This window comes from Nelumbo nucifera, chromosome 1, assembly GCF_055504915.1.
Source record: "Nelumbo nucifera cultivar China Antique chromosome 1, China Antique-T2T, whole genome shotgun sequence".
In the NCBI taxonomy this organism is placed as follows: domain Eukaryota; kingdom Viridiplantae; phylum Streptophyta; class Magnoliopsida; order Proteales; family Nelumbonaceae; genus Nelumbo; species Nelumbo nucifera.
In genome coordinates this window covers 9,034,663-9,106,354 of record NC_142649.1, presented here as the reverse complement: position 1 = coordinate 9,106,354, position 71,692 = coordinate 9,034,663, and the positions used below count along the sequence as shown (strand labels likewise).

General features: G+C 38.5%; 4 protein-coding genes and 1 pseudogene across 7 annotated transcripts; all 5 read left to right on the top strand.

Annotated features, from left to right (window-relative positions):
• The first annotated feature begins 13,200 nt into the window (after positions 1-13,200).
• On the top strand, positions 13,201-15,929 carry LOC104586794 (polygalacturonase-like). The gene is made up of 4 exons (XM_010244146.3): positions 13,201-13,764; positions 14,605-14,894; positions 14,987-15,215; positions 15,405-15,929. The coding sequence occupies exons 1-4, from the start codon at positions 13,330-13,332 to the stop codon at positions 15,621-15,623; spliced, it is 1,173 nt and encodes a 390-aa protein (XP_010242448.1). The 5' UTR covers positions 13,201-13,329; the 3' UTR covers positions 15,624-15,929.
• A 6,268-nt stretch (positions 15,930-22,197) lies between these two features.
• Positions 22,198-24,391, top strand: LOC104586795 (polygalacturonase-like). Its single transcript, XM_010244147.3, has 4 exons — positions 22,198-22,680; positions 23,078-23,367; positions 23,500-23,728; positions 23,900-24,391. The coding sequence occupies exons 1-4, from the start codon at positions 22,249-22,251 to the stop codon at positions 24,116-24,118; spliced, it is 1,170 nt and encodes a 389-aa protein (XP_010242449.2). The 5' UTR covers positions 22,198-22,248; the 3' UTR covers positions 24,119-24,391.
• A 2,734-nt stretch (positions 24,392-27,125) lies between these two features.
• LOC104586829 (polygalacturonase-like) lies at positions 27,126-28,692 on the top strand (annotated as a pseudogene). The gene is made up of 4 exons (XR_016083806.1): positions 27,126-27,563; positions 27,737-27,998; positions 28,131-28,363; positions 28,540-28,692. The product of XR_016083806.1 is annotated as a polygalacturonase-like (transcript).
• A 6,797-nt stretch (positions 28,693-35,489) lies between these two features.
• Positions 35,490-50,076, top strand: LOC104586796 (2-alkenal reductase (NADP(+)-dependent)). Of its 3 annotated transcripts, XM_010244148.3 has the most exons (6): positions 35,491-35,646; positions 35,774-36,008; positions 36,929-37,106; positions 47,448-47,614; positions 47,767-47,849; positions 49,344-50,076. In XM_010244148.3, the coding sequence occupies exons 1-6, from the start codon at positions 35,555-35,557 to the stop codon at positions 49,720-49,722; spliced, it is 1,134 nt and encodes a 377-aa protein (XP_010242450.1). In that variant the 5' UTR covers positions 35,491-35,554; the 3' UTR covers positions 49,723-50,076. The 3 variants fall into 3 exon arrangements, with proteins under 3 accessions (XP_088752486.1, XP_010242450.1, XP_010242451.1); XM_088896360.1 differs by lacking the exon at positions 47,767-47,849 and having other exon boundaries at positions 35,490-35,646; positions 36,929-37,093; XM_010244149.2 differs by lacking the exon at positions 35,491-35,646 and having other exon boundaries at positions 35,653-36,008.
• An 8,461-nt stretch (positions 50,077-58,537) lies between these two features.
• On the top strand, positions 58,538-68,670 carry LOC104586797 (2-alkenal reductase (NADP(+)-dependent)-like). Its single transcript, XM_010244150.2, has 5 exons — positions 58,538-59,454; positions 59,584-59,761; positions 60,482-60,648; positions 60,738-60,820; positions 68,109-68,670. The coding sequence occupies exons 1-5, from the start codon at positions 59,221-59,223 to the stop codon at positions 68,485-68,487; spliced, it is 1,041 nt and encodes a 346-aa protein (XP_010242452.1). The 5' UTR covers positions 58,538-59,220; the 3' UTR covers positions 68,488-68,670.
• Positions 68,671-71,692: the final 3,022 nt, after the last annotated feature.

The window sequence follows — 71,692 nt, the reverse complement described above, 5'->3', positions numbered from 1 at the left end:
AGAACCTTGAAGCGATGATCCGAGAGCGCACCGAGATCTTTGAGACTGCCATTCAAGAGGCGCGAGCTAAAGAGAGGGAGCGCACCATTGAAATCTTCAAGGAGTCTCCAGAGCTCCATAACCTCCAAGTTGAGTATGAATTGAGCTCTTACCGGTCCGACTTCAAGCTATGTAAATATCTAATGTAGCAGTAGAAGTTTCCAGAATTAGACCTCGGAGTCGTTTCTATGTCTGACCTTACTCTCGAGGTGGCGAAGGCGACGAATGAAGAACCCGGCTCCTCCAAAGAGGAAAGTGACGATGAAGTCCCCGAGGCGGGCCCATCAGGTCTAGAAGACACGGAGGAGGAGCCCGAAGCGACATACTATATTCCTCCAGAAGAAGTTTTGTATGTTGTGGGCTGTGATCGTTGTTAGGGGTTCTGCTTCCACCCACTTCGTAAAATAGTCCATTGCTACAACCAAAAATCTCCTCTATCCTATCGCAGGCGGGAATGGGCCAAGTATGTTGATTCCCCACTATGCGAAGGGCCATGGGCTGGTGAGGTATTTGAGGTCGGTAGCAGGTCAGTGGTGGATGTTGGCGTGCCTCTAACACTTGTCGCACTTCTTGACGAGCTCGAGTGCATCTGCCTTCATCGTGGGCCAGTAATAACCTTGTCGTAATGCCTTCTGGGCGAGAGCCCTACCCCCCAAGTGTCCACCGCACAAGCCTTCATGGGTATCGCGGAGAACGAGCTCAGCCTCTGAGGGTCGCAAGCAGCGCAGGTAGGGGAGCGTGAAAGATCTCCGGTACAGCTGTTCGTCTATAATGACGTACTTAGTTGATTGGCGCTCTACCCTTCAGGCCGCATTGCGTTCTGCAGGGAGGGTCCCGTGAAGCAGATAACTTACGAGTATCCAGCTCGGCACTGCTTGTGTTACAGGAGTGACCTCTCCTGCCCCTCCCCCCCGAGAATGCTAGGTCAAGGTAAGTCCTCTATATACACGGTCAGATGGTGTTGCAGCTTGTGCTGGCTAACCAGGACAAGGCGTCGGCCTCAGCATTCTCGGATCTCAGGATCTGCCTGATGAAATAGGAGATGAATCCGCACAATATCTCCCTGACTTTGGTCAAATAAGCTGCCATGGTGGGGTCATAGGCTACATATTCATCACTGACTTGGTTGACCACGAGCTGGGAATCGCTGCATATGACAAGATGTTTGGCCTTCACTTCCTTTGCTAGAGTGAGCCCGATAACTAATGCTTCGTACTTTGCTTCGTTGTTCGATGCTGCGAACCCGAACTGGAGCGCGCATTCTAGCTTCACCCCACTTGGACCGTACAGAATTATTCCCGCACCGCTTCCTTGTTGATTGGATGAACCGTCAACGTGGAGGGTCCAGGGCTCCTCGTCCCAGGTCAGACCTGCTCCAACCGGGGTTGGTGCCACACTGGTTAAAGTTTTCATCGTGGGCTCGAGCTCAGCTAGATCGGGAGTTGCGGTACTGAACGTGCATTTTGCCACGAAATCGGCCAAGGCTTGAGCTTTAATTGTCGTTCGAGTTCGTACTGCATGTCGTACTCGCTGAGTTCGATAGCCCATTTCGTCAATCTGCCAGACACCTCGGGCTTGAGCAGGATCTGTCTCAGAGGCTTGTTGGTGAGGACGATGACCGTGTGGGCTTGGAAGTATGGACAAAGCTTTCGAGCTGCTATGACTAGCGTGTACGCCAGTTTCTCGATCTCCGAGTACCTTATTTGAACATCCTGCAAAACTTTACTAACATAGTAGATGGGTCATTGGACCCAATCTACCTCTTTTATCAGTATTGAGCTAACCACCTCGTCACTCGTGTAGAGGTACAACTTTAAAATATCTCCTTCCTTGAGTCGGGTCAAAACCGGGGTAATAACTAAGTATCATTTTAGCTCGTCAAAGGCGAGCTGACACTCCGTGGTCCACTCGAAATCTTTACTCTTTTTTATGGCCTTAAAGAAAGGTAGGCAGCGATTTACCGACTTAGACATAAAATGACTCAGAGCGGCTATTCGGCCATTCAGCCTTTGAACCTCTTTTAATTTGTGAGGTGGTCTCATATCTAAGATTGCCTTTATTTTTTCTGGGTTGGCTTCGATGCCATGTCGGTTGACTATATAGCCTAGGAATTTACTCGAGGTGACCCCAAAGACACACTTGTTGGGAATTAATTTCATGTTATACTTCCGTAAAATTTCGAAAACATTTTGCAAATCATTTAATAAAAATTTTGAAAATTGGATCTTAACGACCATGTCATCTACCTAACATTCAACTTTATTGCCGATTAACGGCTCAAAAATCTTGTTTACAAGTCTTTTAAAGGTTACCCCGACATTTTTCAGTCTGAAGGGCATAACCTTATAGCGGTACAATCCGAACTCAGTTATAAAGGTCATCTTTTCTTCGTCGGCTGGCTCCATTCTGATCTGGTTGTAACCAGAGTATGCATCCAGAAAGCTCAGCAACTCATGCCCTGAGGTTGCGTCCACTAGGCGGTCGATCTTGGGTAGCGGGAAACAATCTTTTGGGCAGACTCTATTCAGGTCGGTATAATCGACACACATGCGCCATTTACCATTGGGCTTTTTAACCAGAACTGGGTTAGCAACCCAGCTCGGGTAATGGAATTCCCTGATGAAGTCTGCTGCTAAGAGCTTCCCAACCTCTTCATCGACTATTCTCTAGTGTTCTGGGGCGAGGTTGCGCTTTTTCTATCTAACTAGCCTGACTAAGGGATCGGTGTTTAACTTGTGAGTTATTAGAATCTATTTCGCGCATTTCTGTCGTGGACCATGCAAATATATCTAAATTTTGAAGTAAAAAACTTACCAGCTCAGAGCGAAGTGGTACCTTGATTGAAGCGCCGATCTAGAGGGTCTTAGATGGATCATCAGTCGAGACTGGGATGTGAACCGTCTCCTCTGTCGGTGTAGCTCGCTTCTCAGCATACTCCATAGGTTGCTCGAGCTCAATGTCAGTTGCTAGTTTGGCTTTCCCCTTAAGGGCGGCTACATAGCATTTGCAAGATTCGAGATGATCTCCTTGCGCAACCTCTACTCCATAGTCCATAGGGAACTTCATTGCCAAGTAGTAGGTGGATACTACCGCACGTAGGGCGTGCGTAATGGGCCGACCTACTATGGCATTGTAGGGAGATGGGGTTGCGACTACCAGAAATGTGCGCTCGAACCTCGCTATGTTCGGCTACGTGCCGACCTCCATAGGTACTGAAACTCATCCTAGGGGTTTGACTTCTTCGTCGTTGAAGCCTACCAGGGGGGTATCCATCGGCTTTAGGTCGCTTTCTTGGAGCTGGAGTTTGTCGAAGACATCTTTGAATAGTATGTCGGCCAAACTACTTGAGTTCACTAGGACACGCTTGACCTCGAAGTCGTTGAGCCTTAGCTTTATCACAAGGGCGTCGTTATGAGGATACTGGATCCCGCATGCATCATCCTCCGTGAAATAAATAGGCTCTTCAATTCTAGGTCGCCTTGGTGGGTTCTGCTCCTCGCTTTCTAATTTGCGGACCAAAGTCCGGCCTGCTGCCGAAGTGCACCCTGCAATGATGGATCCACCAATAATCATATTGATTACCACGCGGATCAGCCTTTCCTCGGGCAACTACCGAGGCGGCTGCTCGCTCTGTCTACTGCTAGACTCGGGGGCATTCTTTCTCTGGTCCCTCTACCGGTCTGGTTGGCGGTCTGCCTGGCTTCTTCCTTCTCGCTGTATGAAGTTCTTCAAATACCCGCGGTGGATGAGCTCCTCTATCTCGTTGCGGAGGTTTTTACAGTTCTTCGTACTATGTTCGTGGTCTCTATGAAAATGATAGTAGACGTTCTAGTTTCTGGTTGTAGGATCTCCCCTCAATCTAGGTGGCCACTTGACAAAGGAGGAGTCTTTGATGGCCATCAGGATTTCACCCCGCTTACCGTTGAGGGGTGTGTAGCTCGTCCTTTCAACAAGTGGGGTTCTAGAGTGCTGACCTAACTTGTGAGATCGCGAAGAAGATCGACTCCTAGATTTATTTTCTCTCCTGCTCGGAGACTTGCTCTTTCTTCTTTTACGACTGTCTTTACCGGTATTGTCACCATCTCTTTTTCTCTTTTCAGTTGGATTGTCGGTCTTCGGGTTCATCTCTTTCTCGGTTTCGATGAACTAGTCGACGAGATTGAGGAATTTTGTGATGTCTTTCAACTTGTTGGCCACCACATGCCATTTGAATTCCCTGTGAGTTATGCCCTGTTTTGTTGTCGTGAGTCTCACTATTGGGTCTAGGTCGGGGATCTACAGGCAGGTGTCATTGAAGCGCTTGATGTAGCTTCTAATGAACTCTTCTTCTCTTTGAACTACATTAAGGAGACTCTCTTGGGACCTCAGACACTTCTTTCTGGTGATGAAGTGCGAGGTGAATAACTCCTCGAACTATGCCCAGCTCTTGATTAATCCTGGCGCGAGGTTCCAGTACCATGTGCAAGCTACTCCTTTGAATGTGGTGGAGAAAGCTACGCACATGCAGGACTCGTCAGCCCCAACTAGGTGCATATGGGACTGGAAGGAGTCCACGTGGTCGTTAGGATCGAAAGATCCGCCATACTTGTCGAGGGGAGGCATCTTGAAGTCCTTGGGCATCGGGGTTTCCAAGAGCTCGGGAGACAGAGGGGACGACCCGGAGAGCAGAGGAGCAGCCTTTGTGGCTACCGAGCTCGCCTCTTCTTTACCTTTAACCTGTTCCTGTTGGTTTGGTCTCGCGAACTGGCTGTTCTGGACTGAAGTTCGACGTGCCTTGCGACGCCTTCACTGTTGCTTCTTCATGGGCTCTGCATTGGTGCTGCTAATCTCTGTATGGTTCGGTACTGCTCTGCCGCGAGGTAGCTCTTGGTTTCTTGGGTTTTGAGGCTGACTGTCGTGGATGGAAGGTCCTTGCCTTGAGTTCGCAACCAGAACCCCGAACCGGTTACCTGCGAGCGATCCGCCTTCTTGATGTGAGCGCCGAGGAAGAATGACCTTATTAGGCTGAGTGTCCCCGGACCTGTTTCCGATGTTGCCTTGTGAAGCAGGCAGGGTGATCTGTCCGTCTCTCCTACCGCGAGGTGAGACTTGGCTCCCGAGAGGAAGTGGGACCTGGGAAGTCTCCTTTCCTCGGTGGGGAGATCGAGTGATGTTCTACACACGAGGTCGGTTCTACTGAGTTGCTGGGTGCCGAGGTGGAACCGGCTGTTGACTTTGTGGTAGTGGAGGGAACTGCTGCTGGTAGTACTGGTAAAACACATGCTGCTAGTATTGCTGGAACTGTTGAACCTATTGCATTTGGACCTGAATGGCCCGCACGCAGTGTACCAGGTCGTCGAATTGGGATTGCCCGACTTCGGGGGGAACCACAAACGGTTCAGCGAAGGTTGCGCCCACCACTGGAGGGAGCGAGGCGTTCACCTATGTAGCAGTTTGTGGCGCGGTCAGTGTTGGGACCCCAGTCGCAATAAGCACTATAGTGAACTGACCAATGCACACTAATGGAAACTGAGGTTGCCCCCCAGAGAAGTTCATTTCACTGCTCTGTCCGGCGTGACTGGGAGAGGCCATTGATTTTAGATGAAAGCTGTTAATTGTGAAGAAGGCTTTTTGATCGTCTTCCCACAGACGACGCCAATTGATGTAGCATGATCTGATTGCTCCCTGCTGAAGGGTGATCTGGCTTCTAGTTGGACGGCGAGCTAAGTAAATCTGCAGAACAAGATCAAAGAACCCGGGGTGGCTAGCCCAGTAAGGTTGCTCCGATGCTTAAGTTAATAAGTTGTTGCGAGCTGAATAGCTTTGAGAATGTAGAGAGCTAGAGATCTAGAGAGCAGAGAAATCATGCGTACCTTGTGCCCGCGGTGTTGGAGCCTTTATATAGTTGAGTCCTCGCGGGTCTTGCGGATCAGTTCCGTGATCTCTGTCACGATAGAACCTGTTTCCGCTTTAATTGGGAGATAACGCTATCAACTGGTAAAGCTTATCAATTCCTCCCAAACCGGGCGAGGAGGAGATAAGACTTGCCGTTAAGCGGCATGATCCCGCGAGGTTCGGGGTCTGTTGGAGAGATTTTCAGGATCGTCACGTAATGGTCTTGGTAAGTATCCCCAAACTGATACTTTTTAGTTCCGAACTGGATTGAATGCCGAAGTGCCTTGGAGTTGAGGTGGCTTTGTCCCGAGGTGACCTTGTTCCGAGGCAACCTTGTCCCGAAGTGACCCTATGTCGAGGTGGTTGGGGTTCCGAGTTCAACTATTGCGAATTAGACATATCAGGCTGAGCTGTCATCTCTTAGTCAGGTCACGTCCATGTGTCCCCTTTTTACTAGATCGGGCGAAACCACCCTTCATCATAATCCATGTCACATGTCCATAAACAGTTCCCTTTTTAATCACTTGATCCTATAGGAATCTTTCTCTCTCATGACCTAACACAAGGAGGCTACATTCTATATGTTTGACTCCGTGCCTCCATTTTTGGAGGAACACCGAGTCATCAACTCAACCACTATGTCATCAACTAACTCAAATTTATCATACAACATAATACATAATCCAAAAATAATTATTTGGGTGAATAAGTCTAGCTTGGCCCAATTAAAAATGTCATAAGACTCGTTTTAGCTTGGGGCCTGTTTGACAAGTTTTTTTGGAAAGATCTTTTGCTAGTTCTAACAGTCAAAAGACGTATTGAGCTTTTGTATAAAGATCTGTGCAGTCCGAAGTTAGTTTGGTAGATACATGTCTTTCCGTGCATTTTTCCATGTCTTTCTGCACGAGAATATAACGCGAAAGACACGAAAAGATTTATTTTGAGCTTCCTGAAATCAGGACAAAATGGGCTTCTCGCGTCTTTTCCATGAACCAAACAGGAATAGACCAAAAGTCGATCTGCCTGGCTTGTAAATAGCTAAAAGACTATGCGGAAAGACACACCAAACGGGCCCTTGGTTTGCTCAATAAAGCTAGTGTATTGTCCAAAGGACATCGTTAGGGCCTAAATTTCAGTAATTTCGATTAGTTGAATGCTTTAAATGTATAGCACATTATGGAACCAATTATAACTTCCCGCACAAGTGACACGGAAAAGTACGAACATGCCCAATGCAGATTTTTGAATTCCACTGTAGACCTATAAACATTTAAAATGTCAAATATTCACTTTATACATCAATGCCTACCTCTGAATTGGCATCAATTCTGAATTGGCACCTACCTGAACTGTACTTTGGGCCTAAAAATTCTTACCGTGGGCTGAACCGTCATTCTCCCATAATTATATGGTATCAGAGTGAGAGATTGAATGGTTGTGGATCCCCATAAATTTTATGACTAATTTGGAGCTGGAGCGTTATTATTGGTTCCACGTACAGCCTTCTGAGCAGCTAGCTATTGTGTTCAGCTAATCCTAACTTAAACACTCCAGTTGCACCAACTTAAATGGACTTATAATCGAATGCGTCTTTTGAACTAGCTATACCCATAAACCATTCGTATAGTTTTCACTCAAGCGGTCAATATGATAACAAACTATTTCTCTCTTTTCAAATTTTAGTAAAAAAGACGCCCGGAGACCAAAGCAGAAGATACGATGAGTGTTGAGAAGGAATGTGAGGGGTAGAGATTAGCGAATGTTAACTGGGCCTCTGACTTATTAAAAAGATACGATCAAAATTATGGTAGCTAGGTTCGTGCGCAAGAGATCTGTGTTGATCAAAGGGGTGTTGGCAGATAGCATTACAAATCAACAAGGGCCGAGCATGGTCTTGGCTTGGGCTGCAAAACTCATAGTAAGGGTGCACATGGGTAGGGTTGCCCAAAGAGCACCAAGCATGTCCTAAGTTTGGCCTAGAGGTGTAAAACGGGCTGTACCGGACTGGCACGGCATAGGCCAAGTCTCCCTCCCGTCATTCTCTCATATATATATATATATATAAACCCCAAGCCTGGCACAGCCCATTGGTCCATACAATCATATCGGGCTGCAAGTGGTACAGCCCGATTTGTACCTCTAATTTGGCTTCAAAATTTAGCCTATAGCCTTAACGGACCAGCCATGGCATAGCTTTGGATACTTGTTTTGTACCTACTGCCAAGGTTCCGAATATTGACACGGGTCAATAAACCGGTAGGGCATATCAGCCTATGTCAATACATTTTTTTTAGTTTTATTTATTTATTTTTAAATCGGTTCAGAAGAATCATTTAAGGCTCAGCTAGCATCTGAACCGATGGCTGACCCGATACAACTACTGGAGGGGCATATCGGTAAGCTATCAACATGATAGGTATTGGCCAATATAGGCCGATACGTATCAATACTTTTAACCTTGCCTACTGCTGCGCAAAGTTTTATATCCTTTACGGTGTCTTTCTTTGGCTATTTCCAAACCAAGTCAGGGTTGATGGGTCTGATTTTGAAAAATATGTTAGGCCCCATTCATTTTCACGTACCTGGATAAATACGTTTATCTGGGTACCCACATAAATAAGGTTCCGACTTTCTTATACAATACACGTTACCTAGATAAAAAGAGAAGCAGGAGGGAGAGCACATTATTGGAGTGTGGATAAATTACCCACCTTCCAGGAGGGTAGCAGGTACCTCGGTAACTGACACTCTCCGATAACTTAACGTACCGTGGGACATAAGACATACAATACACAAATATAGGGATTGAAATTAATTGTCATCCCTTAAAACGAATAGAATCTTTTAGATAAGGCTTGGACTGAACCTTTCGGCCCATGGGCTGGGTCTTTCCTTTGACTAAGACTGTAAGACAGGCTGCTCTCACTCTGCTCTTAACACATTCTATCACTGTTTTAATGGCTTGGCAGTCCACTTAGACGGGTTCGATCAGCGATCAGTATTAGGAATTTGAATTCAATGTGTGTGAATGGGAGGCGGCCACAGGATTTATTAGAAGTCTGTGAAACTGTTGCTTTTCTATTTGATTAAAACACTTAGTACTAACCCCATGTGGCCATTTAGCTTGAAACGCAATCAAGGGAGGAAAACCGTTACTGTGGTTGAATTAATTAAAGACAAGGGAACAAGTACGCATCCTGGTCTTTTCCCATGTGAAAGAAATTGACTTCAAACAGTCAGCATGCAATGTATGGGTGTCAACATCCCATGACCAAACACTTTCCTTTTGCCTTGCTGATCACCATGACCACAAATTTGAGTTCAGAGTTCAAAGGCTTGGCCACAAAATAATTTACCTCTACTCCTCTCCTCCCTTCACAAGTTCGATCATTATGGAAGGAAGAATGCTAACTTTGCACGTATATGGAACGCTATTAATTAGGCTAGGCTAATTAAGCTAGGAATGGTGTTTGTTGAGTCCAGATGTTAGACATCTTACATACATGAATATTACTTACTGCTTACTGTTTTTTCTTTGCCTTTATCTTTTAGAGTGCTTAATTAACAAGTTTTATATTGCTGTGTGAACAGGCTTCTGCTCATCAAATCAAACTTGAAACATTAATTTTATATATCCACAAGCAAAGAATAACTAGGATCAGAGCAAGGGCACCTTAAAACAAGGGACGTGCATTGCTCATCAACTCAACATCAATCCTATATCTCTCTACCTATCACATCGATTAATTCAAAATCCAGGGTTTCCTTTTTGGTCAACATAGAAAACAAAATTAGAGCCTAATTACATATAATAATAATAATAATAATAATAATAATAAAGATTAAATTGTGTTCATGAATAAATAGAAATAAGATTAAATTTTGAATTAAGATTACCCTAAATATTATATATTAATGCACCTAAAACTTGGTAATTGCAACCGCCTCCCATGAACTTTAAGACATAATTGCAACTAGACACCCTGTCTTAGAATTAATAATTTAAAAGGAGGCATGAAAATGTTTAAAATACCCATGCAATTGCTTTGACCATTTTTTTTTCAAGTTTTCTCAACATATAAATCGTACCCCAAACCCTTTTAAACTCTATTTTGAAATTGATTTATTTTTTATATTTGTCCTTCAGATCAATCACTCAAAAAGGTATAAAGTAGCAACTTTAAATTCTCTTTGGTTGTTTTTCATAAAATTTGTATTGTTTTTTTGTAAAAACCAATTTCAGTAGTAATTGCACGGGCATTTTGGACATTTTTCTGCATGTTTTTAGAGGATTCTAATAGAAAGGGTCTATTTGCAACTGTGTCATAAAGTTCAGGAGAGGTGATTGCAGTTACTAAATTTTAGAGGAGATTTTAACAATGCTCCAAAACTTCAAGAAAAGTTTCAGCAATTTACCCAAAAAGAGTGTACATATGGGATTACTGTATGGCTACATGTTCCGTATAAACAATAAAAAAAAAAGGCAGCGTTTACCCAAATAAAAAAGGATATTATATTGAAGCCTAAAACGGCTCTACATCCCTACTCAGACACACTAAATGGCTAAAGGTCGCAATTCTTAGTCCTGTAATCACACATGCCCACGATGCCTTGCCTTGCACCTCTCTCTCTCTCTCTTTCTCATGGAGCAGTTTCCTACTATGTGTTATATATGGGTCCGACTATGATGTCAAAAAGATATGCTACCGAAAAAAAAAAAATATAACCAATCAATCAGTATCATCATGGTATAACCAAACAGGTGGGTATTCATAAAATTTCATGGGGTTTAAATTGATCAAAGCCTTTCCCATTTCATGTGTCTTTTATAGCATTATAGATTTTTTCAATTCGGGTGGTCGATTTTTTTCCCTCCATGAGGCTACACAGGTGGGATTCATACTCAAGTCTCAGCAACAACCAGCTGAAGACTTTACCAATAAGCAAGGTTTTCAAAATTGGCCTGGACAATGAACCGATCAGGGGTCCAGTTTTCGGGTTGAAAGCTCTAATTGTTTGAATTGAACGATTAGCCCTTTTTGACAATAAAAATAAAAAAAAAAATTAAAAAATAAAAAACAGTCAAAACCATTAAACGATCTAAACAATTCAATTGCCTAGACCAATGGTTTGTTGATCAAATCAACAGTTTTTGACAAAAATCCAATTTTGAAAAAAAAAACAAAATCAGTCACCAAACTGAATCCCTGTTTTTCCGGTCCAACCATTCCGTTTGATCCGGTTTTAAAAACCTTGCCAATAAGCAAGTTAGTACCTTGCACTTGATAGAGTATTTTGGAAAGATACAAAAGAATAATTCTTGGATGGTAGATGAATATTTTAGTTGGACTCTTCGAAAGGTTAGAGCAATAAATATACTATATGACAAAAATTCATTCTCTCAATAATTTGATATAATTATGCTAATATTTGGTTAGCCATCACCTATATGGCATGGGTCCACACTGCAATTGCCCATCCTATGGCTTGAGGCTTGCGGGCTGTGGCCCCCCAACCCAAGATGATCCCATGCACCCAAAAGCAATAACTTTTTATTGAATAAGCCCAAAAAGCAATAATTAAGTTATGTTCCAATCACAGCCCATGTTTAATAGAGACATGTCTCCCCGCTGCTCATTCGTGCAACCCCCGAATCCGGTTTTTGTTTCTTTGTTTTTTTTTATCTTAATCTTCTTTGTTATTTGAACTAAAAAATTCCAAGCCCTCTCTTTCTTTCTCCAAGCAGTTCTAACTAGAGTGGCCAATAATGGGCCGAAAGTGGTTCTTGGTCCCTTGCCACTGTTTATTCTTCTCCACTATCCTTTTCACTTGTCACATACTTCCGTCAACAACCCATGTCGTGCATTGCAGGTGAAGAAAACGCTCTAATTAAGTCTTAAAAAATTTCTCTAATTTCTATTTTCAAAGTAAGGGTTCATTTGATTTTCAGCCGAATTAGAACTAGAATGGTCTATTTACATTATCTGATTCAGATAGGAATGAGAATAGGAATTAAAATTAGTAGGAATAAAATTTTATTCTCAAATGAAAGGCAGTGAATGGTCATTACTTTAAATGGGGGAATATTATTCCAACACGAATGAAAATGGGATTCCGATTCTGCCCAACCAAACAATTGGAACTGGAATAGCCCATTCCAATTCTGATTCCAAACCCCTATTCCTGCAAACCAAATGGGGCCTAAATGTTATTTTGCTATTAAACGGACTGTTAAAATTCAAAGTTTGTATTTTTCCAAGTTACATGACATATTCAACAAAAGATTTGCTAGAACCCCATTTAATAAGTCCGGTTTGCTAAACCACATCACTTACTACTTGGTGTAATATTAGTAACATCTTGGGATGCCAATCATAGGAATGCGGGTTCAAATATGAGAGCAACCATTTTGTATGAAAATATGGCAAAGGTTAGGACCGCATATAAAGATTTCAGCCCTCCCAACACCCAGATAGCTAGGACTAACATTGAGTAAAACAATGTTTTGAAAACAGGACCGGAAAAACTGGGTATCGGTCACCTGACTAATTCCATCATCATCAAGTTGAATTTCAAGATAATAGTCCTAATTATGAAGATCGATGTGATCTCCCTTCGGCTACAATTAATGAGGTTCTGCAATGGTCGAGCTGTTTGGTTTATCCTGTTTTTGCATGTGTGGGCTTGGAATAGTAAGGGGATGGTTTGTTGTTTGCCGGGTCAGGGCAAAGTGGGCTACGCTACATATTCCCCTGTTTCTATTTATTCTCTCTTTGATATCAGTTGATAAAATTGCAGGTGGCCGCCCCTCCACCAGGAGTAAGGTTTATGGTGAAACAACAACAACAACAACGAACATTTGCCTAACATATAGAACATTACATGAATACTCCTCCCTTTAATTTCTTTTGCTGGAGAAGTGATGAGACGATTTGTAGGCTGCTTGGCACATGCCACCACCTATTGATGATGAGCTTCGAGGATTAAGAGTTTGAGATCTCCTCTAATTTCTTCTTTTAGCAATATTGCGTGGGTTCGGTTGTCTGATAAATCCCACACGCCATTATCATATCAGCCCACATAATAATATTAATCCTAGATCCTGTGGGACACCATTCACTAAGAAGAAAACAAATGGCCTACACAATGGAGCACATGTTCTTACTGATGAACTATTTACTATGCGTAAGATGAATGAAATCCACCCAATTTGCTTTGGCTTGTACCCATCTCCAACCCCTTGGTAAATCTTATAAATAGCCCAACGCTCTCTAACTTTCTCCCATCTCTCTCTCCTATACACAGCTTTAAGAAATCATCCAAAGTTTCGCGATCGATCATTAATTTGGGTCGACTTTCTGATAATCTCCTCCTCTCACATAGTTCGACTCATCCCCTTCCTCTCTCTCAATCAAAATGTCGAAACCCACCATTGCTTTTCTTCTCTCACTTCTCTACGTATTCATCTACTCAACATCGGAGGCTGCAACTTACAATGTAGCCAGCTTTGGAGCCAAAGCCGATGGCAAAACTGACTCAACTCCTGCATTCCTCAAAGCATGGGCTGGGGCTTGCGGTTCGGTCAGTTCCGCCATGATCTATGTCCAACCGGGGAGATACTTACTCAATCATGCAGTGTTCAGCGGCCAATGCAAGAACAACGACATCACAATACGTTTGGACGGGACACTCGTAGCCCCCTCCGACTACCGTGTCCTTGGTAGCTCCGGTTACTGGCTTTCCTTCCGGGGCGTCAATGGTGTTTCAATCTACGGAGGGACCCTTGATGGGCAAGGATCTGCCCTGTGGGCTTGCAAGGCTGCCGGGAAGAGTTGCCCGATCGGAGCTAGGGTAAGTTGATAATAGCTAACAACTGACTGATCGAAAGTCTGAAACCCCAAGGTACTGCAATTCCACTATTACATCTGGGGTCATTTGATCAATGCCAGGCATTAATTGTCCTAATAAGTTTTCATTGCTATCGTGTATGCTTGATTCCAAGTTTTCCCGAAAATATTCTTCGGTATTTTCTGAAAGAAGGGTGAACAATGAAGTGATAGCTTCATGGGCTCAGTTAGCGACCCCACCTAAAATTATCCTGCTTGGAGTGAGAAACTTTGGTTGTCCACGTTAGACTGACTGGGCTGTCAACAGGGCTCTCCCTGTGTGACACGTTAGTTCATTGATCCAGCCATGAATCCAGCACCTTACTAAAGTCCATTCACATCTTTAACGGGAATGAAAAAGGAAATTAGTCCATTCACGCTGTATTTTAGTTTGTTTACTTTCTTTTAGAATCCCAGTTTGTTTAATTAAAGAAATCCTTTAAAGAAGTAACTATATAATCTGGATGAGGGTGGCTAATTAGGCTTTCTGGGTCTAATCCATGGTTTGAAAGGTTTAGGGGGTCCAAAACCGAATTCAAAGCCATGACCGGTTCCTGAGTCAACCGATCCGACCATCCAGTCCATCTGGTTTTCAAAACCATGGTCCAATCAATGACCATGTAGAAGAGTCTTGAGTTATTTGGACTTATTCTAGCAGAACCTTTTCCTCAGAAAACATGATAAGAATAACAAGAAAATGTTTAACTGACCTCTAAATTCTGGACCATGCATGAAGCCCACAACACACCAAATTCCCAAACATACATATTGACATCTCTTTCCTCTTCTATGCTTGTGAGTGCAGTCTCTGACCTTTACAAACTCGAAGAACATTATGATCAATGGATTATCATCGATAAATAGTCAGTTATTCCACATTGTTATAGACGCTTGCCAGAATGTCATTGTGCGAGGCGTGAAGATCTCAGCCTCAGGGAACAGTCCGAACACCGACGGAATTCATGTAGAATCATCATCGACCGTCACGATCCTGAGCTCTAACATCAAGACCGGCGACGACTGCATCTCCATTGGCCCTGGTACTACCGACTTGTGGATAGAAAACATCGCATGTGGACCAGGGCATGGCATCAGGTGAGATCAATGTATTTAAACTACTATGCATGATTCATCGTTATGTAGGAATATAGGGTTCTGATGTTTGTGTGGGGATTCCCTTGCTGCAGCATTGGAAGCCTTGGCAAGGAGCTCAAAGAAGCAGGCGTCCAGAACGTGACAGTCAAAACTGTGACATTGTCTGGTACTGAAAATGGGCTGAGGATTAAAACATGGGCAAGGCCCAGTAATGGATTCGTAAGAGGGGTCCTTTTTGAAGACGCCATTATGAAGAATGTGCAAAACCCCATCATAATCGACCAAAATTACTGCCCTCATGGTGAAAATTGCCCACATCAGGTACAATGTTATAAGGGTATTTTTGGTAAAAATACTCTCCAAAAGGAGTTGGGCCCAGAAATGGGCTTCCGGGTCCATTATTTTATTATCTATATTATAAGATAATATGGGTTTTCAAAATTATATTATTTAAATGCTTATTTTAAATCAATATTATTTATATGACACTACCAACCATATTGATGACAGGTGTCAGGCATAAAAATCAGTGAGGTGACATACAAGAACATCCAAGGAACATCAACAACACAAGTAGCTGTGAAATTCAACTGCAGCCCAAAGAACCCATGTACAGGGATCACGATGGAAGATGTAAGGCTCACCTATGTAAATCAAGCTGCCAAATCATCTTGTAACAATGCAGGAGGAAAAGCTTCTGGTGTCGTTGAACCAACAAGCTGTCTATAGACTATTGGGGAAAATACAAAAATACCCCAAGTATATATACATACGTATACGTACACATACATAAATAGGTATATGGCATGAATTAGGGGATGGCACATGGACCCTTAAGTCCAATTGTAGCAGTTCCTATTCTTTTCCTTGTATTATCTTCGTTAAGCTTCACCTATAAACATGATGAACTGTAAGGAGGTTTCTACAAATAGCAGTGTAGTAGATAAAATATTTGTTCTTCATTCTTGTACTACCAAATGAGAATTAGAATGTTTATTTAATGGTTAAGGAAAATATTTACAACTCTCCTTATTACTATAATCTGGATTTTTTTTTTTTTGTTTTCTTTTTAGTTTTTTTTATTGTGATAATTGAGAGGAATCTACTATATATTTTAGTTTTTGGTTCTTCTGTCAAAGTCATTGGAGGAAATTTTTAAAAACAATAAAACATGATGACAAAGTCCCCCTTGTCAACCTTACAAAGTCTTATCAGTTCCTGAAAAAAATTGTCCTGTATCCTTGATAACATGTTCTGCCCTTTCTAGTCTAGAAAGTTTTAACCTCCTAGTAATCTAAATCCATATGGTCCAGATTTATATATATTCTTTATCTAGGGACCATACAATTTCGGGGTTAGTAAAAACGTAAAATTTATAGAAAAAGAAAAGTGATGAAACAAACCTCATCCTTTTTCTTTGCTAAAGTAATTTCTTTTAGTCCCATTTTATTTTTTTTTTTTCCTTTTTTTTTTTGATAAGACAAAATAAGTCTATTAACAGAAAGAAGAAACCAAGAGTTCTATACAAGAAGGGGGGCTGTCCCACTTAACCATATCCACATTACAAGACTTAACCAACTGAGCCAACTTGTGGACTCAAGTAAGTTTTAAGGTTCAGAATATTATCCAAGAAACTGTAAACATTCCAAGGCAGTTCTGGTGATCCAGAACCCAAAAATTTCTTAATGGTCTTAGCATCAGACAAAACAAGAACTTTAACCCAGTTCTCCTGTTCTCCAATTTAGCAAGCTCCAGGGCCTTGAGCAGTCAGCCAGTCAGACTCACAGCATTTCCAACAACACCCCTTCATCACAAACCAGCTGTATTGCTGAAATTGGCATGGTTCAGAAATCAAACAGCTTATACCAAGCTACTAAATCTAGTATGACATGTATACCCTCATCTTTAGTTCACGCTGAACATAGAATTGTTTGGATATATAAGGCCTTTTGCCTCTATGATTGATGAGAAAGTTTGAGGCTCGACAACCTTATGGAACTTTGAATATCTCATCAATCATATAGATGGAGCTTCCTTAGCCTGCATTTTGGACCTGGAATACAGAGAAAGGAAGGGTCATTAGATTGACACTGATGACTGGTGACTGGAGTACCACATCCATGGCCTAGATTGTGGGGTTTGAATTTAGCACTCTAGGGCGGCCTAGATCAGTGGATTGATTTTTGCATCCCACTTGATTTATAGGCTTAATCGGCACTGCAGTAATTAAGAATCCCCACCCCATGTGAAAATTTAGGTTGAACCCACAAGCAAAGGAATGCCGTTATTGTAGGTTAGTTGGTTCATGTGAAGTAATTGACCAAAGATAATTCTCACTTTCTACTCTTTTTAATTATTCTTTGCACTCAGCTGCATTTACGGCTGAATTTCATAGCATGGGTCAAAATCCCCTCCAATTGTTAACCAAAATTAAGGTCAGATCTGACTATTAGCTTCTGCTCCCTATAAGTTGCCATCAATTCACATCAGAATTTGTACAATTAAATTCCACAAGAAAATGGACTCAAACAAATCCACAAGAAAGGAATTAAAGACAATAGTAGGGACGTACGGCTATTAGCCTAACAAAGCTAGCTTTTGTGCTTCTTCTTTTTTTTTTTTTGTGAGAGTGGCTTTTGGGGATTCAAGTGTTTAAGAGATGTTATAGAACAGTATCTCCTAGACCATAAGAATTACTAAGACTTAATTCATCTGTTACTACTGTAGAAGTGAAGTGTCCTTCCTAGAATCACGGCGAGGCTTTACCCAAAACATGGACATCTTAAAATAAGGAACATACATTAACATCCGTTAATATTGTTCTTCAGTGGTAGCAGCATCCCTGAGATCAGAATCTTTTATTGTCAACAAAAGTCTGTTCTCCAAACCCAGAACCATGAAAAAGAGGAAAAAAACACTGACTTTATACTGTAGGTCTCATCTTTTGCTAATGAATTGAGAATCGAATCGTATTCAATAGCATAAACCGAAGAAATTAACTTGATGACTATGTGAGGCCCACATTCTTGGGAGTCGTTCCCCAAAAAGCATGATTTATGTGGGTGAAGAACCCTTGATCTGTATTATATATAATGCCTTGTTTCTTTTCAATTAATCTATACTATATATAAAAGTGTGAATGTAGTGTGAAATTTTTTTTGGACTAAAACTGTCATTTATTTCTTTATTTGAGAAATGGTAAAATTCATTTTATTATAGCTTTAACATCAGTTTTAATGACTATTATAATGGTCATATTTGTGTATTTAATCATTTTCTAATTGTAAGGGTTGAGAATGTAAATTCGATTATATTACTTTCCACCTTATTTAATCCTCTCTCATTAAGTCTTATACTTAAAGGTATTAACTCCCATTTTCTCTTATTAAATCCTATATTTAAATTATTTTTCACCAATAAATGGTAGTAACCAGATCTATTTTAATATTTTTAACAATATAAAATCATATATTTTCAAACTGGCTAAAAAAAAAACATTCTTTATCTAAGTGATGGCTAAGCAATTCAACCATTGGAATCAAATTAATAAACCTATGGAGTCATAGTTAGGTAATAAAATTTTTTAAATATGAATAAAAATAGAAAATTAAAAAATGTATAAAAAATTACACATTTATGATACATTTATTAATCAAATTAAAAAAAATAAGTGTAACAAAAATAATTATTTTAATTGATAATGAAAATGAAATGCATACTTTCATACTTTAGAACTAACCAAAAATAAAATTATTTTAAGTATTTGGCAAAAATAAAAAATTCAACCTTTATTAATAAAATAAAAAAATAAAAAAATAAAAAATATATATAAATGTTGTAAAAAAACATTCCGACACATGTATAATATTAATTAATTATCATATTAAACAAAATGTATGTGTGACATATTTTAATTATTTTTACATATAAGTATAAAACAAATACAAAACAAAATTGAACACATCTATAATTCAATATTTATACTTCTATTAAAAATATAAATAAGATTGTGAAATTTTCTTTTAACTCAAATCAATTTTTAAAAACTGGTCCAAAAACGAAATTGCTTTGGCTTCCGGTTTCCGAGCTAGCAGTTCAACTATCGCTACAACATCATTTTCTTTCTTCTTACATCTCTCTCATCTCTCTAAATCTCTCTCAAATCCCAAATCATTTGATTCATTGGTGTATATCAAATTTTAATATAAGATCGGTGTTTTATCTCTCGTCTTTTGCATCAAATTTTCAATTTCTTCATTAGAGTTGCAATTTTTTTTGTTACAACTTAAAAAGAATCGCATAAATGAGAAAACTCAAAATCAAAATGAAATAACTAAAAACCCTAACTAATTTTAGCTATTGAAAATAATCGAGCAAGACTTTGAGATATGAAAGTTTCTTTTATCATTTTTTATTTTCTAATTTCTATTATAAAATAAATAAAAACTTTGGAATTAATTTGAAATTAAACCAAGAACCATTAATTGGGTCAAAGATTTTAATAGTTAAATTGTCTAGATCAGCAGTTCTCTAACCATTTCAACGTCTTTTTATAAAATAGTGGTTCATTCAACCATCCAGCCTGGTCCGATTTTTTAGATGTTGACTAAAATACTAATTTTTTAATTTAATTCCTATTTAATTGTAAGGTTTAAATTGTAAATTGAACTACTACTTTTCATCTCATTCAATTCTCTCTATTTAAATCTTACATTTTTCTAGTAAATGAACAAAAGAAAAAGATCTATACTATAAATAAAAGTATGGATGTAGAGTGTGGACTAAAATTACCCTCCATTTCTTTATTTGATAAAGGGTATGAAAATCATTTTATTACAGATTTAATGTCAATTTTTGATGGTTACTAAAATGTCCATATTTGTCTATTTATTACATCTCTAATTATAAGGGTTGAAAATATAACTTCAATTATTACTTTTCACCTCATTTAATCCCCTTTCATTAAGCCTTATACTTAAAAATATTAAATCCCATATTTTGTTATTAAATCTCATACTTAATTTATTTTTTATCAATAAATTTACTAATTAGATCTATGTCAATATTTTTAACAATATAAACCCATATATTTTGAAATTGCCTAAAAAACAAAAACATTCTTTATCCAAGTGATGGCTAAGCAACTCAACCATTCGAATCAAATGGATAAACCTATGAAGTCATAGTTAGGTAATAAAATTTTTAAAATAAAAAATATAGAAAAATTTGCCACATTTATGATATTATTAATCAAAATGAAATGAAATGCATACTTTAGAACTGACAAAAAATGAAATTATTTTACTATTTGTCAAGGATCAATAGTTCAACTTTTGTGTCAAATGTATTAACATTTAATGTCATAAATAAATAAAACATAAAAATACATAAATGCTGCAAAAAAAAAACATTTAGGCACATGTATAACATTAATTAATTATCATATTAAAATAAAAGTAAGTGTGACATATCGGAATTATTTTTACACAGAAATAAAAAGAAAATATATAAAATTTGAACACATCTATAATTCTATTTTTACATTACTATTAAAAATATAAATAAGATTGTGAAATTTTCTTTTGACTAAAATACTCTTTTTTTTTTTATTTTAGTCTCTATTTAATTGTGAGGTTTAAATTGTAAATTGAAGTAGTACTTTTGATCACCTCATTCAATTCCCTCTATTTAAATCTTACATTTTTGATAAATGAACAGAAAATATACCAAAAAGATAAAATATTATAAAAAAAAGAATCTAACCAAATAGGTAGACTTGTCAATGAATTTGAAACTTTACAATTCGATCTGATTATCATATATTTAGATGAGGTGTTTATATTATCAAATTTGGATTTTGTAATATACATTTGATTAATAATAAAAAACAAAAAGCATATAAAAACAAAAAATAAAAATAAATATTTATATAAATTTTTTGATTCATTATTATTATCTAAAATTACCACGTGCAAAAAACCACTTACTAATTGCCCTAAAAATACATTGAAAGAGATCTATTGAAGCAGAGTTTTAGTCTAATAAATTTCTAAGACCCAAGAAGATGCAGTATAGATTCCAAACCTGAAACATGAGATAAGTGGATTGTGATATACATGCGGTTGAGCAAGTTATGCCAAAATATAAGGGAACACCTGCACGAACCCCCCTCCACTTTCAGCTTAATTCCTTCATTAGTCAACAATTGCTGGTTGACTGGTCATGTGAGGCTTTTTCTTTTCTTTTCTTTTCTTTTCCTTTTTCTTTCTTTTTTTTTTTCTGTCAACATGGAAAAGAACAAATTAAAACAGGATAGGTTTTTGTTGACAAAAAATTCACCATGACTATCTTGTTTGTTTCCTAGGACTTAATTTTGATCAATTACAGCAATATGTCTCCTGTACTAATTGTACGAGTTCATATTGACGCCTCCGAGGAGATATTCCCAATGCATGCTGAGATGTGCATGCATATGGGGGCGCCTGTTGGGCGCTGATTTAATCCCTAATTGTAAATCTCAGGGGTTTAAGAAACTCCACGGATAGAATAAGATGATGAGGAGACCATGTAGTACGAGATGTGTACCAAACAAACCCATAAAGAAATATACAAGTTCATTGAACCAACTATTGTTTAAAAAACAACGCCAACGTGATTAGTGCATAAAAGAAAAAGCATATAAAAGATTTCCTGAATTTTAACTTTCCAAACGATTTTTTTACCAAAGAAACTTGTTTGTCGATTCCATGCCCTGCTGGAAAAATCCACCACCGCTTTCAATTTTAATAACATGGAAACGTAGGGATGGATTCGAGCCAAGCCAATCAAGTTGCTTTTGGTTCTTACTGATCTCCTGCGGCCTACAATAACTAAAAAAATTAATTTGAGAATATGTCCATGCATTTAATTCAGGTAGACTAGTTGTTATTCAATAAAAAAAAGGATAATTTAAGTGAAAAAAATTCTCTTATATGCGTTAACAAAATTCGATTAATCTTTTTTCGAACTCCTCCCTATAGGCTATAGGCTATAGGCTATAGCGATCTAGAGTGGGCTTTTGTGGGACAACCCACATGCCCTTTATGTGTGGGGTAACCCAGGCCCACCATTGCCAATTTAATGAATGGATTATTGAGTCAGAAAGTCGTACATTGTTTGCTATACACCGGACCGTTTATCACGTGAACTAGGGAAGCCAACCCTTTTCTTTGCATTCAAACCATTTCCAATCCCATTTCCCCATCAATCAACCCTATACTATAAAGTATAAATACCCCCAACTGCTTTAACTTCCTTCAATCCAAACATCACTCACCACTCACCACTCATTTCAACCAAGCTTCTCTCTAACAAAATGTTGAAGTTCATTGCTTTTAGTTTTTCACTTGTGTTTATCTTCTTGTCCCCAACAACCGTGGGTGCAAACTACAATGTTGACGATTTTGGGGCCAAAGGCGATGGCAAAACTGACTCCACCCATGCCTTCCTGGACGCATGGACAGGAGCTTGTGGCTCTGCTTCTCCGGCAACTATCTTTGTGCCGTCGGGAAGTTACTTACTCAATCGTGCTGTCTTCACTGGAGATTGTAAGAACAATGATATTACCATACAAATCGATGGGACACTCGTGGCCCCTTCGGATTACAGTGTTCTTGCTAGCTCCGACTCCTGGCTTTCCTTTGAAGGCGTTAATGGAGTTTCAATCAACGGTGGTACACTTGATGGCCAAGGTTCTGCCTTGTGGAACTGTAAATCTTCCGGAAAGAGTTGCCCCTCCGGAGCCAGGGTACGTATGTAATAATTAAATTACAACCAAACACAGCCTGAGGGATGGTAGTCAACAAATTTGCCATATTTCCCGGGAGTGCTTTTCACAGGCCCCACAAAGTTGAAGCTTTCTGATTCTTTCTTTTTCGATCGAACTGAAGTTTTTTATCGCTTCTCGTTTTCTGTTTTTGAAAGCAGTTTGGAAATGCCTGTAATGCGATCATTTTGAAACTTGAAAACAAAATTCCAAGTGTTTATGAGTGATTCCGATTTCCCAAAACGGAACAAATTTGGAATCATTCATGTACGCTAATGCCCCTTGATTTTCTTTCCAGACTCCAGAGTGAGTTTTTTCAAAAGCTGATTCTATATTAATTTTGGACATGGTTTCCTGTCTGTGGCCGGGAACCAAACAGTCATTGACTTTTATGAATTCGAAGAACATCGTGGTCAATGGACTATCATCGATCGACAGTCAGTTGTACCACATCGTAATCGACGGTTCCAAAAACGTCAACGTGCGAGATGTGAAGATCGTGGCCTCAGGAAGCAGCCCCAACACCGACGGCATTCATGTGCAATCATCGACGGTGGTCAGCATTCTCAACTCCAACATTAAAACCGGCGATGACTGCATCTCTGTGGGTCCCGGTACAACAAACCTGTGGATAGAGGAGATTGAATGTGGACCTGGACATGGAATCAGGTAATCGAGATTACATTTCTACAGAAACCCCATTCAAATTTTCTTTCTGGAAACAAACAACTAGTGAGATTTAATTGAATTGAAGTATGTAATTATGTATGTCTATTTGTTGGGTGTATTGCTATGCTGCAGCATTGGAAGTCTCGGCAAAGATGACAACGAAGAAGGAGTTCAAAACGTGACAGTTAGTACCGTTACTTTTACCGGTACTGACAATGGGCTAAGGATTAAGTCATGGGCTAGGCCCAGTAATGGATTCGTAAAAGGGGTTCTTTTCCAAGATGCCACCATGCAGAATGTCCAAAATCCAGTCATAATTGACCAATATTACTGCCCCCATGGTGACGATTGCCCTAATCAGGTAAGACTAGCTCTCTCCTGGGCCCTGTAAAAAAAAAAAAAGAAATTACATCAAATGATTTTTACTACAAGCCCAAATTATTGGGCTTAGTCATGGGCCTGTAGGCCCACTGTTCTCCCATCAAATATCTTGTAATCAACATACGTATATGTTGTTTGTTTCTCTAAACAGGCTTCAGGCGTAAAAATCAGTCAAGTAACATACAAGAACATCCATGGAACATCGGCAACTCAAGTTGCCGTGAAATTTGACTGTAGTCCCAAGAATCCGTGCACTGGGATCGTATTAGAAGATGTGAATCTGAGTTATGACAATTATGCAGCCGAGTCTTTGTGTACAAATGCAGATGGAACAACTTCAGGCTTAATTGAACCAGCAGGCTGTTTGTAGGGAAATTCATAAACACACAGACTTAAGATACATAGAAATAGTTGAGTAGTTGTATGATTGTAGAACAAGAACAATTAGGGGATGGCACATTTATATATATATGAAAGTTTTGGTTTGTTGCCGATCGAACTCCTGTCCATCTTTTTTAGAGTCAGTATATATACTGTAAGGAGATTTCTCCAAATAGTTAATGTAATACATACAACACTTGTCTTCACTCTTTTGAAGATTCAAAGGCCGATGTTCAATCCAATTTGAATGATCTTGAGCACCCATTTTTCTTCGTTTATTTTGGATGGATTAATGTGAAAATGAAAACCCATGCATGATATCGAAAGGTTGTCATGATCTTTTGATCAGGTTGGTTTATTGGTTTGAGAAGTGCTCTACTTGTGCTGTAACCCTCTGTCCCTCAAAGTCAGTCCCATTTGGCATTAATCTTTTTTTTTTTTTTCTTTCATTTGTGTGGATCTTGGTTGATAATTAGTAAGTGGAGTGGCTGAACTGAATGACATGACTTATTGCTTTATCGTTTAATATATAAAAATAATTAGATAATCATTTTTGTAGGGTACTGTAATCAACCTAACATCAACCTCAAAACCAATATGGAGCTTACAGTTCATAGAAAGTAATGTCATTCAGATCAGCCACTCTATCTGCTATTAAACGGGCTCTAAAACTGGAAATAGAATAAAAATACTGAGTGAAAACACAATTTGTTCAGTGCATTAAGAAGTGTATTCAGTGCTACCAAACGGCCCCTAAGATTTGCACATACATACTTAGTTCTAACTGATTGTATCAGCCTGTACCTGAATGCAATTCAATTATTGAATGAAACACACTTAAATTTCTTATTCAATTCAATCTGTTTAGAATAATCAGATATTCAAATTCACCTTAAGGCCTCATGTGTTTTTGGTAAATCATTTACCTAGGTAAATACATTTATCCAGATCTTTAATTTGATCAAAAGTGCTTTCCAAGTAAGTTAAATAATTGGTCATTTTATTCAGAAAATTTTATTCTTAGAAAGGGCAATTTTGTCCCATAATGTTTTGGAAACTTCCCCTGAAATGAAAAAATTATTTACCTACTTGGGAAATGGGATACCAATGAAAAAATAATTTACCATAAAACCCATATATAGTAACTTTAAAGTGAACATGAAATTATTGATCAATGGAAACAACTTTTCCCTTAACCAATTCCCCCCACCCCCTCCATTTACCGAAAAGCAAAAAAGCCTAAATTAGTTGATGAGAACTGGTGTTTCAGCCCATACTAATATTATCTGACATGCTTTATTTATTTCTTGTGATGGAGTGTTTCAGCTTTACATTAAGTGGGTGAATTGTTTGGTCTCTGTAACTAAGGTTTAGTTTGGAAAGAGTATAAATACAAATACATACAAAATAAGACAAAATGCAATGTTTTGCACTCTATAAATTTATGTTTGTACTCCTTCCAAGATATTTTGTCAATCTCTGCTGACCTACATGCATTATATAATAGCTAGTTTGATTGGATTTGTTATAGTATCAAATCATTCTTCAGGCAGAGTGAGTTGCACTTATTGATTAGTACAAAGCGTGCATAGCTTTGAAAGTATGAACAGTTTAAATTAAGTAGAAAAGAGAAGATAAAGATCGAATTATCGAGTTTCCCCACCATTTTTCAGTACTTGTTGGATGGATCTCTTGACCTCATTGCGGACTGCAGGAAAATTTTGAGACATTTCATTGATCCAAGTACAACAAGTGTTAGTCAATCATGCATATTCCTGGGTTAGCAAACGAAGCAACTCATACATTATTAATTCAGCACGGTTGATCCATCTTAATTATTTGTTTCTTTTCTTCTTCGTCTTGTTGCCCTAAATTTTTGTCTTGCAAGACCGTGACTTGTACTGATTGTTTGCGGAATGAAATTGTCTTTTGTTGGCTTCAAGAAAAAAAGAAAAATTATTGAGTTTCAGATGTGATGAAGTGATGACGACGATCACATGTAGAGTTCAAAGTATATATTATTGATCTCCTAATATATTACAATAATAATTCATGGGGAAGAAGTACAAATAAATATGTATAGTACGATTACAAAGAACACGGAAAATACTCTCGCTTCAAAGAAAATTGAGCCAGATGCACGAGTATTCATGCTCATTTGTAAGAAGACATGTACAGAAACCCCCCTCGGATTAAAATTTGAGACTGGAAATGAGATTGTGATTTAGGATTAAAACAGTATATAGCGTCAAAGAAAACTCTGGCAGGAAGAAACGGATTTGAGGTTTCGATAAGGTGGGAAAATAATTGAAAATCCAGATTAAATTCAATGGTTAGATGATCTTCGATTGAGTTGAGTTGGGATCTGCTGCAGGAGTTGTGCTCCGGTCGAGAGAGGAGGAAGAGAATCACTTTCGTCCACATTGCCGGTGTGTGGGTAGGCTACGGTCTCCAGGAAAATGCAAAAGGGATAAGGTTTTGTCATTCCTTTTGATTTCCATTTCGTCATTTTTTTGACAAGTTTGTGTCCGGTTGAACCACTGAACCTGTCTTAACGGAACTTTGACCGTTAACATTACGCATTCCTTCTCCTGATCAACGTGGACGAAAGTGATTTGCGGATTCACTCGTCCAGTGCAGAACTCGAACCCGAAAACAAGTAATGGGCACATGCCCCCATTACCCATTCACCATCTAAGGATCCATTATGTCAATCAAAACTCCTGGGCTGAATGGGACAGGCCCACATGCCCCCATTCACCATCTAAGGATCTATTATGTCAATCAAAACTCCTGGGCTGAATGGAACAGGCCCACATGCCCTCTATATATTGTTACTATATTGTCCAACCTTGTGGCCCACATTGCCCAAACTGCACCACCTTCTCGTGCATTAATAAGTTCATCACCTTTCTCTCTCTATCATTCTCTTACCACTTATCACCACTCAACATTCAAGCAACCTCCCCCCCCCCCCTTTCCTTTCCCTTTCAAAAATGTCGAAGGTCTTGGTTTGTTTCCTTCTCTCATCACTTCTCTTCGTCTTACTTCACCCAATAACCGCAGCTACAAGCTATAATGTGGTCGACTTCGGGGCCAAACCTGACGGAAAAACTGACTCCACCCATGCATTCCTCGTTGCATGGGCAGGGGCTTGTGGCTCAGTTAGTCCAGCAACAGTCTATGTGCCACCGGGAAGTTATTTAGTCAGTCGTGCAGCCTTCAATGGCCAGTGCAAGAACACTGATATCACAATACGCATCGATGGGACACTGGTGGCCCCATCAGACTACAATGTCCTCGGCAGCTCTGGATACTGGCTTACGTTTGATGGGGTCACTGGTGTTTCGATCTATGGAGGAACCCTTGATGGTCAAGGCTCCGGCTTGTGGAGTTGTAAAGCTTCTGGGAAGAGTTGCCCCACTGGAGCCAGGGTACGTTGATTTATAACAAATTATGACATCTAGCACTCTGCACTACTCTACACTCAATAGTCCAATTGAGTAATTAGAAACTTCATTTCAAAAGACTAGCTAATTTTTTTTCTACTATTGGTTCAGATTTCTCCAAACATATATACATATATTGACAACTTTCCTATGTGCAGTCTCTGACGTTTATGAACTCAAAGAACATTGTGATCGACGGATTATCGTCGAAAAACAGCCAGTTGTATCACATTGTGATCGACAGCAGCAAGGATGTGAAGGTGAGAGGAGTGAAGATCACGGCCCCACCATGCAATCGTCGACGGCAATCACAATCCTGAGCTCCAACATCGAGACTGGAGACGACTGCATCTCAGTTGGCCCTGCTACAACCAACTTGTGGGTAGAAGGAATTGCATACGGACCAGGACATGGCATCAGGTGAGAGAGAGAGAGAGATAATTATATGCACTCTGTACGTAGAGGGAGTTGATCATTTATTTGTTTATTGGAACTTAAGACATGGAATTGGAGCTGATCAAGTAAGTAAAGTAAGTTGTGTGCTTGCTGCAGCATTGGAAGCCTTGGCAAGGATTAAATGAAGCAGGAGTACAGAATGTGACGGTTAAAACCGTTACATTTACCGGTACTGAGAATGGGCTGAGAATCAAATCATGGGCCAGACCAAGCAATGGATTTTGTAAAAGGGGGTCCTTTTCGAAGATGCTACCATGCAGAAATCCCAAAATCCCATCATAATTGACCAAAACTACTGCCCTCATTGTGAAGATTGCCCTGGTCAAATGGTCAGGTAAATATCAATACTCTTTTGGCAAGAAATTAAATTTTCTTTCTTAGCCCGCAACATCTATCCATAAGAAGTGTTCTTATCCGAAATGGGCTTCGAAGGGTGGCCCACTTCAACTGGAGCCCAGGAATTGGGCTTGGGGCACCATTATATATTAAAATGGGTTTTCAACAGGTTTCAGGCGTAAAAATTAGTCAAGTGACGTAAAAATATCCACGGAACATCTGCAACAGCAACACACAAATGACGGTGAAGTTTGACTGTAGCTCTAAGGATCCATGCACCGAAATCGTATTGGAAGATGTCAATCTCACCTACCACAACTAACCAACAGAACCATCATCTGCCAACGCTGATGGAACAACTTCTGGAAGTTTGACTGCTGTTTGCAGGCTAGATAGGTACATACGCACATATATACATACACCAGGGTAACACTTGACCTAGCAGCCTTTAAAATATTGCATAAGCAATATCTCCACACTCATGTGTTTTATTTCATGGAGAGATATTCCGATGCAAGGTTGCAAGAGGCTGTTAGGACGGTGTGAGCATGGGCTTGCCTTAACTGAAGTCGATTTCTACATACATATAGACACACATATATACTAGCAGAGGGGGCCTTGCATTGCAAGAGCTCGCTCATAAACTATTAGGCTTGAGCTCGATTCGAATTAGAGACTTGAGCTTGAGCTCGAGCTCAGCTCGAGTCAAAAACTCGGAAGTTCAAGCTCAGATATCTTTGATTGCAGGTCTCTCAAGCAGCTGAGATGCCAAGCCAAGGTCTCCCTCAATTGCTGAGGTGTCAAACCAAGGTCTCTCTCTGTTGCTAAAGTGTCGAGTTGAGGTTTCCCTAGCAGGCGAGGTGTCAAGGTGTTGAGCTGAGATCTCCCTCAGTGACCGAGGTGCCGAGCTGAGGTCTCCCTTAGTGGTCAAGGTGTCATCTAGCTCGAGCTCAATTCGAATTAGAGACTTGAGCTTGAGCTCAGAAGTTTGAGCTCGGCTCAGCTCAAACTTGACTACCTTTGATTATAGGTCCCCTAGTAGCCGAGATGCCTAGCTGAGGTCCCCCTCGATTGGAAAGAGAGTGGCATTCTTGTAATTTATAAGGAGAGAGAGAGATAGTATTCTTGTAATTTGTAAGAAAGAGAGAGAGAGAGAGAGAGAGAGAGTTGATAGGAGAGAGTGGCATTCTTGTAATTTAAAAGAAAAAAAAAACAAAATAGAAAGATGGTAGAGAGTGGCATTCTTGTAATTTCTATGAAAAAGGCAAAAAATACTGTTAGATTCCATTTTCCTCATCCTCAAGCCTTCTTACGTACACATTTCAGCTTAATATATTTATATATTCAATACAAATATATTTAATATATTTATATTAAAAATATTAAATTATCAGGCTCGAGCAGTGGGGGCCTTGCGTTGCAGGGGCTTGCTCATAAACTATCAAGCTTGAGCTTAATTCGAATTAGAGACTTGAGCTCGAGCTCGAGCTGGGCTCAAGTCAAAAGCTTGAAAGTTTGAGCTCGACTACCTTTGATTGCAAGTCTCTCAATCAACCGAGGTGTCGAGCTGAGGTTCTGAGTCGAGGTCTCCCTCAATTGCCGAGGTGCCAAATCGAGGTCTCCCTCAGCTACTAAAGTGTCGAGTTGAGGTTTCCCTACCAGGCAAGGTGTCGAGCTAAGGTCTCCCTTAGTTGATAAGGTGTCAAGCTGAGGTCTCCCTCAGTTGTCGAGGTGCTGAACCAAGATCTCCCTTAATGACCGAGGTCTCCCTCAGTGGTCGAGGTGTCATCTTGTTTGAGCTCAATTCGAATTAGACACTTGGGCTTGTGCTTAAAAGTTCGAGCTCGCTCGACTCGAACTCAACTACCTTTGATTGCAGGTCCCCTAGTAATCGAGATGCCAAGCTGAGGTCTCCCTCAGTTGGAGAGAGAGTGGCATTCTTGTAATTTAAAAGAAAAAAAAACAAGATTCGAATTAGAGACTTGAGCTTGAGCTCAGAAGTTCGAGCTTAGCTCGCCTCAAACTCGACTACCTCTGATTGCAAGTCCCCTAACAATTGAAATATCGAGCTGAGGTCTCCCTCAATTGGAGAGAGAGTAGCATTCTTGTAATTTATAAGGAGAGAGTGGCATTCTTGTAATTTATAAGGAGAGAGAGATGGCATTCTTGTAATTTGTAAGAAAGAGAGAGAGAGAGAGTTGGTAGGAGAGAGAGTGGCATTCTTGTAATTTAAAAGAAAAAAAGCAAGATTCGAATTAGAGACTTGAGCTTGAGCTCAGAAGTTCGAGCTCGGCTCGACTCGAACTCAACCACCTTTGATCGTAGGTCCCCTAGCAATTGAGATGTCGAGCTAAGATCTCCCTCAGTTGGAGAGAGAGTGACATTCTTATAATTTGAAAAAAAAAAGCAAAAAAGAGAGAATTGATAGAGAATGGCATTCTTATAATTTCTATAAAAAAAAAATGACAAAATATAAGTAACCATTTCAGCTTAATATATTTATATAAATATTGATATTAATTATCATGTGTGCTGTAAGGACATATCTTCAAGTGCTAATTTAGGGTTTAATTATTTAAATGACAAATTATGACATCGGAAAGACACCATATCTCAAAAACTATTTTTTTATACCCATATCTAAAATAGTTGTGATCAATCATATGGTATTTAACAAAATTCATGGGCAAGTTTTGATCAATCAAACCTCTTCTGGTCCCATGTCTTTCCGGCATGATAGATATTAAGAAACCCTTTCTAGTTTGTAAAGGCAAATTTTAAACATATAAGTAATACAAAATATATTTATACATAGATTGATTAAATGTAAAGTAATAATTTGGTATAGTTCATCATAAAATCCAGTTTGTTACTAATCAATCCAACCCAATAATATATCAATTCATTTGGAATATTCCAATTCAATCGGGTAAGCATAAAGGATTATCCAAATCCAGCCAATCCAAATCGAATCCATTGACAGTGGTTTCAACCTGTTGTTGACATAGATGAACAAACTAGATCAATGACCAGTGACCAGTGACCTGAATGGCTGTTTTGTTGCCATGTTAGCCGTGTTTTCCTTAAGGATTGGAGGTACTGAAAAGACATGATACAGAAAAGGTTTTGTTTTAATTGTCATGATGTCATGGGTTTCTTTAAGGGAGAAAGACGGTTCAGCCCAGGGTCATAATTTGTAAATTTGTTGGCTCAAATTACTATTGAGGTAGGTGTCAGCTTGGAATTAATGACGGTTTACGGGTGGGCATTGGTGCATGGGTTGTTAGACATTTTGAATGTTTATACCTAAGGTTCAAAGTATCATTACATATCGGCTCATATTGACCGATATGTATCATTCCGGGACTCTTCTGATATGCCCCTATAGTGGGTGTATCGGGGGTCTATCCGGTTCAGGGGATGGAGGGGTCCTAAACTGGCTCCCCTGAACCAGTTTTGAAAAAAAAAAAGTAAAAAAACAAGTATCAAAATGCCCGATACGCCCCTATCGGCATATCGGGCGTATTGATATTTTGAACCTTGCTAATGAACCATACACTGGGATTTTAAAGCATTAATTTATTCATAAATTAACTAAAGGGGTATTTGGTATTGTTGCATTCCGTTTTAAGTTTAATGAATACAAATTTATGAGAAAGTGATAATCTACCTGAAATGTTTCATAGACCTCCCCAAAACCCATAGCAGGTTGAATTTTTAGAATCCAAACCCTCCTCGAGCATGAACATGTAAAATCCTCCCCACATTTGAGGGTGAGGCATGTTAGATTGGTGGATCGGGTCTAAAACCCATATCTAATTTCCTATTATATAACAGAACAAACATCAAAATTTACAATTATTTGACTAAAACATATAAAAAACACAAACTATCAATTATCCTTAACAAAAAAATTAAAATATTATTAAACTCAGCAACTAATACATTGGGTTTAGCCTAACATCATATCTTACCTATACTTGTATAGTTTGTAAAATCCCAAAATCCATTTTCAAGCAAAAATAAATACATCAGGGCAGGTCCATTAAATAGGGTAGAAATAGTCATCCCTACACAAAACACAACAACAATGCATTTCTAACATACCAAACACCCCCTAAATTAAGTGTGTCAATAGCAATTAACTGTTTTACACGTATTGAAAAAGGAAACCAAAAGAAATGAATATCACAATAAAGCCGTTACTTACCTGAAAAGTGCATTTACCCATATTCTTTTATTTCCTAGGTAAATAATGCAATGACCATTTTAGCCATAAAAATCTATTATTTAAAGGGGCATTTTTGTCCTATCAAAGTATTGGGAATTTTCCCCCAGGTGAAAAAGTTATTTATCCACCTAGGAGATGGGTATCACTTTCCCTCGAGTAAGTGATACTAAGGAAAATAAATTTTCCCTAGTCCCACATAAATGTGAAAAAATAACATGAGTTTTTTGGTCAATGGAAACCAAAATCCTAGAAATTACATCTACACCCCACAAACGCTCCACATACACATCTCAACATGCATCGGGAACTCTCCCAAAGTTGTTGTGGGAGATATTCCCAATACATGGTTGGGATATGCTATGGGGCGTTTGTGGGGCACAAATATGAATTCAAAATCCCATTTACCAACTTTCTGCTATGGGGCATTCCAAAAAGGAATGCCCCCTAAGTGCTAAATGGTAAATAATTTCTAAATAAACATCGGATGGTCTTTAAATGGCAAAAATACAACCTAAAATGAAGTAAGTTTGGGTTCATATTTTTCATTTGTCATAACCCTAATTAACCTGACTTTCAACACCATCCAACTTAAATTGAATTTATTGCACCTTCTCAATGACCATTGCATTAATCATTTCAGTTTGTACCATTATATCCATAAAAATGAAAGAAAGAGAGAGAAAAGGGTTATCCGGGAGAATTGGGATCTGCTCCTCTTCAAAAGGCGCCTCACACTAACCTCACAACCACATTCCACCATGTATTAGAAATACCTCCCCTAAATAAATAAATATAAATAAAGAAAAAATTTCCAATATACGATCAGGACATAATGTGAAATCGGTGTGAGGCGCACTCTGTAAAAATCCGGTTTCTATGTGGGACTTGTGTCATAATGGAGAAGGCATGCATGACCCAACAGGGGGTGTGTGGGATGGATGCCATAATTTGAATACTGACCTGACCGGTCGTGCCCCCAAACCCAAAAAAAGGTGGGTTTGAGGAATCTCATTCAGTTTCAGTCCTCACTAAATTTGTCTCATTAAGATTGAGAGAACATCTCCCATCCCATGAATGAAAAAATATAAGTAGGGAGATGGTGTGGTAATCCCGTTTCGGGTTTGAGGCATTGAACTTTGAAGTAAAAAGGTTTTACAAATTGGATCAAACACGGAACTATTTTAGAAATCGGTTTCTGGGTTGAATGGTCCAATTGTTCGGTTTGCATGGACAGTTGATTTAAAAAAATTATTAAATAAAAGGCCAAAAACCATTGTTGTTGAGTCGATGGATTGATGGTTCAACTACCTGAATCAGCAGGTCATTGACCAAATCAATGGTTTTTGGTCCAAGAATGGTTTTAGGGTGAAACAGAACCAATTGCCTAACCGGTTCGTGGGTCAACCAGTTCGGTCCAATCTAATTTTTAAAACCATGTTTGAAATATCTAATCATGCCGGGCCTAACCCCTCCGGTCTAGGTCTCTGGGATAAGAGAGTCACTTCGGATCCATTGTGTTTGGACTCTAAGGGATTTTCTCTTCGAGTCTATTAAAATTTTGGGAGAAGTACAAATCAGCACAGCTCAAAATTTATTAGACCCAAATTACAGGGGGAATGCATCCTGACCGTGAATTGATGCCAAATTCACGGGCAGGATGTGGTTTATAGGGGGACAGGGCTACTTGTGGGGGGAGCTGGAATTCAGAATTCTGCATCGTGTGTCTCCGTAGTTTTCCCTAAAATTTTTTGACACGTCATTCATTACTCAATTGATCATCACCTGCAAACGGTTGAAGTTTTATGACTGATAACAAAAGATAATACCGAGAGAAAATTCCAAATCCCTCACCGCCTCATCACGTTCTCGTTCTCAGACTCGAACCTGCTCGCCAACCCAACCATTAATCTTCATCAACAGTGTTTAAAGTTCAAACCGCAACAGAACAGCGTTCAAAGGAAACATGCAACGAGCAAGCCAGAATGATCGATCCACATTCTACTTTCTGATTTGCAGAGAGAGAGAGAGAAGAAAAATGGTGAAGACTCAAACGGAAATAAATAATTAAGCACAGTTTTCTTGGTCTTAACTGGTGAAACGCAAATGGGTTTCTGTATATGGGTATTCTGGGGATGGATTCATCTTTTGTGAGAGTTGTGTAGTAACATGAACGGATAGCCCAAAGAATTTTCACCCAAGCTCTCGAAAGGCCTTCTTCAACCTTGTGCTAGCTATACTTCTGCATATAATTGAAAGCAACAAGAAAACTAAATTGAACAAAAATCAATATTGAAAAAGGAAAATAAAAAGAAAACATTTTGAATTAAACAAGCTTGAACTGACTCACTTTAGTAAAGAATTCTTGTATCAAATTCATGGCTGGAGCTGGTAGCCGTGCCAAAGATATTTGCGGCACATGAGGATTGATCTTTCTGTGATTAAAATGGATAATGGATGAACTGAAAAAGGTGGCGAAGTTAGTTTTGCTGACTAAACAGACAAAAGTAGAGAAGCACAAAGAGAATAGGGAAGACCGGAAGAACACCGTTGCAGTTGCCGTTAAAATTGTAATGGTTGGGTGAGGGGAGCATGGTCTGAGTCTGATAACAGAGAGTTTTAGAATTTTTGTTAGCATTGGCATTTTATTTTAAAAATTTGTAAACTTAATATTTTTTATTTTTGTTTGTCATTTATAAAGCTTCAACCGGTCGCAGGTAATGGCCGGTGGATCACCCAATGACGTGTTAAAATTTTATTTGACTCGAAGAAAACATCCCTTCGAGTCCAAACGCAGTGGATCCGGAGTGGAGTCCACTGGTTAGAGACTACGATTCTACTGGCTACTGAGTAGTGACTACTGGTAGTGGTAGGTAGGTGGTTGGGTGATCCACCGGTTTCAACTTCGTCCACTGGTTAGAACGTGGAGGAAGTTGAAATTGGGGCTGACCCAGACATGCCCCATTATTATTGGGTGGTTACTGGTTTATTTACGACTTTGCAAGATTGTTTTGGTTTCACCAAACACAACTTTGCGAGATTGGTTAGGTAAGAACGAGCGAATGGCAACTGCATCTCTAGCTCGAGAACAGACCCGCCAATTTATAATTATTGCATTTATGTATTCTCGTTCGCTCTCTCTCTCTCTCCATCTGAGTTAAGCTCAAGTTTGCAGGGAAGATTCAGCGATGGCGGTGGTTCAGAACAAGCAAATTATCTTCAAGCACTACATTGAGGGAATTCCTGTGGAGTCAGACATGGAACTAAAGGTCGGGAATATTAAGTTGGAGGTTCCGGAAGGGTCCGGGGCTTTTCTTGTGAAGAATCTCTATCTTTCCTGTGACCCTTATATGCGAGGAAGAATGAGGGATTTCAATGATTCCTACATTCCCCCTTTTGTTCCTGGGTCGGTAAGGACTGCCTCTTAGTGTTGATTGTTGTTCTGTTTGTTATACTTTAGTCTACTACCAGTTTTTAACATTCTGAAGTATTTCTTAGTCATCCTCGTATATTTTCAAATGGTAGTCTCTGTTTTTTTTTTTTTTCTAAAGATTTTGCTGCAAAATGTTTATTTCCTTTGTTACTTGTGATTCTTAGTCATCCTCGTATATTTTCAAATGGTAGTCTCTGTTTTTTTTTCTAAAGATTTTGCTGCAAAATGTTGGTATTTCCTTTGTTACTGGTGATGGGATTTGCTTGCTATTCCTAATTAGAAAATTATTTTGATCTATCTAAAGTGTAGTGTAAAAGCAATTACAATGTTTCTTATTTATTTGTTTATATTTCTTTTTAGCACCTTGTACGTATTCTGTTCTTGAAAAGATAGGTGTTACTTTGGTAGATATCTGTTGTGCTATTTTTAAAGAAGCTTCGCCAAGTTTTTGATAATCTTTTCATGGAAAAATTGGGTTTCCTCCCTATGATTTTGTTACAGATGTAAGTGAATTTATGAGTCTATCAAAATTTTGACTTCTTGAAATCTGTCTTACTTTGAATTTACTCTGACATTTTCTTTTATGGGTTTCTAGGGAGTTTTGTAACGTTTGTTTCATGCTTAGAGCACTCAAAGATATACTAATTTGTGCATGAATGAATGTACTTCATATTGAACAACTACCACGACATGTTGGCCGTAGCACTGGTTCTAGACATTGTACTGCATTCTCATATGCTTTGCTATTATTGGAACACGACTATCTAGTCTCAAAGTACTGCATTAGTATGAATAGGGATGGATACAGGAAGAACCGTTCCTTCTTTTTAACTTTCTCAGTTTTGTTAAGGATGAATCTCTAGATATGGTTACTTAACCATTTGTAGTCAAATGAAGGTCATTGAGGGGTTTGGCGTGTCGAGAGTTGTGGAGTCTGATAACCCAAATTTCAAGCCAGGCGATTTGATTTCAGGATTGACTGGTTGGGAAAAGTACAGCTTGATTACGAGGACTGCACAATTGAGAAAAATTCAGCAAGATGATATTCCTCTTTCATACCATGTGGGTCTTCTTGGTATGGTTGTTTTCTTCCTTCAACAGGCATTCACTTAAGTTCTTGGAGATTTCCTTTTAGTTATTATTAATGCACATGTACCCTTTCAGTGACCTACATATTTCACTTATCCTTCTCAATCTTTATATTCTTCATTCAACAATAGTCTTGCATGTGTCATGTGGCTTTTAACCATCAACTTGGTATGAGTGTAATATTGCCTATACAAGATTGCTTCGTACGTTTATTCCAGTCTGGCATCAAAAAGAAACATTTCTCATGTAGACACTTTTATTGAATCAAAGTCCAAATACTTAAAAATGAGATGAGACCATAGGAGGAGGGAATAGATGCTTAGAAATTTTGGCCTCAATCAACTACATTGTCTAACCTCCCTAGCCTGAGCATTTAAACCACCCTATTAGAGCAAACCAAGAAAAATTAAATGAAAAGGATGCAGAGGAAAAGAGGAAAGAGGAGAGAGAAATAAAATACTGCAAAAATCAAAATAAAATAGAAATAAAAAGGATGACTTCCAGCTTGTGGGAGGATCGTTTAGCTATCAAAAGGAGATTATACTAAACTTCCTTAGCCAAATTCTTAGAACACCTACCAAGGTTAACTTGAGAAGTGTAAGATAAACTACACATTTATCAAGTTTTAGGTATTTTTTTCTTGTCTAATATTATTGATACTTGAATATGTTGCTTGGGGAAACTCAATTTTGTAAGAAAGGAAGTCTTAGTATCTTCTTGAGTGGGGAGAAAAGCTATGCCGTCCTGGTGAAAGCTTTAAAATGAAGAGATAATGCCCCTTAATGTGACAATATGACATTGAGTTCCTTCTAGGAATTTCTTTTTGTTTAATATTTTACTTCAATGATTTTGCTTTTATGCAATTCTAAATTACAATTAAGAAAAAGATCTCTTATCCATTTCCCCTTTTTTGTGTTTCCAAACTTTAAGAAAACGTTGCACAGGCACATGTTTTGATTTAGAGGCTGCTGCACTTAATTATGAAGAAACACGTGGCAATATAAAAAGAACAAGAAAGTGAAGCAGTCACATGCCTGAATTTAGCTATTTGTCTTGTTTAAATTTTGCTTTAATGATTTCCTAGGTTGTTTCTTAGTCAGTTAATGATTTCTAGTTGATTATTACTGTTAGGAAGAGTCTTACAAGGAATATAGATAGTAGATAGCTTTTTTGGGTTTTCCTTGTTATTTTGGGATAGGGTTACTTTTGTAATTTCAGGGTTTTATTGGCTGGCGCCCTAAACAAAACCCCATAAGAACATTATTAGCTTCTCTTTAAGAAAACAAAGAGGATATTCAGTTGCTTCAAGCTTAAGAAAGCTGGTGGTTCTTTCTTAACACTGTTTTTCTTTCTTTCTAAATTTCTCGATCACTTTGGGTGATTTTTTCAGTAAAAATCACAAAAACAGATTTTCTAGACCTGTTCTCCTGGATATGGAGGCATTGGAGCATGAGTTTTCTCTCAATCATGGCCCACAATAAAGCTGCCAACAATGGATTTAAGATTCTCTCAGCATTAGAGTACAGCAGCAACAATTTGCATACTTTCAAGGTTTACAAGCTACTATTAGGTAGTTGACTGAAGCAATCACTAGGACCAATCTTCAGCTGCTTGCTATTACCAGCAAAAGGTAGTTGATCATGGGAACCAGTTTCAGCCACAAGTGGTGGTCCAGTCCCATGAACAACCATGTTTCCATGCCCTAGCAACAACCTTTTATTTTAGTGGTGAAGAGGAATATTTTGATAATTTTGAAGATGAAAATCAGGATATGGGAAAGCCCATTGATTTTAGACAGCCACCTAAGAAAAGAAATAATGGTGATAGGGATTACAAGATGAAGATTGAGATGCCAACATTCAATAGACAGTTGCATATTGAAGATTTCCTTGATTGGATTCGTGAGGTAGAGAAATTCATTGGTTTTGTAGAAACAACTAAAAATAAGGTGAAGTTGGTCTCTTAAAAGCTAAAAGAGGGAGCTGTTGCTTGGTGGGATCAAGTTCAAATGGAGAAAGTCTGATCTGGAACAACCTATTAGGACATGGCCAAGAATGAAGCAGTTACTTCAGGCTCAATTCCTTCCACGTGATTGTGACCAATACTTGTTCCAGTAATACCAGCATTGTGTGCAAAGTACACATGGGATTAGGGAGTATGCATCTAAGTTTTCCAGGCTATCAGTTTGTAATGAATTGGTTGAAATTCCATTACAAAAGGCTGCTTGATTCATTGAGGGTCACAAACCAATCATACAATAAAAGTTGCAGCCCAAGATGTGTGGGATTTGAATGATGCTATTTGTTTAGCTATCAAGACTGAAAGTCATCTTGAACAATACCCAATTAGAAAGTACTACTTGGATAAGACATTTAGGGTTGAGACTACTGTTGAGTAGGGGAAAGAAGTTGTTAAGACATACCAACATTCTCTCTTGAATGCTTCTAAGGCTAGAATGCCCATTGCCCCATTCCATAATACTCTCCAATGAAAGAACCAGCCTAGAGAGGAACCAAATCAGCCTCATTCACAACAAAATCAACCTGTCCAACATGGTAAGCAGCTTAAAAATAGCAACCCATATGCTTACCTTGTAGGGAATAACTGCAGTAAGTGTGGGGGAAGAGGTCACGCTTCTAGCTCTTGCCCACAACCATGTGTTGGATTCCCAGTGATGAAGCTTCTTCGAGGGAGCTCCTTCCTCCAGAAACAGAGTTATGAGAGAGAGAGAGAAGACGAAGAAGAAGAGAGAAACTAAGTTGGTTATGCTTTTTCTGCTCATTCAGTTCTACCCGTAGGCCTTATATAGGCTTTCCTCCTAATCAGCTCATCATGACCACGCGCTTATGCATGTGGGTGGTTAAGACGTGACTTGTGGTTGTAAATGAACCGCAAGGGAGGCTTGCAATGCTTTGCATGTGCCGCTCCTGCTGCTACATGTGCCTCACGACCTGCATGGGCCTGGTGACCCGATGGCGGATCACCTACCTGGGTTCTATCATCTCCCCCACCCTTAAGAATGACCTTGGCCTCAAGGTCAAGATGGGGAAACTGCTCCTACAACTTACTGAAGTCTTCCCAAGTGGCATCCTCTGTGGGCAGGTTCATCCACTGAACAAGAGCTTGCTTCACCACTTTGCGACCAACCTTTATTCAGTGGATATCTGAGATGACATTGGGCTCAACAATCAGCTGCCTTTCACTAGTAAACTCAGGTAATAGTGGCTTCACCAAGTCTGCATCTGTTCGACATGGCTTGAGGAGTGCGATATGAAATACTGGGTGGAGCTGGGCAGTACTCGGCAAGTCTAATTTGTAAGCTACTGCTCCCACTATCCCTGAGATGCGGAAGAGACCAAAGAAACGAGGTGAGAACTTCTGCCATGCTTGTTTTGCCAGAGATGACTGCCTATAAGGTTGTAGTTTTAGGTAGACTAAGTCCCCCACCCGGTACTCCACATCGCAATGTTTCTTATCATACTGCATCTTCATGTAATTCTAGGTTTTGAGTAAGTGGTTCTTGAGTGATTGCAGTGCTTTGTCCCTGGCTTCGAGTTGCTGTTCAACCTCTGCAACTAATGATGTGCCCTTCTCATAGGGTAACACGGAGGGTGGGTCCCTTCCATACAAGATCTTGAATGGGGTGGTCCCAGTAGAAACATGATAAGTGGTATTATACCAGAATTCCGCCCATGGAAGCCATTTTAGCCACTGGGTAGGCTTTTCTCCTGCGAAACACCTGAGGTAGGTCTCTAGACAGCGGTTAACCACTTTTGATTGCCCGTAAGTCTGCGGGTGGTAGCTGGTGGAATGGTAAGTGTGAGTACCTTGTGCCCAAAAGTATTCTTCCCAAAATCGGCTCACAAAGGTTGGGTCCCGATCTGTGATGATAGTTGTTGGAGTACCATGTAGCTTAGCCACTTCTCGAATGTAGACCTGAGCTACTTGAGATGCCGTGTAGGGGTGGGAAAGCGCAGCAAAGTGCGCATACTTGCTCAATCTATCCACAACAACCAGTATAACAGATTTCCCTCCAGACTTAGGCAACCCCGTGATAAAATCCATAATTACCTTGTCCCACACCTGATTTGGAATGGGTAAGGGCTGTAGCAACCCAGCTGGGGTTTGGGCCTGGTATTTCTAGGTCTGGCATACAAAGCAACTCGCAACAAAATCCTGCACCGCCTTCTTCATTCCCCACCAGTAGAAGTGTGCTGCTATGCGCTTATAAGTTCTGATCATCCCAGAATGACCTCCCTCTACTGTCTCATGGAACAACTTCAAGAGATCTATGTGAAAAGCCGATTTGGGTGCTATCACTAGCTGCCCTTTGTAGAACAAGTCTGAACCCACTAGGGAGTACCCTGCCACTCGGCTTGCCCCTGATCCCAATTGTTCTCGATGAGATCAAGCAAGGGGTGGAGAGGTCTGTAAACTGTCAAAGAGTTCATTTCTTCTCTTCTGGATAGAGCATCAGCAGCTGCATTGGATGGGCCAGGTTTGTATTCAATGGTAAAACCAAAGCCCATTAACTTGCTGGCCCACTTCTGTTGTTCAAGGTTAAGAATCCTTTGTTCCATTAAATGTTTGAGACTCCTCTGATCAGTCCTGACTGTGAATTTTTGCCCCAACAAATAAGCTCTCCACTTGTGCACCGAGAGCACCAAGGCCATCAACTCTTTGTCATAAGTAGACTTTAATTGGGCTTGGGCTGATAAGAACTTACTAAAATAAGCAATAGGGTATCCCTCTTGCATCAAGACTGCACCAATTCCTCTGCCCGATGCATCACACTCCACAAATTGCTTGGAAAAGTCAGGTAAGGTCAGGGTAGGTGGTGTCGCCATCGCCTTCTTGAGGGATTCAAATGCTACCTCCGCTTGTTCTGACCAAGTAAAGGCATCCTTCTTCAACAGAGCTATAAGAGGGGCGGCTAGGGAGGCATAACCTTTTATGAACCTTCTGTAGTAGCCGGTGAAACCCAGAAAACCCCGCAAACTCTTGATGGTCTTGGGTCGAGCCCACTGAGTCATTGCCACAATTTCCTCAGGATCAGTCATTACAGTCCCACGTGAAATTAAGTGCCCCAAATACTGAATCTGTGTTTGGCCGAAAGTGCACTTGGAAGGCTTGGTGAATAATTGATATCACCGGAGAATCCCGAGGGTTAACTCCAAATGTTTTAAATGAGAAGCCCAATCACTACTATAGACCAAGATATCATCAAAGAACACCGAGATAAAGCGCTTGAGGTAGGGCCAGAAGATATCATTCACGAGGCTCTGAAAAGTGGAGGGTGCATTAGTCAACCCAAAAGGCGTGACCAGAAATTCATAGTGGCCATCATGGGTTCTGAAGGCTGTTTTGTGGATGTCTTCTGGATGGACCCGGATCTGATGGTAGTCGGATCATAGGTCCAATTTGGAAAAATAAATAGCATGCTTCAACTCATCAAATAGCTCATCTATTAATAGAATGGGAAATCTGTCCCTCATAGTGATGCTATTGAGGGCCCGATAATCAACACAGAAACGCCACGTTCCATCCTTCTTGACGAGAAGGGAGAAGAATAGGGATTGTGGCTCGGTTGTATCAGTTGCTTGGACAACAATTCTATGACTATTTTGTCAATTTCAGCCCACTGAACATGTGGGTATCTGTAAGGCTTGACATTGGTGGGTTGGGCCCCCGGCTGAATAGGAATGTGGTGATCTTGATTGCGTACAGGTTGTAGGCCGTTTGGTTCTCCAAAGACATCTTGATATGCTGCTAGGAGCTGTTGTAAAATGGGATCTTTTGTCACCTTGTAGGTTCCGTTGTCACAATAAACATTGGGCCCTATGCCCAACGAAGCTAGATAGACCAGGGTTGTTGCATTGGAGTGAAGGCTGTAATTGACAACATGCCGCGCTGAACAGGCTGCTGGTTCAGTTGGTCCAATCCCCTTTAAATGACATTGCTTCCCATTCATCCAGAGATCCATAGTCAGGAGGGTCCAATCACATACTGTTGGCCCGAGGAGTTTAAGCCATTGGATCCCCAAGACTAAGTCATCCCCACTGAAATCCAAGGGATACAGGTCCATGCTGAACACATGGCCCTGAATTCCAAGGCCCACGGCCTTGCACAGCCCATCACAAGGTATCTGCTGTCCATTAGTTGCCTTAACAACAAAGAGAGTAACCGCCTGTACCTCTAGGCCCATTTGTCGAGCCAGGTCTGAAGTGATAAAGTTAAGGGAACTCCCACTATCAATTAAGATGAACACCATGCACTCTCATAGTCTCAGTGGAGTGGAGCCCAGTTAGGGTGTGGAGTGAGATCTCTGGGTTTTCTTCGACGGAATCTTCCGCCTTGTCAGGGACCATGGGTCCGGTATCCACATCTTCATTCTCAACTGAGCTATCAATAATTTGAACAAGGAACATCTGCTGGGCCTTGCACTTATGTCTCAGAGAAAATTTCTCCTCACAATTATAGCACAAGCCTTTTTCCCGACAGGCCTGCATCTTGGCCCAGGTGAGTTTTCTCACAGTGGGGGCCGGCGGGGGGTTTGGTTGAGCCGGGGTTAGCTCGGTTTTAGATGTCAAGGGTTTGGGAACCGGCCCGGCCTGAGAATTCCCGGCCGTGGGTTCCTCTGAGCCCGGGCTAATTTGTCTTCATGCAAATGGGCTAGGCTCACCATGGCCAGCATAATAGGGGGTTGTAGGGCTTTCACTTCCAATCTAATCTCTTCCCTCAAGCCACCAATAAAGTAGCCAGTGAGAGCATGTTCCGGCCATCCATGCACTCTCATGGCTAGTTGTTCGAATTCAACCTGATATTCTCAAACGGAGCCAGTTTGTCTTACTCTAGATAAAGCTTTGTCAAAATTTTCGAAGCTAGAAGGATCAAACCGTATTTGCAAGGCCTCCACAAAGTCTAACCAAGACAATTGTGGGTGTGAACGGCGGTACCATTGGTACCAGAGACTAGCCTCTCCATCAAGATGGATGGAGGCAATCTGAACTCTCTGACCGGCCGGAATTTCATGGAAATCAAAATATCGTTCTGCGCAATAGATCCAAGGAGAAGGATCGTCACCTGAATACGTGGGAAATACTAGTTTGGGGCTGTGGAGGTTGAAAGTGCTGCTCAGCTGAAGAGCACCGCTGCTCGATCCCTCTTGGTCTACCTCCTTGTTGAGCTGGGATGACATTCGCTCGAGCTGAGATACTACCGCAGAGAGAGCGTCCTTCATGCTTCTCAGTTCACCCTCCATCCGGTCAATCCTGTCTTCTTGTGACTGGTTGCGAGTTGTGGGCATGGCGGATCAGGGGCTCTGATACCAATTGTTGGATTCCCAGTGATGAAGCTTCTTCAAGGGAGCTCCTTCCTCTAGAAACAGAGTTACGAGAGAGAGAGAGGGAGAGGAAGAGAGAGAGAGAGAGTGAGAGAGAGAGAGAGAGAGAAGACGAAGAAGAGAGAAACTAAGTTGGTTATGCTTTTTCTGCTCATTCAGTTCTACCCATAGGCCTTATATAGGCTTTCCTCCTAATCAGCTCATCATGACCACACGCTTATGCATGCAGGTGGTTAAGACATGGCTTGCGGTTGTAAATGAATTGCAGGGGAGGCTTGCAATGCTTTGCATGTGCCGCTCCTGCTGCTGCATGTGCCTCATGGCCCGCATGGGCCTGGGCCTGGTGACCCGATGGCGGATTACCTACCTGGGTTCTATCACCATGTACTGGAGGAGTAAATATGATTGAACAGGTTGAAGACAGACTATATTTTTAAACTTAGAATGAAGATCCTATTGTTGATAATGAAATGGTATTAGGAGATGATGCTCATTAGGCTTTTGTAGAAGACGAGAGAACTTTTGTTGTGGTCAAGCATATCCTTTATGCAGCTAAGCAACCAATACTTGACACACAAGAAAAGAAAGTTTTCAAGACATGATGTAGAGTAAAAAATATAGTGTGTGACATAACCATTGATAGTGGAGAAAAAGCAAATGTCATTGCCAAATCAATCAAAGAGCAGTTGGGCCTACCAATTAGACCCAACAGTGCAAGGTGGCCTTCTCTTTATACATGTTGGTGAATTACTATTTGATGTTATGGATATTGATGTTAGCCACATTATTTTGGGAAGACCTTGGCAATTCTATTATGATGTCAGTCATAGGGGTAGAGATAATTTTTATATTTTAACTAAAGATAAACAAAAGATTTTGGACCTTTGGGAATGAACGGCCTAAAGCATCTCAAGTGGAGGGGCGTACCCTTCTTCTTACTCAAAGATTCCTGGATAATCAAAGGAGATGGGCAAATTTATGCTATTGTAGCCAAGGGTAAAGGTCCTTCACTCACTGGTGTACCCAATACCATGAAATCATTATTTGAAGAATATAGTAGTATTTTCCCTTAGGAGCTACCTGATGGATTACTTCCTATCGAGGGAAACACAATATGCTTTAGACTTGATTCTGAGGCTATTTTTCCAAAATCAGCTTTATTGCCAACCTTAAGAAGTGCAGTTTTATGACCAAACAGCTTGTGTTTTTTGGGTATGTGGTTAGTGGTTCAGGCATTACGGTTGATGTGGGAAAGGTTAGGGCTATTAGAGACTGGACCACACCTAAAATGTACATGAGGTGCAGCGTTTCCATGGTTTGGCTACTTTCCGTAGGTGATTTGTACAACATTTCAGCAACATAGTCAGTCCTATCTCAAATTGCTTAAAAGAGGGGCAGTTTCAGTGGACACTGGAGGCAGACGAGGCATTCCAATTGATGAAGGAGAAACTAACCAAATCTCCTGTACTTGCTTTGTGCAACTTTGATTTATTTGTGGTGGAATGTTATGCTTCTATGACTTATAGATTTTGTACTATCTCAGGAGAATTGACATGTGGTCTTCTATAGTGAAAAGTAATGAAGCAAGAAAGAAATGGTCTACTATGAGCAAGAGCTATACACATTAGTGTAGGCTTTGAAGCATTATTTGGTCCAAAATGGAGTTTGTATTATATACAAATCATCAAGTTTTGAACTTGTTTGTTAGAAGGTTATGGTTTAAAGTGTGGACATTTTTGGGCTTCATGCTTGCTTTCTAAACTCTATAGTGGAGCTTTTAACTTGTTGGCAGTTGAAGGGTTTGAGCAAAAAAAGAAAGTAGTATGGAGACTGCTGCCTTTGGCAATTATTTGGACTGTATGGATGGAAAGAAATGCCAGAACTTTTGAAGATATTGAGAGAATAGAAGAGGCAATAGTAAAGGAATTGTGAGGTAGAGTTCATTCTTGGGTTGCAGTGCACATATGTTTTACAAATATATCATACAGCTGTTTTTTGAATGCTCTTAATCAATTATTTTTGTATAGGTGGAGGTAGTAATGTCACAACTCCTTGTTGTGTGGGTGTGGGGATGTCCATCACCCCTGTTAGGAATGATTAGCAGCTACTCCAATAGTTCCAATGGGCAGACCACATTGAAAATGGGGCCTCATGATTATACTATGTCAGTGCAATACTGCCAAGCAATTCACTGTCAGATCCAATTGGATTGGATTATGGTTTGGATATTATAAGCTGGAGCGTAAATCTGGAAAGAATTTTCTTGAAGAAATGACACTGAATCTAGCTCTTCATTTACAAATTGGACCGCTAGTTCTAATTTGTATACTCTTGAGTTTCACCGTTATCTCAGTTTTTCTCAAATTCAAATTAGTTGTAAGTTTTATAATCATAGGAAGCCTTGTACAACTGGATCTCACAGTAGGAAGTGCCATTGTCTTGCCGACATCGAGAACCTTAGTAAGCATAATTAGAGAAAAAATACAAAACAATTAACACTTGTACTTAATCAAAAGAACTAGAAAAGATTAGTTGTAGCATGTTTGTTCGTTTTGTGTTACTTTTGTGAACAACCTAGAGGATGTGTATAAATTAGCAGGAACCTTCGTCCTTATTGAAATAGCCAACTATATAAAATTGAAACCTTAGAAGGGGGCTACATTTTCTCTGCAATCTATTCAGAGTTTTATTCCAATAACAAAAATAATTTATGCAAAGTTGCTTCAAGCCTTCTACAGTTTTCCTTTAATTCCCAAAAGTAGTTTATATATTTAATTAGGTTTGTACATAGGAGAAGTTAAATAAATGATTGTATATAAATGTGACAAATGGTGCTGAAATATGAATACAAAAATAAAAACTCTTAAGAAGTTTGTAATATCTATTGACTTGTTTTTTTCATGTAAACCATTTCCATTGTTTTGTTTTATTTTTATCATCTGGTTTCCTGTGTAGTTATGTCACTAATAATTTCTTTTAGTGCAGGTATGCCAGGTTTTACAGCTTATGCAGGATTTTATGAGGTCTGCTCCCCTAAGAAAGGAGATTATGTTTTTGTTTCAGCTGCCTCTGGAGCAGTTGGTCAACTTGTTGGTCAACTTGCCAAGTTATATGGTTGTTATGTGGTTGGAAGTGCTGGCACAAGCCAAAAGGTGAGTTTTCCTTCAGTATTGCATGTATTCTTTCTTTGTTTTCCCCCCCCTAAGAATTACATTGACTGGTAAATATATCGAACAGAGCGGATGTCTTGCTTTTTTTTTATTTTTTACTGATGAAAAAGAAAAACTTACATGGAAAATTATAGGTTGATCTTCTTAAGAACAAGCTAGGATTTGATGAAGCTTTCAATTACAAAGAAGAGCCAGACCTAAATGCAGCTTTAAGAAGGTTTGTATTCAGTAGTGAAATTTTGAGAAAATAACTCTTCTTATATCATGAATTTGGTGGGATCATGGGATGCAAAAGAAGGATCATTACTTCAAATAATGTTTAAAAACTTAGAATTTGGTTTTAAATAGAATTTAGAAACTTGAACTTGGCTTAGGAATGCCAAGACTTGGAGCCCAGATTCCCAGACAAGTTTGTTGCATGTCCATAGGGGAACTTTTGTCATATTCTGAATAAAGGTAATTACCTAATGCTGGCCCTGACTATCTAGGGTCTTCTCATATTCTAGTTGTCTTAATTCTTTGTTTTGGATTATTTTTTTTGATAAATATTTTTTTGGATGAATGCTTTGTTGAATCAATTGTTCAAGCTTTTAAATTTTTAGCTTCCCCCCCCACCTATTTCAGATCCTTGGATTAAGTTTCAGTGATCCATCAGGGAATCACTAATGTGTATTCACCATTCTGGTTTTGGCTAAATTTTATTGTTCATTTTTATTTATGCAATTATTAAGGGAAGATAGTACTTTTGCATATTACATTGGCATGTGAGGATCATGAATTTCGTTTTTCCCCCTTTTTCCTTGGATAGTCAACAAGGTAATATTAGTGGTAATTAAATTTAAGAGTAGTACAAAGGATCAAGATAGGGTTCCTGCCAAGGAGTTTATGCATCAAAATGAATATATATAGTTATGAAGAATACTTGAACCATCAAAATAAGCCACATAGTACCTCGTCATCTCATCCAAATTTTTGATTAATACCAATTCTTTGCAACCCATAAATTCTGTCAAGACCAATATGCAATATCTGGTGTACAAGCAGTTGTCTCTACAAATCATTGGAAGTGGTCTAGCTTCTTCTGAGAAAATATCTCTTATTTCTTTCCTTTCAAATCCCCCAGAAAGCAACATGGTGGTAATCCTCCATGGAAGTTGTTATAATGCAATAATAGGGGGATCTTCCCATCAATTTGGTGCATGAAGAATATGGAGTTCCAAATATGTGATTTTATCCTACATTCAGTTAAAAAAGTGGCTGCAATCTTCACTTGTCATGCTCATGCATGCACTTTCTTTATTCCTCCTGTAACATGTGGCATGACCAAAATCGATTTCTTATTGTTGGTTTAAAATGCAATTGTAACAAGTAGAACATAGATTGTAAAGTTAAGCAAGAAAATCCTTTCTACTAAATCATGGCAAAGTATTTACTAGGTTCTAACTCCAGGATCCCTTTGCTTGGACAAATTATCTCAGTGTGTCCAAGTGACCACCAAAGCTATTACTTTTATTAACTCAATAGTTGCTTAAGTAGTTAATTATCAGCATCCCTCTAATTTGAGATTGGCATAGTAGGGATTTCATTGCCAAGTTGCCAAGGATATAGAATCATTTTTTTTAGCATTCTCTTCATTCTGGATGCTTAAGCTACAAACTATCTTTATCATGATTGAATTCATATTGTTGCCTACTCATCTCTGACTGGACAGATACTTTCCGCAAGGGATTGACATCTACTTTGACAATGTTGGTGGGCCTATGCTTGATGCAGTCCTTCTTAACATGAGACCTCATGGCCGGATAGCAATCTGTGGGATGGTGTCACAACAAAGCCTCTCTCAAACTGAGGGAATTCACAACTTGTTCATGCTCATAGCAAAGCGCATAAGAATGCAGGGGTTTCTGCAGAGCGACTATTTGCATTTGTTCCCACGTTTCTTGGAGCTCATCATCAGTTACTACAAACAAGGAAAGATTGTCTACATAGAAGACATGAATGAAGGCCTAGAAAGTGCTCCAGCTTCCCTTGTTGGCCTCTTTTCTGGCAAAAATGTTGGTAAACAGGTCATTTGTGTTGCTCGTGAATGATTATCCTGGAAATTTGCTTATTTGACATCTTGCTTTTTTTTTCTGTCTTGATTCATCAAAAACGGTCCATTATCAGCTGATGGAAGATATTACATTCTTCCAAGTTTATATCCTTCAGCTTCCTCAACAAAATAGGAGAATTTATTAGAGAATTCAGAGATACAGTATCATGCATTTTCATCACAAACAAGAAACAAGAAAATCAGCATTTTCTGTTGCCTTAATTCAAGTGTATTTCGATCAGCAGGAAATGCGTGCTAAATTTCTGTATCTTAATAGATAGACCTGTAGCTTTGTAAAAGAACATTTGAGCTTTTAGACATCAGCCATTTGATAATGGCTGAAGTTTCTGAACTGAACAACTTGTTATTTTGTCATTTAGTGGACAAAATATTCAGTTTTAGCCATTAAGGTTAGAAAAAAACAAGCTTTCCAGGTCAGCCACTTAAGCTGATATCAAAGAGCCCTTGTAATGTTGAATTTCATTATCTTTGGCAGGGAGAATTCAATTAGGAATTCCAACTGGCTCAACCATTAAATTCTGTTGTGTAAATTTCATTACATCTACCCTTGTAATGTTCATACGATTGTCAGCAATCTCCTATGATTTCTCATTTCTGGCGTCAGTGAATTGCTTGACAAGTGGATCATTTGGTCAATAGCATAGAATTGGTCATAGTTAACAGTCATTTCACTTGGATTTTAGGTTCATTTTCCACCAAATTGCTTGCCTGTAAAAAACCATTGACTTGATCAACAACATGGTGACCTAGCTAATCAAACTATTGAATCATTTGATTTGTTTAGTAGGGTGATGGAATAGACATTAATTTTCTCTTTTCATATTTTTTGTATTCCATTTCCATCATTTAACAAACATGAAAGTAGTTTCATTGCTAAGACAGTTTTAAATTTTGTATTCCTTTTTTATCATTAATAAAATTTTGTTCTTATTTATCATACTTAAAAACCGATTTCGTTTCCAAGTTTATTTTCAATATACAAGTTTTTATACTATTAAAATTTTTATTCATGAAACTTAATTATGAGAAACAAAAATACATTAAATATAAATCAATGACAGAGAGTGGAAGTTAATCTTAAATATGAGATTTAATGAGAATGGAATGAAATAAAAAATTGTATTCAATTTACAATTCATATCTTTATATATACATAGGGAGAGAGAGAGAGGGGTATTTTACGTCAATAAAAAGTCTAAAAGCCTTAGAGATCTATTGTCACTTGTTATAGATTTCAAGTAAATTGTAATTCATCTACAAATCAACATGTAGCTCCAAGTGTCTAGAGTACGTAGTTAAATTTGTCCAACTAAATACTCTATACAATTACAATTACAATTCAGTAAATTCTGTGATTTATAGATGTCTATTTAGACATGTAAGTAATCAAAACAATATATATATATATATATATATATATATATATATATATATATATATATATATATATAAACATGTTGTGTAGTTATTTAAGATGCATAAAAGAATTTCATTTATGTCCTCTTATACAATTCAGTAAGAACTAAGAAGTTAACAATGGAGGGCTCAATTTTTCCTATTTTGAAATCATTTTAAACAATCAACAAAATACTTGATTTTCCCTTAAATTCAAATACAAAAGCATTAACATAAAGAGGAAAATACTTCTTATATATTTTCTAGAAATTTCAGGGGGTCTTAATGATTTTCCCAATAATAAAAGTCACTAATTTGTAAAGCCTTTTCTTAACATGTCCTACAATTGCTCCCTTGCCTTCTCTTGGGCCTCAAAAGAATTGAATTTGAATTTTATCAATCTTTTTTAGGGAATGTTTATTTGAACAACATTTGAAATAGATGAATTACATTTTTTTTTTCTTTTTTGGTTCCATGGGGTTACACAATAGGGGTAGCCCATCTCCTCTACCCATAACCCCCCAACCTAGGTGCAGGTGGGATTTGATTCCAAGTCTCTCAGCTACAACCACCAAGAGATAGGGGTGAGCATTCAGTTTATTCAGTTAAAAACCGAACCAAATAAACTGAAATTTTAAAAACCGAAAGCAAAATCAAAATAGCCGAAACCAAAATTTTCGGTTCGGTTTTTGGTTATTTCGGTTAAAACCAAATTTTAATAATATATACTTTATTATATATATAATAATATATATTATATATTATATACTATAAAATATATATTATGAAATCAAATTTTAGTATATTATATGTTACATATTAATATACTATATACTACATATTATATATTATATACTACATATAATAATAAAAAGTTTGGTTAATTTGATTAACCGAAATTCTAATTCCAAAATCCAAAAACCGAAATAACCAAAAATCGAAATAACTAAACCAATTTAACTAAAAACCAAAAAAACCAAAACTGAAATTTTCGGTTTGATTATTCAGTTTTAACTAAATAATGCTCACTCCTACCAAGAGACCTTACCAACTGGCTAGTTGGCACCTAGTTAATAGAAGAACCACATTCAAAACTTATTTGATAAGGATAGCTCTTTCATCTTTAAAAGGAGTTTTCAATTTCCAACCCTAACTTTTCTTCTTAATTTTAGTTGTGATGTTATTCAGAGACTTCTTATCAATTATGCCTTGAATAATTGGAGGACCCAAATATGGGATGCTCATAATCTTAGAAATCAATTTTTAAGGCCTATATGGCAATTTTTTTAGAAAAAAATGACTTTTTGAAATGGATATTTCGGATGAGACCTTATAAAACATCTTGAGATTGGGTAGAAACTACTTATAAACCAATGGAAAAACTAACAAAAAAACTACTATTTTAAAAACTAGATCACATCGAATGATTAGATTGTTCAACCTAGGAACTGGTCATAGTTTTGGGTCCAATTTTGGGTTGGACCACTTTTTATGAAAAAAAAAATATTGACTTTGTCAAAATCCATTGACTTGGGTAGTCAAACCGTTAAAGTGTTTGACAAGGGCAGTGGTTTGCAGGTTTTTGGTCAATTAATGTCTCTCTCTCTTCCTCCTTACCCCCTATTCTATTCTACTATTTTAATACACTTTCTCTTTGTCACCTTTCACTTCTCACATCTCACCTTTTATCTCTCCCCCTAGTCCCCTATCTCCTAGTATTAATGTGCCAGCATAGGCTTTTAAGTTTTAAATGTTGATTTTAATGGAATGGCAAGAATAAAAATTATAAATTATAATATGAATATAATATGAGCATTATGGGGTTTATTTCTTAAAAATTTAATGTTGTGGGTCGAACTATTCGACCCAAATGGTTGAACCACTAACCCAAAAACCGATGGTCAAAGTGGTTCCATTTCTGGGTCAATTTTTAAAACCTTGCCAAAAACCGTAGTCAAAAATGTGGAGCCACACCCAAAACCCACATTTTAAAATCATTAAATAGTGACAATTGGACCTACTTTAAAGATGATCAAATAGCAAAGATTTTGTTCAATATTAATTAAAAGAGAGAAATACATCTAGCTAAAACTCCATTAAATTTCAGTTACAATTCATTATTAAATAAAAGAGAGATAAATATATCCCTAATTAAACACTCCATGAAATTTCAGTTATAATTTATTTATGTAACTCATTTAAAATAATAAACAAAATATTAAATTTGTCTTCAAATTCAAATATGAAAACATTAACACAAAGGGGCAAAATTTGTCCAACTAAGATTCCATAAATTTTTAGGGGCTATTGGTGCTTTTTAAAGTAGTATAGATATTCAAAAAGAAAAGTTGTACTAGAATTGAAAGAATGATCAACACTTCAGAGAGGTGAATCTTACTTGGATATAATCGTTGACATGACCATCTTTGTTGGGGGATGTTAGAAATAATCCTCTAAATCTTACTTGCATATCTTAATAAATAGTTCTCTAAACACTTCATGTTTCCAGAACTTTCAGTTATCTCTACATAACAGTTTCAATCACTTCATTTTGTTTACCTTTAAATTTCGATAAAAGTTCGGTTTGTTTGAGTTAGAGTTCCAAGACTAGCTACATGAGTTAGTAGATGTTGCATTGGAGTGGTGAATAAGATATTTGTGTTTTTTTAAGTACAAGTAGAATGGCCCGTGTGGTACACAGGAAATTTGAACCAATGAATGATGCCACAACCGGGTATAGATCTTAACAAAGTCGGGTGCAACAAAAGGGAAAACAACTGCTATGTAAATGAAAAATGCGACAATTATGTGATATAATTTCCTTTAAAAGAAAGTAGTAAACAAAAAATAAACAAAAAGAATCTTTAATTTAAATTTAAGATCAAACAAAATCTTGAATGGAATTGATTTAATTTGATAGATAATTCAACTAATGAAAATATACTCATGATAAATAGAAGACTATTGATCCTACAATTTTTATGGAGGAAGCACTCCAGATTTCTCATTTATAAGAAACTACCCATTTAGGAGGATAGCAAATGCTACAAAGTAGTTAATCAAAGAGTATTTGAATAATTGGAAGGCCAGCTGACTGTGGTTGATGTGGCATGCGTGCTCTTTCTTAGGCTATCATATGCTTGAAAAAGACATAAACATCATGTTAGTTGAAGTTGGGCTGGGTGTTTATGATTTTTTGATCCAAGAATATCAAGAAAATGATGACAGGCCATCATTAAGCATCATACCTAGGTGTGTTGACTCTAAAGAAGCTCTACACATGTTGCTTGGAGTTGTAATTAGGAACTTAGGCTGAAAAGTGGATAAACCAAGTAGGTTAGGCTAAGTATTGCAGAAATCTCTTATTTAGGAAGCATCTTAGGCATTTGGAAGTTCACAAACTTAAGCAGCTTAATGTTCCACCATGTTGTGTTGCTGAATGGATAAATTTTGATAATTTTTTAAAGTTATTTAGTTAGCTTAATGTAGTTTTTTAGTCATTGAATATTGATGCTATTCTTTGGTCTTATATAATCAATATTGATGCTATGCCCTGCAAGGAATCTTTAGATAGCTTGAGTACATCTTCAACTGTTGCCCTGTGATGATGCCATGGTTATTGCAAACATTGATTCCTCAAACCAATATAGAATTGTACAAGTCTTGAAGTGCCCAAATAAATTTCATATCTGATTTTTTTGAAGCATTTTGATTAATAGAATTTGAGATCCTTTTCTTAGTTTGTCTTTGATCAAATTTAAAAATATGTAGACTTTCTTCTTAATTTTCAACAGAAATTGGTTCAGTTATTTCAGCAATTATCAAACCACCTCTAAATTGGTTTGAAACATACTTGATTCTGGAAAATGATCTATTTAACCAATGTAATTATGTTGCCACACCTTTTAACTATCAATGCATTTAAAACAAAAATGTTTTAGCATTTCATAATAAATGTTGACAAGTGATGCTAAGGCAATCATCAAAATGTTCATTTTGTTTGGTTTTTAGCATCTAAATCATCCAAACTACACCATGGGATCCCAAAAGCAACAACACAAAGTCCTAATACATGTCTGAGAACCAACTATTTGAAAACTACAAGAGAAATAAAGTATGGATTGAGATCACGAAAACACACCTTCGGTTAAAGAGGATTGTTCGAGCTCATATAATTTGGAGTTGATAGCAAGCACCTATCATACACACACACAAAGTCCTATTAAATTAGATATCAAGGAAAAAATGCGAAAAGGATAAATGGGTTCAAACTTTAAATTCTATAAGGTACCTTGCTGTTCTAGAAAAGGGTTTGAAATCTCATAATTTTCATATTTTCACAAGAGAAAAAAAAAAGAAAGATAAGAAATTTGACTTATAGTGGAAAAAAATCAAAATACATGTTAAACCGTAAAATCTTATTCATGATTCAATATTCTATTGATAAACCAAAACAAAAAAGTTAATTTAATTTAATAAGAAAAAATAGCAACAAAAAACACAAAATAGAAAATCTATATATTTATAAAATCTAATTAAAATCAATAAAATAATGTAGTTACATTCAAGAAAAAAACAAATGTTAGAAATGAGCACTGAGATGGGGAAAAGGATGATGCTATTGAGAAGTATTCCGACATGCATTTTGGTTCAATTTTTTTCTCATTAGTGCAATAATTCTGATTATCTTCGAAATCCAACAAACTAAACACTTGGATTGAAATGGGTTTATAATTGAGGTTATTTTCATGTTTCAAGTAGAAAGAGCAATTGTATGAAACAACTTTGGGTGCTTCCTTTCATTTTTGAAAATACAAACTCAAAATTGAAGCACATTCCAAATTAAAGAATGACCATAAATGTGATCCTAATTGGAGAAAGGAGGAAATATACCAAGGTTTGCAAGGTGGGATCTATAGCTTGCATGCAGGTTCACAAGAATTCGTGAATGTTCTGATGAACAACAAGATCCTGATGGCTTTGGTTTTTACCGGTCCAAGAAAGACACTTGAGTTTGCAATTGGAGCTATTGGGATTGAAGGATTTTTCAATGTGATTGTCACAGCAGAGGATGTACATAGGGGGGAGCCTAATCCTGAAATGTTCATGTATGCAGCTTAGCTTCTCAACTTCATACTAGATGTTGCAAGCAAACATCCCTTGTATGAACTTCGAACTGCAAACATGGTTGTGAGGTACCTTGATGAACTCTTTGTGGTTGACCTGAAGAACCTAGCTGATATTGAATTAGCTAAATTTGGGTTTGGAGAAGAAGAGATAGAGATGGAAGAAGAAGATGATGACCCTTATCCAGTGGCAGTTGATGATTTGTGGTAAATCTTGCAAATGTGTACAATTAGGTCTTTGTGCTTCATCTATTTCTTTATGATGGTCACAACTTGGGCCTTAAGTCTCTCTCAACTATGTATATAGGCTTTATAGTGGATAAAGTTAGGAAAAAGGAAAAAGAAAGAAAAATGGAAAGTGGGTGGTGTGCATTGGACTACCCTTACTATTGTTATGCATGTAACATATGTGCAATATGTTTGTTTCAACTCAAACTCTAAATGTGTTATTACCATATGTTCTGTTCTAGATGAAATTTATATTATAATAGTGCTCATAACTTGGATAATTGCTAATGAAATTGTTTAAGTGGAAATATCTTCATTTGATTTTTCATTATTCCTCTCTAGATGTTTGTCTGGTTGTTGCAAAACAGGCATTCTTCCACTGCATATCACTTTCCAGTTATCTACATGCCACTCTTGAGTTTGCAAACCTTACAAACCAATCATAATATTTTATGTTAGTCATAAATTAAAATCTAAGGATTGATCCTAGATGGAATGAAAATAATAATTTTTTGTAGTGATCTTTTGATTTAAGTGTTAGCATTTCCATATTTCTTCATTCAAAGTGAATTCAATATTTATAAAGAAACTATAGAATTGATCCTAAAATTAATTACTTGGCATAAAAAAGGTGGTTTGACTAACTATTCGTAGTTGAGAAGAATTACTTAATTAGTCAAATGGAGATGCATAAACATTTACTTGAACTTTGGCATGCCAAGGTGGAGAAACTGCTTTTATAGTAGTTTGAAACATCATCTATAAGTTGGAAACTTTCTTGCTTCTCAACTTAGCAACCTTATGTCGAACCCGATTTGCCACACAGGAACACCAACAAAAATTGGGAATTCTTCCTAGACATAGTAGTTCAATGTCCTTGCAATAAAGAGGATATCACTAACAAGAGGGAGCAATGAAGATAAAAAAGAAAAGGTTTCAAAATGAAGGCTGTGAAGTTTGTTTTTATGTGCATCCAAAGGCTATAAGATATTTACATAATTTGTACAAAATGGTAGTTATTTTGATGTACACATCAAAATGCTATAAGATATTTACATGAATATACAAAAAACAGAACCAAAACAGAATATTTTGAAGGAACTATTAATTTGAAGTTTCTTTTTAAGTTTCAATATGCTCAACTCTGTTAACAATGAGTTGCTTTTGATCCCAGACTGTGTGCAATCATTCAACCATTTGCTTCTTAATTTGAAGCCTGGACAATGCAACTAGACACTACTACACCTTGCCTGGTCCTAGGCTCCAAGCAATGGATAACACAGGTGTCATCAATAGGGTCACCTGGATAGAACAAGGGATAATAGCATATAAGGGCAACTTTTGGGGTTTAATATCAATAAAAGTAATATTTAAAAAAAATTCAAAAATAGGTTAATTTTTTAAAAATAATATCAATAAAGGGCAAAAGCACTGTTCATTATCTTCTTCTTGCCATTTGTTCACGAGTACTGCCGCCTCTGCCCATCTCCGCCTCCACCTCCGGCAACATTGCCGGAGGTGGCGGTGGCGACATTGGTGGTCATTTCTCTGCCCAATGTCGCCACCTCTGCCCACCTCCACCTCCACCTCCACCTCAGGCAATGTTGCCGGAGGTGGGTGGAGACAACGGTGGCGGCAGCAGCGCTGGGCAGAGGAATGACCACTAGCATCGTCGCCGCCACCTCTGTCTTCGGCCACCTCCGGCAACGTTGCCGGAGGCGAAGGCGAAGGTGACGATGGGCGACAGCGAATGGTGGTGGCAGGTGGCGGTGCTCTAAACAAATGACAAGAAGAATATGATAAACAGTGTTTTTGTCCTTTATTAATATTATTTTAAAAAAAATAATCTATTTTTTAAATTTTTTAAAAATATTACTTTTATTAATATTAAACTCCAAAAATTGCCCTTATACCCTATTACCCATTGAACAATGAAACGCAGCTTTGGACTGTTGGACCACGTCAAATCATCAATCATCATTTCCTTCCAACTTCACATCACATTAATATAAAAGAAGATAAGAGATTAAAAATAAAATTTTTGTGGCTTCCAACCTTCCAACCATTCACCCTTGCGGGTATTATGTAATCTCTCACACTCACCCAGGTCCCATAAATATGACAAAAGGCTCAAAATATATATGGAGAAGTATGGATACATCCGATGCAGAATTCTGAATTCCAGCCCCTCTACTAGTGGCCCTTCCCCTATAAACCACATTCTACCCGTGAATTTGACATCAATTCATGGTCATATGCATTCCCCCTTATTTTGGGCTATAAAATTCTGATCTAGGCTGATTGGTCATTCTCCCAAATATATATCAATACGATTATCGGCAACAATTCTTCTTCCTCTAGTGTCAGCGAGATGCTCAGCGTTGCTTCATTTGGATCTTTCGATCGATCCGTTCACACTCATTTTACATTGATGGCGATGAATACAAAATACATATTCTTCTCGTGTATAATGACCACATTCATGTTTTGATGAATTTGCCTTTTGTGTCCCTCCATCAATGGTTTGGTTGTTGTAATGAAAACTTCATTTCAGCTTTGAGGTGTGGAATTGGGACCGACCATTTTCGTGCATTCACGTCAGCTGCGACGTATACAGAGCTCAGACCCTTCAATAAATAGGAATGAAACGTGTTCGATGAAATGCGCTAGCTAACCATACCGATTTGAGACCAGAAGCAGACTCCTTTTTGGGGGAGAGGACTAAAATGGCAACTGAGAAAGTCGTACCCAACAGGCAGATTTTGCTCAAGGACTACGTCAGCGGGTTCCCAAAGGAGACGGACATGGTGCTGACATCCACCACAACGAGTTCCAAGGTTCCACCAGGGTCTGGAGCTGTGCTTCTGAAGAATATCTACTTGTCCTGTGACCCTTACATGCGAGGTCGCATGTCAAAGCCCATCTCTCAAAATTACGCTGATTCTTTCGTTCCTGGGTCGGTACGTTGTTAAGATCTCTGACCCCCCAATTTCCCAAATGCTGATTTCAAAGTTCTGATAGGGTGGGTCTTTTTTACTTTAAGCTTGAATTTATTTAAGCTTCGGATACTTCTTCTTGGATTGTTTCAGGTTATATATGGTTATGGTGTAGCTAAAGTGGTCGACTCAGAACACCCAGATCTCAAGGCTGGTGACTTGGTTTGGGGGATAACTGGATGGGAAGAGTTCAGTTTGGTCTCCAATCCGCGAAGATTACTTAAAATCAAACATACTGATGTGCCTCTTTCATATTACACTGGCATCCTGGGTGAGTTTATCTTTGTAATTTTGCTTCGTTCATTACTTGTTACACTTTGTGCTACGATAGAAGAGATTACATGTGTGTAGTTCAATTTTATGTTGTTTACCTTAAATTTTAGAAGCCAAATCCTGACTCCTGACTGGTTCTGACATTTTGATTGGTGAACCGTCGTGGCTAGTCATCCCATCATGATGATTATCAGAGAAAATTATGTTTAATGTTTTGGTTTTACTGGTTAGTTATTAACAATATATGTGACGATTAGTTGAATTATTTGGTTCCTGTACTACTTTTGGCTGTAACAGTTAGTCCTTACTGTTGTGGACACTTGCATTTTATTGACATAAAGCGGCTTAAGACCAACTACAGTAGATTTCCCTACTTCAACTTAACTTGACTAAGCCTTATCCCAGCTATATGGAGTCAGCTAAACTGTATTCTCCTGAGTCATTTCTCACAACCTGTCTGCCCTAGCCCTCCTAGACTCTGCAACTTGTAACAGATCACAGTAGATTTTCCTACCTCAGAAACTGAAATACCATATGACCTTAGCTTTTTTATGTTTAAACAGTTTCCTGGATACATTATTCCTTAATTCCCTAATTCCCTTGTTCCCCCACCCTTCATACTCCCGGCTAATAATCTGTTGGCTGTCTCTTATTTCATGAATGCAAACTATGGTTTGAACTTGGTCGATAAACTTGACATTGTTTCATTGTTTTGCAGGTATGCCAGGTCTTACAGCATATGTAGGATTTCATGAGATATGCTCTCCCAAGAAGGGGGAAACTGTCTATGTGTCAGCAGCATCAGGGGCTGTTGGGCAACTTGTTGGGCAGTTTGCAAAGTTGATGGGTTGCTATGTAGTTGGAAGTGCTGGTAGCAAAGAAAAGGTAAATATGCATGCATGATGGATTATGGTCTTACAGAGGATATATGCTACTACCCTTTTTACTCATCCTCAAGCTGCTAAAACCTTCAGGTTGACCTCTTGAAGAATAAGTTTGGGTTTGATGATGCTTTTAACTATAAAGAGGAGCATGATCTAAATGCAGCCCTGAAACGGTTAGTATTCTCATTCACCAATGAGATGTCTCTCTTATACTACCTTTGTTTCTTTTATCCATTCTTTTTATCACATCTTATACTGCCTTTATTTGTGCCACCCTTTTACTTAGCAAAAAAAAAAAAAAGAAAGCACAACAATGTCATGGTGGGAAGAAGGTACTGTGGCATGTTCTACCATTAGTGTGGGACAGATCAGCGTCAATACATCAAAAAACTTGTTCTGATGATTGCAACCATACAGTCATTTGCATTTTTCAGACAAGGAGTTAAAGCATCATAAATAGTCTGCAGAAAAGTCAAGACCATATATACTTGCCTTCGTCTGAACAAGTTGATATTTGAAACAAGATTTTCTTGTACAATCATTAAATGATAGTCCAACATCTCAGGTATTTTCACAATAGGCAAACAAGATGGTTTCTAATAATAGCTTCCTCCCTTCACAAAACTGCAAACTGAGTCCTTAAAATCATCATGTTGAAGAAGTCACTGATTATGTAACTGTCCAGGAACTTAATTGAGTTCACAATCAGATATCAAGCTAAGCAATAATTTCAGTCTCATAAGATTGATTTTATGCTATTTCTTCATCATGACCCATGACCTGCTAAATGTCACTAAATGGTTTTGAGGCCATGGAATACATAAGAAGCTGATGTTTCCCTGTGTGTCAGTGTAATCTTCAAGCATTCAATCATCACTTGCTCAAGCTTGAGACTGTACATAATTACTTTTGTTCCCATGGCCCTCCAGTTTATACTTAAAGTAGCTATCTGTTTCATTTCCCCTCATAAATATTTCACATTAGTTCTTCTCCATGTTTATCACTGTAATTGCTAAATTTTATATAGTAAAAAAACATGTTTTAAGATCTTTTTTCTGTTTACTTATTTATTTTTATTTATTCCTTAGCTATTTAAATGAGAATGCCTATGCAGAAGAGTGAAAGGAAGAGACCCTCCTCAGGGTGAAGTTCTTTTGAGTATTTGATGGTTAATGGCATCATAGCCCACCATTATAGCTTCAACATAAGGAATCTCCTACGCATAAAAATTAACTCTTTTGAATGATCCTATTGATCATATTGATGAATGTGAATAAACCCTAGTTCATTCTAGGTTAAAGCAGAGAAGAAGGAAGAAGAAAGAAAAGAGAAAGGAGAAGAATGTTCGGCTAGACTAGAAGAGAAAAAAGTGAAAGTCTCACTCTCCTAGCCGACCCACTTGACTTTTATTCATAAAACTTAAGTTACAAGAAAGACAATGTTGTCCCTCATAGAAGATGGGACACATAACTTAAATTCAGATACAATAGACATTTCACTTTCAATAAGATACACCAGAATGACCAAAATACCCCTGACTCGAGCATTCTAACGCTCCCCCTCAAGCTGGAGAGTATATATCATATAGTCCCAGCTTGTTACAAATGTAATCTATTCTTCCCCGAGACAATCCTTTTGTGAAGAGATCTGCCCACTGATTTCCTGAGCTCACATGAGATGTAGTTATTACCCCACTTATCACTTTCTCTCTCACAAAGTGACAATCCACCTCAATATGTTTAGTTCTTTCATGGAAGACAGGATTGGATGAGATGTGAACAGCAGCTTGATTATCACAGTATAGTTTCATGGGTTTGTCAATTGAGAAACCCATCTCCTGTAGTAGGTTCTTTAGCCATACTAGTTCACATGTGGTATGGGCCATAGCCCTGTATTTTGCTTCCGCACTTCTTGCCACCACTGTTTGCTTCTTGCTCTTCCATGTTACAAGATTGCCACCTAGAAATGTACAATACCCTATGGTTGGCCTCCTATCTGATATAGAGCCAGCCCAATCAGCATCTATGTACCCTACTATCTCAAGAGTTCCTCCCTTTTGGTATAACAAACAACGACCTGGAGCACCCTTTAGGTACCTAACAATTCTCAGAACAGCTTCCTAGTGAGGAACCCGGGGATGTTGCATAAATTGACTGACCACACTCACAGCAAATGATATATCTGGTCGGGTAATGGTCAGATAGTTCAACTTTCCCACCAACCTTCTGTATCTTCCAGGATCATCAAACTCTTCACCTGCATCCACACTTAGCTTGGCATTGAGTTTCATAGGAGTCTCTGCTGGTTTAGCACCTAACAACCCTGTTTCTTCAAGTAGATCAAGAACATATTTCCTCTGACATAGGTTGATCCCTTGTTTTGACCTTGCAACTTCTATTCCTAAGAAGTACTTTAGCTTCTCCAGATCTTTCGTATTGAAGTGATCTTGTAAGAATTTTTTCAGTCTATCAATTCCATTGCTATCACTTCCAGTTATGACAATATCATCCACATACACGACTAGCAAGATTTTTCCATCTTTTGAGTTATAGCTGAACACAAAATGATCAACCTGATACTGTTCCATCCGAAAGGCCTTCACCACTTCACCGAACCTGCCGAACCATGCACGAGGAGATTGTTTCAATCCATAGATTGCCTTTTTGAGCCTACACACCTTACCAGCCTCCCCATGAGCAACAAACCCTGGTGGTTGCTCCATATACACCTCCTCAACAAGATCACCATGTAGAAAGGCATTTTTTATGTCAAGTTGTAGGAGAGGCCAATCATACATAGCAGCCAATGAGATCAACACCTGAACTGAACCAATTTTAGCCACAGGAGAGAATGTCTTTATATAGTCCACACCATATAACTAAGAATAGCCCTTGGCCACCAACCGTGCTTTCAATCGTTCCACACTGCCATCAGGAAGATGCTTCACTGTATAGACCCATTTACACCCAACAGTGTGCTTACCAGGAGGAAGGGTGGTGAGTTCCCACGTGTGATTATGTTGTAGAGCAGAGTTCTTCTTCCATGGCTTGCCTCCACCCTGGGGAGGTAAGGGCTTCCTGTACAGTCTTGGGAATGGGAACCGATGAGAGTAATGATATAAACTTGCAATGAGAAGCAGAAAGGTGAGCAGTGGAAACATAGTCTGAAATGGGATGAGAAGTACAAGTACGTTTACCTTTCTGCAAAGCAATAGGAAGATCAAGATCTGAGGGAGAAGGGGCAGTAGCAGGATCTTTCGACAGGTGCTGAAGTGGAGGAGGGGCCGAAGCACTTCTGCGGGTATACACTTGAGTAATTGGCGGCCTCTCTGTAGTAACAGGCATATGATGTGCATCTGCAGTAGGAATGGGAGCTACGGGAAGAGGGTCCATAACCGGTACAGGAAGAGGAACCACAGAGGGAGAAGAAGAGACCCCGACATCTGAGAAAAATGGAACTGATTCAAAGAAGGTGACATCGGAGCACACAAACGATTTATGAAATTTTGGGTTATAACACTTATACCCTTTCTGAGTCGTCGAGTAGCCAAGAAAAATACACTTCGTAGCTCGAGCATCTAACTTGTCTACTCCAGGCCCCAAGTGTTGAACAAAACAAACACAACCAAAGACTCTTGGGGTGAGAGGAAAGGGAGACAAAGTGGGAAACAACACGGAGAAAGGGGATTGACTTCCAAGGATTGACATGGGCATCCGATTTATCAAAAAACAGGATGTAAGAACAACATCACTCCAAAAATGGTTTGGGACATGCATATTGATCATCAAGGACCGAGCAGTTTCAAGAAGATGTCTATTTTTCCGTTCAGCTACACCGTTTTGTTGTGGGGTGTAGGCACAAGAAGTTTGATGAATTATTCCATGATGTTCTAGGTATTGCTGAAATGGTGAGGAGATGTATTCTTTGGCATTATCGGAGCGAAGTATTTTCGAATGAACACCAAATTGAGTGCGTATTTCAGCATGGAATTTCTGAAAAATAGAGAACAATTCACTACGGTCTTTCATAAGGTAGATCCATGTCATCATTGAAAAGTCATCAACAAAGATTACAAAGTACTTAAACCCATTGTATGACACAACTTTAACTGGACCCATACATCAGAATGAACTAAAGCAAAGGGACTAGAGACACGACTATCAATTCTTGGACTAAATGAGACTCGATGATGTTTTCCCAACTGACATGACTCACAATCTAACGATGAAAGATGACTCAACGAAGGGACTAGCAGCTTCAAAGACTTGAGAGAGGGATGACCGAGTCTGTAGTGCCATTGGAGAGGAGTAAGAGACGATTGAAAAGCCACTGGGGGGCCACCACCATCAAGGTAATACAAACCACTTGCTTCATGCCCTCCACCAATCTTCTTCCCCGTCTTGAGATCCTGAAACACACAAGAAGAAGGATAGAAGGTTACAGAACAATCAAGAGACTTGGTTAATCTGCTAACAGACATAAGATTAAACGGAAACTTAGGAACATATAAAACAGATGATAAAGACATGGAGGAGAAATCAACATCACCAACACCACAAATAGGAGATGTAGAACCATTAGCAAGAGTAACTGGCTGAGATGTGGAGGAGCGAGAAAGGGAAGAAAATACATCAAGAGTCCCAGACATATGGTCCAAGGCTCCGGAATCAATGATCCAGGGTGAGGCTTTGGAAGCCAAGCAAGCCATACTTGAATGGGCAAGTGTAGCTGTGTTCTGCTGAGATGTTTGAAGGAACTACTCATACACTGCTCGTGGTACACTCACCATTTTCTGCCCGGAAGCACAAGCGGGTGTGGAGGGGGTTGGGACAGTTTGCTGGCTTTCAGTAATGGTGCCACTACTCTTAGATGTAGCATGGTTAGCCCAAGTGTTGGGTGGACCACGCAAATCATAACAGAAAGTAACTGTGTGCCCCTCTAAGCCACAATGTGTACATTTTCTCTGAGCATTACTCCTTCCTCTTTCACGGCCTCCCCCTGACTCTTGGCCTCCAGTCCGGCCACTAGCCCGGTTAAATATGTATCCACCACGGTTGCTTGGAGGGCCATTGCTGCCACCACCACTTCTACTTTCACGGCCACTCCCTTTAGTCACTACCAAACCAGATCTATCAGAGAAGGAAGAATGTTCCACCGGCTCAATGGATGTCCTTTTGAGACGGGCAAAAACTTCTTCAAGTGAAGGGAGAGCTGATCCCCCCAATATTTGTGCTCTGACAGGCTCATACTCAACCTTCAAGCCCACAAGAAACCTAGTCACATCAAGCTATTCACATTGCTTTTGTTGGATCTGGACATCTGATGTTAGAGGGTGATACACATTTAGCTCATTGCGGATGTTTCTCAAACTTGCATAGTACTCCTCTAAGCTTTGACTTCCTTGCTTCAAATTGAAGTACTCTTGGTACAACTGATATACCCTAGTTGTGTTGTCTTGTCCAGAGTACAACTTTTTAGCATGATCCCAGATCTCTTTGGCTGTATCTAGGAACATGAAGTTCACACTAATCTTTGGTTCCATGCTGTTTCAAAGCCATGTCATTATCTGTGCATCATCTTGTTCTCAATCACTGAACCCAGGAGAATTAGAGGAAGGTTTCTCCTCCCTCACATGTTTTACTTTCCTCTTGGCCTTCAAGAACACCTCCACAGATTTTGCCCATGGTACATAGTTCTCACCATTCAACTTGATGGATGTCATTTGAACACTTATATAATCTGAAGAAAGCATGATTTTGGTTTTGTTGTCATTCCCATCTACGGAAGAAGCCATCTCCATTATTTCACCTTCAAGTATACAACACAACCACACACTCTTTCACACGGCTTATCTCACTTATAGCACCACCAAACCCAGCTTTAAATACACATTACACACCACACACTAAGGCTGAAATCACTTAGTCTTCACATCAAACACCTGGGCTGCACATTGCAAAACCATTCACCACCACACACCAAGACTGAAATCACTCAGTCTTCACATCAAACACCTGGGCTGCACACTGCAAAACCATTCACCACCACACACTAAGGCTGAAATCGCTCAGTCTTCACATCAAACACTTGGGTTGTACACTGCAGAACTGATTACACACAAGGTCTAGGACCCAACCACCACTACCACCAATCACCACGACACAACCACCACCGAACTACTGCTGTTGTGAACCTCAGCAGTCGACAACTCTTCTTTCAACATACATATGAAGAGGAATGCAGAGGAATACGACTGAAATGCATATCAGTCACACCAAGCATCACCACAACCAACTTTTGAAGCAACAAGATAACATTTACAGTCCCTTACTTGGGCAAACAACAGTAGTGTTCATACCTGTCCACATTCAGCCCTCTTCGATACTGAATAGAGGGTTTAGTATACCACTTCAACGACCACCACAGCAACGACTGGAGGCATTCTCACCTCCAGACCCACAAAACGACAACTCCTTTTCAGCCCCTTATCGAACCTCCACTTAGGTCAATCGAAAATGAAGAAAACGACTGTGAAAGTTGACGGCGAACCCAGAAAGAGAACAGCAACAAGAAAAAAAATAAGGATACGACCTTACAGCTCTGATACCATGTGAATAAACCCTAGTTCATTCTAGGTTAAAGTAGAGAAGAAGGAAGAAGAAAGAAAAGAGAAAGAAGGAGAAGAATGTTTGGCCAGACTAGAAGAGAGAAAAGTGAAAGTCTCACACTCCTAGCCGACCCATTTGACTTTTATTCATAAAACTTAAGTTACAAGAAAGACAATGTTGTTCCTCATAGAAGATGGGACACATAACTTAAACTCAGATACAATAGACATTTCACTTTCAATAAGATACACCAGAATGACCAAAATACCCCTGACTCGAGCATTCTAACAATGATGTTTCCTGGCATACATGAAATTCCTTGAAGAATTTTCCCTTGACTTTCTTTTTCTCTCTTAGGGGGTGTTCTTGTTTTGGATTTGGAGAGGGAGGAAAGTTGGTCAATGGGATTTTGGTTCCCATTGACCAAGAATCCCATGTTCTTTTTTCAGCTTTATGTGGGGACCAGGGAAAGTTTATTTTCCTGGGTATCATGATTCCGGGTAATTGCATTTACCCAGGTAAATAACTTACCAAAAAGCGAATGGGGCCTTATTGTCTATCAAGCCAAAATAACCTTAGGGAAATTATACTAAGTTGGCCTGAAGAAGTAGATGTATGAAGAGATTAAGATACGGTTAAAGCCTCAGCATTATCCTTAGATAGACACCATGTTGGTTTGGGGTAGATATCCCCTTAGCCAGTTAGGGACCTCAAATAATAGGTGTGACTCTCTTTTCTGCTATTTCTAGGAAGATATTTTCCATTCGACCATCATGATGCAATTAATCATCATATTGTAATAACTATTTCTCTGCACGCAATTCCATTCTTATTTTCTTTTTGGTGACAAAAGGTGTTTTCCGGAAGGCATAGACATTTACTTTGAGAATGTGGGGGGACGCATGCTTGATGCTGTGCTTTTAAACATGAAAGTCCATGGTCGGATTGCAGTTTGTGGATTGATATCTCAGTACAACCTCCATGAGCAGGAAGGTGTACATAACTTATTTTGCGTTATCACGAAGCGCATTCGAATGCAAGGGTTTATTGAGCCTGATCACAAACACTTGTATCCACAGTTCCTTGAGCTGGCTGTTCAGTATATAAGGGAAGGGAAGATAGTCTACGTTGAAGATATTGCTGAAGGCCTGGAAAATGCCCCCTCTGCTTTGATTGGACTCTTCTCAGGTCGGAATGTTGGAAAGCAAGTTGTTCGTATTGCTCATGAGTAGTGCACGAAAATAGACTCACCTCTAAATGGTTTTGAATAAATATAGCATTTAAGTGATGTATCAGCCAGTAGAACTCTACTGTTTCAAGTTGTGAACCAGGATATCTTGTGAGTGAATATGCTTGTAATTTTGTAGTTAGTAATGACGATTGACGAACAGAGGTGAATTTACACCCTTTAAAAAGCACTTGGGCTATGTTTGGTTTGAAGGAAAATGGAGGGAAAGGTAGGGAAACCTATACAAGGTTTGTAAAGGTTTCCCCACCTTTTCCTATTTTTTTCTTTAAACCAAACACAGCGCTATATATATATATATATATGTCTAGAAATTTTCTCCTTTTTTTATTTTTTAGTATCTGATGAATGGAATTCATGGATTTTATCCATTCTTGGCCACGTCGAATGGCTTTTTAAGAGCTATATTTTAACCAATCAAGTATGTCCCATTTCCACTCCCAGGTTTGAAGTGGACCTAGAATCACTCACGATCTAAGTTGTGATATAATAGCGAAACATACTAACAAATAGGACTTTTGCTCTGCTCTATATTTCCCTAACCCAGTTTAATGACAACTTCTTTCCGTTCCAAGTGAGAATAGAGGGGACATTTAGGCTGTGTTTGGTTTGAAAGAAAAGATAGGGAAAGGAAGGGAAAAATAGGGAAACCTTTACCTGTCTTTCCCTTCTTTTTCCTACCTTTTCCTTCAAAGTTTAAACCAAACATAGTCTTAGAGATTTAAAGCTCGAGAGCTTGATCTTTCTCAGTTTAATGTGAAAACTGAAGGACCATTTGAGCTAAACGTGAAAACAAAGGGGCCTTGATTGTGGATAAAGCTTGACATTAAAATAGAGGCAGACCCAACTTCTTCACACCAAACATATTGGACTTCTCTCCCTCTCAACGCTTTTGCTGTGCTTTTAGGATCGAGTTTGTTTTTGAAGAGATCGGCTTCAGTCAGTGTAAAGTCTGTTCGAACAGCCTTTACAATCTTACAGCAGGAATATCTAAGTAATTATGTACTTTACTACATGAGGAGATATTCCCAATGCAACATGATAAAGGCTGTTTGAAGGTTTTGCACTGACTGAAGTCGAGTTCATTTTTGGACTCTAGTTTCAAGGGTCAACATGTCACAGGCACCAGTTTTAGGGACCCGTGAAGCTATGTTAGAGGTATGTATTTGGCTCTACATTTAACATAAAACAAGTGTTCCGCCCCAGTCTCTTTCTTAAGTACAAAATAGGGGTTTCGATCCATTCTTTTCTTCTTTTCTATAAATAAATATAGAACATTGCTTTTAAGAGAGAGAAAAAAAATTGGATTCCATGAAGTTGATCCTTACAGGTGGAGAAGATGATGGGTAACGTTGCTTTTCAGAGGGCGTTTGTATTCCAAAATGATAGAGATTTGATTTCATAATTTGGTTTGCTAATGATATTAAATTTAAAAGACGTTTCCTAATAATTGTAGAAGTTCTTGAATGGCGTTGTGAGGGTTTATAGAAATTTTGGAACAGCAACGATTTTTCAGGTATGTCGTTCAACAAACTTGAGATTTTTCGCAATTTTTTTCATAATTTGGTCGGCTCTTAATTTGGTCGCAATATTACTTTTTTTATAACTAGGGTGCCGAAAGGTGAAATTTTATGAACCCTAATATGATACTGTGTTTGCTATTACTGTTAACAATGATAATTTATTAAATTTAATTAATAGTTGTTAATGAATATTAAATTCAATATAATTCAAAGTTAATTAATGGTAAATTATTAGTAGAAATTTTATGTTAATTTACTAATAATTAGTATAAAAAATTGCTAAAAATAACAGTTAATTCATAGAATATTTATTATAGCACCACCTTTTAAGTACAACTTTTGAAATTTAATTTTCAAGAAATTAATTATTAGAGTTAATTAAATATTTAGGAAATTAATTTTCTGGAAATTAAATATTCCAGAAACATAATCAGAATTAAATATTTTCTGAAAATAAATTTGTGAAAATTAAGTATTTCATTAAATTAAATATCACAATTAAACAATTTTCTGAAAACAATTAAATAAATACCTGAAAATATATTTCTGAAAACAATTTTCTGTTGAATTACTGTAATTATATAATCTGAAGAATAATTTAATAATTATTGTTATTCTAAATATTAAGTAATTTAATTATAATTTAATTATAATGTAAACAATTTAATGATAATTCTCTGAAACGAATATAATTTTGGTAAATTAATTTTCTGAAAAATCGTTTAATAAATTATTGTTATTCAACAGAGGGAGTTGCATGATAGACCAGAGAAGCAAAGATTTGCGAATTACAAGACCGAAAACGAGTCTTTAGGGTTTTTAAGGAGGGTAAATTTGGTTAAAAAAACTTCACCTTTTATTCCGCTATTTGATTTTTGCAATTTGTTTCAAGACATATCTGATTTGTCGATCGATTAGCAAAACTTATATTATTATTATTTTTTTCTTTTTGTTGTAAAAATCCCAATTAACAATAGGTCTCCAATAATAATTGAATATGTCTCTTGTATTAATGTCATTGAGAACTAACAGCATGGGAAAATGACTAGAACTCCAAATTCCTCAGAAGAAAACTCCGCAGATTTATATGAGACGGGAGGATCATTTTGTTGCTTGAAATATTTGGATGCAGCTCTCAAAACCTTTTGATAGTCCATCCCTAAAGAATTGAAACAAAATGATGAGATCAAAAAGAAACGAAATTAAATAACCCCAAACTCTCATTGGATCAAATCAACAATCAATCGTCATTTGATGCAACCGGTTTCCACAAATATTTTAATTTCTTGATTTGGGTATTTCTCAGCTAAAATGTAATGAATGGGATTAAACATAATCAACTGAAAAAAAAAGCTTGAGAAACCAACTCAAGCTAATTAAAAAAAAAAAAAAAAACAAGAAATCAATCATTTTCAAAGATCGAGCCCCGGCTCTAAAACTGTTCATCTCAACTTCCATTTCTTAGAGTGTCAAGTCAAATGATGATTGGATATTTTATTGGGGTTTTTGTTCATTGTAATTTTGATAGTTCTTGAGATGATGTCTAATGTGGGCGGATTTGGCCCCTTGGCCAAAGCGATGGAGTTCAACCTGGCGACTTGCCACCTCGTTCGCATCTTAGGGCAGCTTGCAATACTTCGTCCAAGGCTGACCTGTGGCACTTTGTCA

Excerpts from the sequence above, each read along its gene's own strand:
- LOC104586794 (XM_010244146.3), top strand. The coding sequence starts at position 13,330 with ATGTCGAAACCCACCATTGCTTTTCTTCTCTCACTTCTCTACGTATTC. Across the intron at positions 13,765-14,604 it reads GTTGCCCGATCGGAGCTAGG|TCTCTGACCTTTACAAACTC; the intron begins GTAAGTTGATAA and ends TTGTGAGTGCAG. Across the intron at positions 15,216-15,404 it reads GTGAAAATTGCCCACATCAG|GTGTCAGGCATAAAAATCAG; the intron begins GTACAATGTTAT and ends TATTGATGACAG.
- LOC104586795 (XM_010244147.3), top strand. The coding sequence starts at position 22,249 with ATGTTGAAGTTCATTGCTTTTAGTTTTTCACTTGTGTTTATCTTCTTG. Across the intron at positions 23,368-23,499 it reads GGACCTGGACATGGAATCAG|CATTGGAAGTCTCGGCAAAG; the intron begins GTAATCGAGATT and ends GCTATGCTGCAG. Across the intron at positions 23,729-23,899 it reads GTGACGATTGCCCTAATCAG|GCTTCAGGCGTAAAAATCAG; the intron begins GTAAGACTAGCT and ends TTCTCTAAACAG.
- LOC104586797 (XM_010244150.2), top strand. The coding sequence starts at position 59,221 with ATGGCAACTGAGAAAGTCGTACCCAACAGGCAGATTTTGCTCAAGGAC. Across the intron at positions 59,455-59,583 it reads ATTCTTTCGTTCCTGGGTCG|GTTATATATGGTTATGGTGT; the intron begins GTACGTTGTTAA and ends GGATTGTTTCAG. Across the intron at positions 59,762-60,481 it reads ATATTACACTGGCATCCTGG|GTATGCCAGGTCTTACAGCA; the intron begins GTGAGTTTATCT and ends ATTGTTTTGCAG.
- LOC104586796 (XM_010244148.3), top strand. The coding sequence starts at position 35,555 with ATGCCCCATTATTATTGGGTGGTTACTGGTTTATTTACGACTTTGCAA. Across the intron at positions 35,647-35,773 it reads AACTTTGCGAGATTGGTTAG|GGAAGATTCAGCGATGGCGG; the intron begins GTAAGAACGAGC and ends TCAAGTTTGCAG. Across the intron at positions 37,107-47,447 it reads ATACCATGTGGGTCTTCTTG|GTATGCCAGGTTTTACAGCT; the intron begins GTATGGTTGTTT and ends CTTTTAGTGCAG.